This window comes from Mytilus californianus, unplaced genomic scaffold, assembly GCF_021869535.1.
Source record: "Mytilus californianus isolate M0D057914Y unplaced genomic scaffold, xbMytCali1.0.p SCAF_8, whole genome shotgun sequence".
Taxonomy (NCBI): Eukaryota; Metazoa; Mollusca; class Bivalvia; order Mytilida; family Mytilidae; genus Mytilus; species Mytilus californianus.
In genome coordinates this window covers 77,234,556-77,306,644 of record NW_026262734.1, presented here as the reverse complement: position 1 = coordinate 77,306,644, position 72,089 = coordinate 77,234,556, and the positions used below count along the sequence as shown (strand labels likewise).

Below are 72,089 nucleotides of genomic sequence, written 5' to 3'. Positions count from 1 at the left end.
TGATAGTTTCCGTTTTTCACTACTTACAGATTGATTATTTATCCGAGTCAGTTTTTTAATGAATTTAGTTTATCCAGAATACATTATTTACCCTGTCGCAATTCTACCGGCTTCAGTTAACGATTATTTATTTTTATTTATAGCAACTATTGGTGTTTTGGAAACATATTGAAATATTATTATAATATTTTCGACCATAATTGTATTAGTCATAATAGTGAGCTTCAGTTTTTGTGATATATTAATCTAATATTTGCTTTGTTTTGTCTAAATACATTTTCTTCAAACCTGAGTTATAGTTAAAAATACCTTAATACCAATGTCTGTATTCAAAATATCAAATAATGTACATTTTAACATTTAAATTGCTTGCTTCTAATGAATAGATAGAATAAATATATCAAGGGTTATGATATGTGACGATACCTGGATTAACAGTGTCATACACTTGAAGTCAATATATTAATACACAACTGATATTTAACAGTAACAGGAAAGGACGTGACAGTGATCTGTATTTAGGTAAATACAAAATTATACATATATATAACCAAAAAAAACTAATTTTAACATGTTTGAGATTGGTTTGTGTGTGTGTGTGTGTGTGTTTGACACCAATTTTTGTATGCAAATACACATCAGATTAGAAATGTTCCAACTACAAAATTATATTCAAAGTTCATTTTGTCGGCGCCATTTTTAAATGTTTTTTTTTTTTTTTTTTTTTTTGAAAATATCAAATTAAGAAATTACAAAGTTTGAAGAATTGTATTCGCTCTTTATGACAAAGGAGAGGCGAAAGATACAAAGAGATATTCATTCTCATAAGTCAACGACAAACTTAAAATGTCAAGTACCAAGTCAGGAATATTGCAGCTGTTATCAAACAGTCCGTTTCTATGTTTGTTGGCGTTTGTTATGTGTAGCAGTTCAGTGTTTCTGTAGTTCTGTTGTTTTCCTCTTATAGTTGATGTGTTTCGCTTGGTTTTGGTTTGTGACCCGGATTTGTTTCAATTAAATCGATTGATGACTATTGAACAGCGGTATAATACGGTTGCCTATATCTATGGCAAAAAACATAAGGGAAGAAAAGAATAACATCAATACACCAAACACAACATAGAATACTAAAGACTGAGCCTACCACATGTAGCACCCATCGTGAACTATATAAGTTATTGTATCCATTACTCAAGTTGTTCCGGATTTTTAAAAAAATAAAAAAATAAAACCGACTGTGAAATGAAACACTTAAGCGTCAACAAAAATCATGACAAAAACAATATACATTACATTGACATAGAATATAAGATTAATTGCACTATCTTCTGTCTACACAGGATAAAATTCTCGAGGGCCTGGATATTCTAAATTTAAATAAAGCTCGTAATAACAATTTACATTGTATATTTTCAAAGCAAAATTGTATTCCGTATTGAATCGTAATATTTAAAAGGTAATATAAGATACGTTTCACACAATAACTTGGTTTTATAAATGAGTATATCACGTTAAAATCTTAATTTATGAATCACTGCCAGTTTTGTTTAAAGTTGACGTCACCATTGCCTAGAAATCAGAATCAATTATGTCCAAGCCAAAGAAGATTAAGAAAGATCCTGATTACATATCTACGGAAGAATTCATGAATATCATTTCTCCTTTTGCATGCCACGATTTAACACTTAAAGTTGGCAAAATACAGTTTCATGTCAACAAAAAGCAACTCATGGATGCATCACCAGTTTTCAAACAAATGTTGAGCGCTGATTTCAAAGAGAAAAATGCTAAAGAAATAACTCTCAAAGGAAAGGACCCGGGTGCATTTGGTCTGTTTTTAAGATACACCTTACCTGGCTTTGAAGAGGATGAATTAAAGGGTAAGTGGGAACACTAATTTGTAATGTTGTTTTTTTTAAAGTTATGGTTGAATAGCTAATATATTCTTGATTAATAAAAACATCCATGCACAAAGAATGTTGAAAAAAATATTTTTATCAGCGCCCCACGATAACGATGAACATTGCAGTGTTGATGATATTATGTACAAAGATTATGATTCACTTTCACATATAAATTGATGAGGCCATTAAACTCATTGAGTATTACGGTTGTGCCACAAAGTACTGTGAAAGGAACATATACATATTATTCTTTAAAGTTATTCCATATTTATCCAATTGTATTATATTTGTATCGATTTAATAGAAAAAAGATACATTATGTTTGCACTTGACTAGCATTTGGATATCGTTCAAGTCTTAAAATATTTATTAATTTATCTTTTGCACTGAACATCAATGAACATGCTCGACGATATTTATCAATTGGCTGACCTTCGGCTAATGTCGATGTTACGATTTGAGTCTTTGTTTTAGGCTTTACTTCACTTAATATTCATATTGCACCACATAAACTTTGGGACCAGTTACGGGTATAGATAAATAAGTATTACTTTGGATACTGTTATCATAGAAGCAAGATTTTTGCAAATAAATTAGGCCGAATCGATGAAAATGCTATGAGAGTAATTGTTCCAGGGCGATCTTTCATATCGTTCCTTCGTTATAGATGATATTTTAGTAACTGCTTCTGATTTTGATTTATATACTGATTCTGCGACAACCGTAGTGTTCACAGGTTATTTAAAAAATCGATGGTTGTAAGGTTTATGTCCTGTTCATATGAATTATCATTGTCTATGACGTACACGGAATTATATCCGATAGTAATTGCTGCGATGTTATGGGGTAATGAGTGGTTCGGAGTGCGTATATCCTATTTCATTTTGATACAGTCATTTGCCCCATCTTTTAACCTAACCGACGATGATGTAGTATATGTGTGTCTTACTGTCAAGTTATTTTACAGTTAAAGGTAAAAACAAACTGACAATTGTCGTCAAGGGGTAATCATTAAACAGTTTAAAACTAATTGTGACAATTTTTCCACATAAACAGTTTATATATAAACTTCAAGAGATCTTAAAGTGTAACGGATAACATTCAATATGGGTTGACAGTAGCAACTTAGCTTTACAAAGAGTACTATTTACAGATACGTTTGAAACAACATTGTCACACTTAAGACTCAATGCGGATAAATACAATGGATATTCTTTCAGAATAGGGGCAGCATTAACTGAGAGTCAAGCAGTCCTGAATAAAACGGGTTCCAAGGCAGGCAACTTTCTTCTCAAATGTGATTCAAAGAACAGGGTCAAAGTTATTTGAAGTTACATTACTATTTCTGTACTATGTCGTCAGTGCAAATGCTGCCATAAATGCTTGAATAGTGTGAATTTAATTACTTATGGAAATATGGTTCTTACTTATTATTGATTATCAAAGTATATTTCTTTTCATTTCTATGCTGCCCGTAGCGCCAATTTTCATTTTGTTTTGTTTAAATTTATATGTTTATACTTCATAATGGTTACATATAGCTGTATATTATAAATGTTTTGTCATATCTTATTTCTTTGTTGCTCTTTCATAGAGAGAGGTCATTGTTTGTTCAATTCTGTATTTATATAAACACGGCACATACATATAACTATAGTTTAAAAATCCCTTTTAATTTGATTGAGTTTAACAATATACATGTAAGTGATAGGAATGTTAAAGAAAGTTTGTTAAACAGATTTGAAACAAAGCTTTTAAAGAATTGTTTTCTTTTTAACAATGTTTAAAGCACTGCAATGTTTATGAAATTTTGGTAATTTTGATTAGACACCTCAGTAAGTTGCCTCTATAGATATGTATTTTCGTCAAATTTTGACATTGGTTCACGTTTACTGAAAACATATTATTTAACACGTTCACATTTGTTTTTATTACGACTGTGATATTTGACTGAGTGTGGATTCGCGTGATGGAAAAAGTCAAATAACGAAAATACCGAACTCCAAGGAAAATTCAAATCGGAAAGTCCCTTATCAAATGGCAAAACCAAAAGTTCAAACACATCTAACGAATGGAAAACAACTGTCATATACCTGAATTGAATATATGGGTGAGGCATACATAGCAGTAGACGTTTATCCTTTCGACGAACCGGTCTAGTTCATTTTTGAGTTAACTAGATTCCTCTAGTTTGTTGTTGTTTACCTTGGTTTGTAGCTTTTCAATAAATTAATGAGATTTAATCATCAATAGACTACTGCGACATAATTTTTGTTTTATTTCATTCAATAACTTTCTATCAAAATGTTTAAAATTTCCCTAAAATATATACATGTATATCTTTTTAAATATGTTTCAGAAACGGACGCTCATTTTATTTTACCAATAGCACATGAATATCAAACCGAAAAAACTTTAACAAGAATTGATGCATCATTGACAGAATATTCCACAGAAATGGCAGATTCCTTGACATCTGAACAAGTAATAGATAGTATTATAGAGGCAGAGTTTTTTGGGTTGTCGGAATACTTGGAGACATGCATGGAAATTGCATCTCACAAAACTTTCAATAAATTAGCTAAAAATGAAAATTTTAATAAAATATCAAAAGATACTAGATACACTATTTCTATGAAGAGATGGAAAGAGTTGGATGACACATATAGAGAAAATCAATACAGAGTACACGGGTTATTCATGAATCAAAATTGAATATCCATGCCATTAACTGAATTTTTAAAGGGATAATAATATTAATAATGATAATATTACTAATTCTGTAAAATATTGACGAATTCATAGAATAAGAGTGCCGTACAGATTATACAGATTTGTTTTGTTTCTTTTTTTATTACGTTATCGGTTTAAGAGTATAGGAAAAAGGGCCCTTCTTTGGACCAAGAAAACTATTTTAGCTTGGTTTAAAATTTTAAATGCACGACGTTATTTCAGAGAGTCTTGATTAAAGCTATAGATATAAACTCATCAAATAAAAAGTTGCTTCTTGTGTGTTCACTCTTTTCAAATCCCAAATATACCTAGAGATTGAATTCAAACAAGGAAAATCAAGACAATTCACAGATCTCGTCCTGGTTTGTTGCAAAAGTAACTAATTAAATGTTAAATGCGTATTCATCTTCTAAATAATTTGTTCCTTAGTTTAGTTAGGACATTGAAGTTGAATAATGATCAAAAAGAGATTTTACTGTTTTTAATATGGATGGTATATGTATTATGTATAGATGTGAAGCAGGATCTGCTTATCCTTCTGGAGTATCTAAGATCTCCTCCGGTGTTTGATGAGGTTCGTGTTGTCAAGTCTTTAATTTTTTTCATGTTGTGTATCGTGTATTGTTGTTTGTTTTTTGTTCTTTTTTCGGTTTTTGCCATGGCGTTGTAAGTTAATTTTCGACTTATTGGTTTGATTGTCCCCTTGGTATCTTTCGCCTTTCTTCATGCATTATGAAAACCAGGAAAAGAGGAATGACAACATCACGCCACTACTCAAGTTATCTATATTGTGTCTATTTCAATAGACTAATAATTGAAACTGTCCAACAGGTGAATGTGACGTCAAAACAAGATTGCAAAGTAATAAAAAAAAAACCATCCTCCAATACGTAGTTAGATTCATGGTTAACGAAAATAGTGAAAAGGTGTTTAAGGATTGAAAGAGCATATGGCAAGAAAAAATCTTTTAAAAATCGAGGATATATCTTTTAAATTTCAAATGTAGACAAAACGAGTGTCAGATGTATTCAAATATAAGACTGGTCAGTTTTTAAATTGCAGTTATTATTGGCATATTCCAATTGTTATTATGAAAATGACGACGCTTTGTAAATAGTTGTTTTATAATATAAGATGTATAGCGGTGTGTACTTGTCTAACCTTACTTAGTCTAAGGGCTCCGACAACCCAAACGCACATATATATCATGTATATATTCAAACTCGTATTTTTTTCAATACAAATATGTTGTTGTCTAGCGAAAAAAAAACGTATAAATGTTCAAAACTGATAAGATTTATCTTGCTGAAAGTCTTTTTAAGAAAAACTTTCGGACGTAATTAATCATTAAATCAATAGAACGTATTAAATTGTAAATTTCACCGGGTAAACACTACACTTGTTTGCAAATTATTTTACATATTATAATAATTATGTTTTTGCGATTTTCAAAATAGTGACTATTTCAATAATACTCACTGTAACAGGTTCATAAATAGCTGCGGAACCGTAGCTCTCAGGTCCTTATGTTATTTCTTTTACTATTTGCGGACCATAGAGCTACGGATTTTTACTATTTCAAAACGTTCGGAATTGCGACCCAGGTTCAGGTCGCACTTATTTCCCAAAAATTTATTGTTTATCGTCCATGCAAAGCTTGTCAATATATATAATTCGTTTCGTTAGACATTTTTCTAGGATATGACGTACCTATTTATGTTTGAATATTCATTTCCTTAACACTATTATCTAATTATTCCCATTTGTATACATTCTCCGCCTATTTTGTTCAGCCATATTGAATCTCGTAGTGACGTCACAAAAAACAAGAAAAGATAACTCTTGGAAGAAAACACGTGTTGGTTTGTTTGCGTTGTCTTTTATTTTATTTTTATGACTTTTTGAATGAAATAACGTGTAATTAAAGTTAATTACTAACGGAAATAATAATTCTTCCCAGCAATTTAAATATTTCGTATGAATTAATGTTGTAAAGCCTTCAAAACACTCGATTCTCGCTTAGAAATAAGTAAACAAACCAACACGTGTTTTATTAAAAGAGTTATCTTTTCTTGTTTTTCGTAGTCATTCCTCGCCTCCAACATAGGAGATCGAGGATATTAGAGTTATCTTTTCTTGTTTTTCGTGACGTCACGACGAGATTCAATATGGCTCAACAAATTAGCCGGATAATGTATACAAATGGCAATAATTAGATAATAGTGTTAAGGAAATAAATATTCAAACATAAATAGGTACGTCATATCCTAGAAAAATATCTAACGAAACGAACTATATATAATGACAAGCTTTGAAGGATTATAAACAATTTTTTGGGGGGAAATAAGTGCGACCTGAACCTGGGTCGCAATTCCGAACGTTTTGAAATAGGAAAAATCCGTAGCTCTATGGTCCGCAAATAGTAAAAAAATAACATAAGGACCTAAGAGCTACGGTTCCGCAGCTAGTTCATAAATGGAAATGAAATACAATCGGCCTGGTTCCTACGGAGACATATATCAATTTCAAGTAAAATGTATAAAATCTTACCGTAAGATAATGTTTTGAATTAACAAAAAAAGAACTTAATAAAGTAGTTGAAATAAAAATACACTAGAAGCTCAAAATAATCTGTGTCGCTCACCTGCATCTTCAATAATGACTACTTTTTTTGTAAAAATCATCATGACAGGGCAATAACATCAAGAATGAGTCGACTGACGATTTCGATCATGTTGACTTATTTGTAGATTTATTCCTGTAGATCATTTTTCCCTTTTGAAGTTTCCAGCCATCTATTATAGTTTTTATCATATTCGGCAAAAACTCAAAAAAATTGTAAAAATCGTCATTTAAAGAGCAATTATTCCGATAAGGAGACGTCTGATAATTTCGACTGTAGATCTTGTATTGCTACTCATTTTTCCGCACAAAAGTTTCTTTGTAGCTATTATTATGTTTTCAAAATAAAAGACAACAATGAAAAATAATGATCAAAATTTGACATTTAAGGGCAACAACTCCTATAAGAAGTCGTCTGACAGTTTTGGCGTAAATGGACAGCAAGTAGATCTCAACATTATCAACATTTCTGAAACTGTTAGATTTTCTCTATTCATAACGGTTTCGAAGATAATAGGCAAAACTAGCAGTTTACCTTTATCTTCCTTTTTTTTTCCATATCGGCCATCACCGGACACCTTTCTCTGAACAGTATACCCAATAATGATTGTAGTTAAGTTTGGTAAGATTTGACCAAGTTGTTTCAAAGGAGAAGATTTTTGTTAGATATTAGTCAAAAATGGAAAACATTCTTAAAAATCATCAACTTACGGAAGCGTATTAGCGCCACACATTTCTTTTTTTTTTTATTTCTTCCTAGTGTTACGAATATACAGTTTATGAATATTATAATATTTCTTCAGTTATGTATTTTCCTATTTCTCTCTCCTATTTGATCTTCTTATCGTTGAAAACAGCATAGAAATTCATTAACTTTACCCGTGGTTGGTATTAGACGCTTTACCTGTACAGTTGTTGATAGGATGCTCTCTTCGAGGTCCGCGTTCCTAGTATAAATAGTGGGTAGCTACTCAGTTAAAGTTGTCATTTGAACAGAAGACATTGAACGGAGCAGATCAGAAAGGAAGGGAAGAATAGTTTAAAGCAAACAGCAGGATTAGTTAAACAAAGTGAAGTGTTTGAAACCTGTTGACAGGATATAGATAGGAGGAGACAGTTTGTTCGGTACAAATTGGTCAAACAGGGCTGGTGCTAAGGTTTTGCGTCTCACATCTCTCACTATTGCAGTGAGTGTTTGCTGATATACCATTGCCTAGTGCTATCCTATTGTTCCGACAGTTATAGACATACATTTTAATAAGGTTTCATACGAAGGTTTACATCAGTTCAAATTGTTTTATACATTAGTTTTCTAATAGGTTCCATAATTTAGGTTTCAGCCCAGTTCTAAACATTTGGTTTTTAACAAGTATCAAACTGAAAAGGTTTTAAACAATTTAATATACCAGGTTCGGGTTAGGTTGTTAGGTGTTGAAATTCATTTTTTTGTAGTATTTGTTTTATATTTGGTAGTATAGCGTAAACTGTTTGACTTTAGATATTTTGCATTGCTCTTTAAATCCTAGGAAACTGGTACGAACCCGAGGACAAAAATATTAAAACGCCCCCGCCCGGTTACACGTTACACTAGGTTTGCGTTATAACGCAAATATTTGCGAAATAACGCAAACCTTTCCGTTATAACGCAAACATTTGCAAAATAACGCAAACCTTTCCATTATAACGCAAACCTTTGCGAAATAACGCAAACCTTTGCATTCTAACGCAAACTTTGCGAAGTAACGCAAACATTTTGATTTCAATTATTCATTAAGTTTTGTATATGTTAGAATCAAAAACTATGTTGGACTTTCATTTTACATTTATGATATAATTTGAAAGCAGTGTTTTTGTAAATGTCGGCATTTGCATGTCCGTCTGTCATTAAATTTCGGTTGTGATTAAGTTAACAGAAGGACCATGAACACAAGGCCAAATCATTAAAATAAATATGCATTGGAATAAGGGAATAAATACTTGAAGTGCAATTATACTCAAATTAAGAATGGTTTTTGTATCAGAAAATTATATAGATTTAACAAGAAAATAGATATAGTATAGGCAAATTTCAATTAAAAGGCCAAGCTTTGAAAAATTTGATTAACGGAAAGTGGCGAAGTAGATAAGAGCAAAATTAATGTCATACAATTGTGAAACTAAAGTCAAATAGACAAAATGATCCTTCTGCTTTGAAATGAATTATTCAGACTAAACATTTCTTTAAATTTTGATGTAAGAAATCGTTTGTTGAAATCTCTGAATATGAATAAAGGCAACAGTAGTATACCGGTGTTCAAAAGTCATAAATCGATTGAGAGAAAACAAATCCGGGTTACAAACTAAATCCGAGGGAAACACATCAACTATAAGAGGAAAACAAAGGAACAACAGGAACACTGAAGTGCAACAAACAAAGCCGCCAACATACATAGAAATTACCTATTTGATAACAACTGCCATATTCCTGACTTGCTACAGGATATTTTAAGAAAAAATGGGGGGTTGAACCTTGTTTAATGGAATGCCAAACCTCCCGCTTTATGACAATGTAAAAAAAATATATATCGCTAGAATGACAACACTGCGTGAAAGAACTACAGCACAAACACACGCAAGAACATTCATCACAAACAATTAATAAAATAGTCGACACACCATGCAAACCGCAGAACAACAACGAACATAATCCATCAACGACAAACAATACAGGATATAAAAAACAGTGACGCGCTTACGTAACTAACATGAAGTCTCAAACTTTATACAATTATTTCACATTACTAGTCCAAACATTTTTTTATGACATGGATGCTATGGAAAGGCAATTTTATAATTATTTGGACTACAAACGATAAAACATATCAAATTATCCAACAGAAACCATAACAGAAACATCAAAAATAAATACATGAATGTTGGATGTACAAAATACAGAGACACTTCGTATAGCAATGCAAATTCACACTCGGTATAACAGTCATATTCGGTAATAGGTCACATTCGGTACTTAGCAGACATACGACATAGATGTTAAACCACAATCTAAGACGTGCTAAAAATGTCATTAGTTAATTTAAACACAAACACATCGTATTGATCAACCGATGGTGTCCATAAAATTTACGAAGTGTCATTTTAATCTTTCCTCCTCATAACTCTGTTGGAGCAGTTTCTGCGTAAGGAGCACACTCTTGTATATGAAGTCAGTATAGTGTGAAAATGCACGAGCATAACGTATCAATTGAGATATGTAAACACCATACGACGGAGCAGAGGGTATGTTACTGCTGAGAAATGGGAAATTGATAATTGGGAAGTTGAAATCATCCCGTTTGTCATAGATTTTAGTGTGAAGTCGTCCATCAGTGTCAATATTGAGGAACAGATCACGGTATGAAGCAGTCCTTCTGGTATCAGTAGTATCCTTAATTTCAAGTTCACTGGGATATATGAGATGCAAGAACTGACTGAAATATGATTAATTCAGTGATAGGACATCATCAATATATCTGAAAGTAAAATTAAAGAATTTTGCAATATGATAAAAACTATTTGATAAAAAGTCATGGAATTTAAATTTCAATCTAGTGAGGTAGCTATTTAAGATGCTTTGGCAGCAATTTGAATGTAGAGAACAGAATTTTAATAATAAAACATCTTCATCTTATACATTTATTGCAAAAGGGTAGCTTGTTTGGATCTAACCAATCTTACACAATGCTCAAATGAGCGCTTACTTTGGAAGTATATTTTAACTCCGCTACATTAGCAGGGTTGATTTTTTATTTTCTTCTGTATAACTTCAATTTACTCAATATTCTTTGTAATATATATATATATACATGTATTATCCTTCTCATTATTATCCTATGATATGTGCTAAACACTCAAGCATTTTACTTCGCAATGAGTACAAAGGGTGATAAATTTCAATATATGCAGCCTCCTCTATTTATAACAGCTGCTTCCCTTGAAACATAAATAAGAAATAAGATAAAACAAATGTTTGCGTTATTTCGCAAATGTTTGCGTTATAACGCAAATGTTAGCGTATAACGCAAAGGTTTGCATTATTTCGCAAAGGTTTGCGTTATTTCGCAAAAGTTTGCGTTATAACGCAAACATAAGAAGAAATTAAAAAAACAAATGCGTGGCGCTAATACGCTTCCGTAATAGGATGACTCAAGTTAATTGTGGTATCTTATAATTTGTATACGTCATGTGGTTTTACAGATTTTTAATTCCATACTTTAGAGGCATTGTAAAATACGTTTTCACCTTTCGATTTTCTGTCAATTGAGACTGTTGATACTGTTTTGATAAAGTTCATATCTGTTGATTCTATCTCGTTAATTGTGGCAGACCAAATGCTCTCCAATGATCTCTCTACACTATCATATTGGTTCTTAATATAACAGTTTATCTTCAAATGTTTTTGATTTAAATTTGGCAACAACATGGCCGACATGGCTAAAAATAGAAAATAGGGGTGAACTGCAAGTTTTTATGAAAGCGAATTAGCGCCACATGGCCATCTTTTTGCAGGAGATCATGAGTTCTATACATATTTAGATCAAAACCAAAGTCCGAAAAACTATAGTAGAGTTACATGTCTTTTGTGGACTGTTTTCGTATCTTGTGGAAAAGTAGGATAAATAACGACTCAGCTTGTCGTTTAAATATAATATTTATCATATCAACATGTAATTGTCCTTATATGCTTATAATATTTACCACTGAACGTTAACAGCAACTCATTCAACCATCTATCTTACATATTGATTGATAAATATATTTCTCTAATTCTTCGTCAATTTATCCCTTTCTGCACCCATTGTATAAAAAAAAAAATTAATCAACGAGTGGTTCGTTTGATCTCAGTTCTCCATTGGTTAAAATCCGATTATGACGTCGAATTTTGTTGCTTTCCTCTGAATTTCTTATTGTGACGGCATGAAAAAAGGCGACCATGCTTGATGACGTCACATAGAAAGAACACATCTTTTTGTAGATCATTCGAAAAGAAGGAATAAATTTGCCTGCGTATTGTTTGAAAATCATTAGAGAAACAGATTCCACCACCAAATCTCGTGTAATACGATATTTATCCACTCTCGACAGTTAAATTTTAAATATTTAAAACGCTCGGCGAGCTTCGCGTTCTAAATTTGAAAATTTAACTGTCTCGAGTGGATAAATATCGTATCACACTCGATGCAGTGGTAGAATCTATATTTACAGTTGTTTTTAACAGTATTTTGTCCTCTTTTTTTTAAAGAAAAAAGAAATGCACATGATAACAATTATAGGTATATATATTATCAAGACAGGATATAAATCTTGATCATTTAAAAGTCCTCTCGACAACAACAAATTCAAAAGCAACATGGATGATAACTTTTTAAAACCGATGGGAAAGACCTATATTTTTTACATTATCCAATTGCAAAACCTGGATATTGTTGTCAATGCTAAACGTTTTAAGCAATAATCTTATCGTTTTTGTCAACATGTCATCAACAAGTCGTCAGTTCGATTCAATGTATGATCAAACCGAAAGACTGCTTAACTGTTTGGTTTTTTTTTCATCGTCGCTTCCCCGCTTAAACATATATCTCCGGCGTACTCGCCTAAGTGCAAGAGGTCATTTGTTCAATGTATTATCACATCCTGCACAGCCAAACGAAAGATATTTTAAAGCATATGTGTTTCTGTCGATTGGTAGATGTCCAGAAAGGACAGTATTATTTTAGCCGTATTGGGTCTTACAAAACGGGACGACCATATTTACATACGTCAGTCAACCCTTTATGTTATTACACACCTTTGAATCATGTCTTTACGTCTATCCATTTCCGTTACTACATTAAAGGTAAAACCTTTTGAACATTATTTAGTTCTTCAATTTATAATTGAAACAAACCTTTGTATATAGTATCTTCCAAGTCAAGCTATTTAAGAAAACAATTAGTGCTATACTTTCATAGATTTTTTTTTTACAGCCCCACCCTTTTGCTGATCGAAAATCCAAGACTCTCTTCTGTTAAATTTAAACAACTATGATACTATAAAAGTTTAAATACATTAGATAACATTTAATGGCTAAGAAAGGGCACAACAACAGTCAACTCCGAAATCAACTACTTGAAAACTGTAAATGACCAGAACAATTGAAGAGTTTACAATTATATTTCTACAGATATGAAAGATGTTATCTGAGTTATGCTTTTTAAATGCTTAATGACGGTTATCAAGGATCGGTATGTGTTTTGCAAACACAAATCCAGATATGAAGGTAACACTAGACGGTAGAGAATATAAATGGAAAATATAAATAAAAAAGTTGCAAAGGATAACAGAACGGCAATTAAAATTAATAGTAACGTTTCATATATATTTTTATCGCACATTGAGGAAGATATGGGTTTCAGTCAGTTCAGACACATACAATATCAATATGTGTTGTCATTGTTTATGCAATTTTGTCCGTTTTGCTAAAACATGAAAAATATATTAATACTATGTACATGCATATTTTCAAGGGAGAACAATCCTCCTGTTGAAATACAGAATAAGTTACAATACGAAGAAATTGATGATAGATCCTATAATTCAGTAACATGGCGAAATTATAAACTTAACGCCACCTCCTTACTGAAAAATGCAGATGCATTGGACAGAAATAGTCATATTGAAATATATAATGTCTACGTTGAATTGAGGAATTCACTGCCTGAAATTCATCATTACCAGTCAACAACAGTGCATGATATACCTGCTAATATAATTTTGGTAAAATTCACTAGTAAAATTTGAGGCCATCAAATAATTGTAATTATACGGTAATGGTCTCCGTCTGTCCATCCGAAACACATCAATACTCAGAGGCCGTTTACGTTAAAGCTTGCAAATTTAGTAGGATTATTTAGCGTCTTATTCTTTTGACTATGATTTCGACATTTTTACGGGAGCTATGGGACCTGAACGAAATATTTTTAATACTGTAACAATAACACCTTGTGAATGCAACTCCTCTGAGTCCATTTTACAGAAAGTACTCATACTTGGTAGGATTGTTTGCCATCATGTGTAGTTGACCATATTGTACCGCCATTTTGATTCAACCATTTCACAGGCGTTATTAGACTTTGACCATTTTTCTTTAGTATTGTGACAATAACAGTTTTCATACATCGATGGCATCAAGAGTTTTTGACCCTATTGTACCATAATGTTCATCCGACCATTTTTACGGAAGTGATGAGACCATATTTTTGTTTTGTGACAATAACACCTACATTATAGGATGCCATCATCTGTAGTTGACTATATTGTACTGTCATTTGGTATGACCATTTCTACGGGGGTGATTAGACTTTAACTATTTTTTTTTAGTTTTGTGACTATAACATCGTCTTAACGCAACTCCTCGTATACCATTTGACATAAAGCTCTCATACTTGGTTCCATTGTTTGTCGTTATGCGTAGTTGACAATTATGTGCAGTCATTTTGATCTAACAAAATTACGGGGGTAAAGGGACTTTGTCTATTGTATTGTGAGTGTTCTTTCTCTAAGACCATTTGACTGAACGCTCCCATACTAATAAAATTGAGAATGGAAAGGGGGAATGTGTCAAAGAGACAACAACCCGACCATAGAACAGACAACAGCAGAAGGTCACCAACAGGTCTTCAATGTAGCGAGAAATTCCCGCACCCGGAGGCGTCCTTCAGCTGGCCCCTAAACAAATATATATACTAGTTCATTGATAATGAACGCCATACTAAACTCCAAATTGTACATAAGAAACTAAAATTAAAAATAATACAAGACTAACAAAGGCTAGAGGCTCCTGACTTGGGACAGGCGCAAAAATGCGGCGGGGTTAAACATGTTTATGAGATCTCAACCCTCCCCCTATACCTCTAGCCAATGTAGAAAAGTAAACGCATAACAATACGCACATTAAAATTCAGTTCAAGAGAAGTCCGAGTCTGATGTCAGAAGATGTAACCAAAGAAAATAAACAAAATGACAATAATACATAAATAACAACAGACTACTAGCAGTTAACTGACATGCCAGCTCCAGACTTCAATCAAACTGATTGAAAGATTAACGGCCTAGCCACAATCAGATGTACATTTTCTGTTTCACATGAAGTCAAAAATAAAGATCACATCAGTCAAAAACTCTTTTGATATTTTGGTACAGAAATGGTTTAAATTATGAAAAATGGCCGGCATAAGGCTAACACTTGAAGCATTTATATTATTACATGCAGTTTTGGGAAGAAATATTTTATATTTTTATTAAATAAGTGGTGTTTTAAAACTGTCTAATTTTCTTTAATGGTTGCCTTTAAGACATGGTCACCAGTTTCAACTTTTTGTCCAATGACAAAGACAACAAAATATGTTTAGAATTATTGAATATCAAACATTTTAATTAAAAAAAAATGACAAGAACATGTTTAACTCACAATTATTTCAAACAACAGTAGCTTTCTTTGATCATTACTCTGATCTGATCAAACTATTTCTAAAATAATCTATTAATAAAAAAACTTTAAAAAAAAACCTTTCTTTTGGTGTATAGAACATTAAAATAACTTGATGCATATTCTTACAATAAACAATCAAAGTTAGCAATACAATTTATATGTTTTGTCTACGGACAAGACATTTTATTGATATTTAATTAAATGCATTATTAAAACTTAATTTTGACATAGTGGAATATGTTCTCTTGACAAAATAACATACATTTTATCATGTTTATCTATCAAATGATGCTGAATCTCGAGGAAATTGGAAACAAATACATTGTGATAATGTCTACGGACAAGACATTTTATTGATATTTAATTAAATGCATTAAAAAGATAATTGTTAAACTTAAGATTAAGCTACCCATTTAATTTTAAGCTGTGTTTTTGAATTTTTGGAATTTATAAAAATGTACCAATGATTCTTTACATATCTCAAAATTTTATTGATTAAACAAAAATGAAGACACATTCTTTCAACTGAAATCCATAAGTCTGACTGTTTAACAATCAAACATTTATCAAAACTCAATTTTGACATAGTTGAATGTGTTCTCTTTAAAAAATAACATACATTTTATCTACCAAATGAGGCTGAACTCAAGGAAATTGGAAACAAATAGATTGTGGTAATGTCTACGGACAAGACAATTTCAGTTGAATAAACAATCTGTTAGAAATAATTGTGATTATATTTATGTTGAGAATAATGAGTTTTAATGTGTTCAAAGAACTTTCATCACCTATAAATTAGATTTAAGTTCCAAAGTAGACAAATAATTGAATTTAATACTTGTTATGTACAAGTGCCTTGTCCGTAGGCACTTCCTCATCTGCTGGTAATCCTAAAATGCAAAAGATAAAGTCAGAGAGAGAGAAATACTATTTCTTCATTTGATTAATTTTAACTTTTAAGTTATGAAGCAACTAGAATAAAAATTTTGAAGTAAAATAAGGTATGCTTTTTTTGACTGACAATTTGCCACTTTTTAAAAATCCACTCCTGTAAAGTAATTTTACCAAAAATGAGAACAGTTAAATAACCATTAATTGATCAAAAATAATATATTTCTAAGTTTAAACAACACATATGAACAATTTAGATCCATAAAGCCAATCAATATTGATATAAAGTCATGTCTACGGACAAGACATGTGTCTACGGACAAGACATTCTGACTTTTTTTCAAATTCTTCCTCTATTAAAAGATAGTAGAAATTAATGTTTGTAGTGTTTTCATATCTACAAAAGAGCAGGAACTTATCAATGCAACATTTATGTTATTACGCTTCCAGTTTATTAGGAAATGCATGTCTACGGACAAGACATTTTTTCACTTTATTTGTATATCCATTTTAGATGGCATATATCTCCAGCTAGGGTACTGCAATATAGATATATGAGGTAGTTTTTGATAATTCATATACAAGAAGAGAAAACAAAACACATAATAGCATAAATTTCATTTATTTTTCTCTTTTATTACTACACTATACAAGGTAAAAACAAAAATACAAAATTGCATAACGAATGCATAGTATTCCACTTTTTATCATAACTTTGTAACCACTGAAGATTTTTCGTTGCAACAACCAGCAAAAGAAAGATGAATAAATTGTCTATAACAGTGAATCAATAATGTAGTTCAAATTAGGTTCACTTATTAACTATCAATTGATAAAAACAGTGTATTTTTAAATGAAACAACATAACGTGAAATTTTGCCCATTTTTAGCGTGTATTTTAGTGTTTTTTTTTCAAAATGGTCACACATACACATGATATTTGATATGCATTGTGAAGCCCTATATTCTTTTCTTCAGTTCAAAGATGTAATATTTAAATTAAGTTCATCTTCTTGTCTATAGAAGCCTATAACATAGACCTAATATGAAATGTACATCTGATTGTGGCTAGGCCGTATGTCTTCATCATATGAATATCAGGCACAATCCTTCCCGTTAGGGGTTTAGTATCATACCATCATAACATATATGAGAAGAACATAACCCGTGTCATGCCAACAACTGGTTTTTAAATAAATGTGTTTAGTGCCGATGCAAAGACCCTATAAGTGAATCAATATTAACGCCAAAATATGCAATCTTTAATGACCTGACAACAGTATCGTAACTATATCCCTTCTTAATAAGTCTATTTAAAGGTTTTGTTAGCTTCAGAAGTGAATACTGACATTTTGTGCTTTATAAAGAATATTTCCATAAAAAATTGGATGTGAAATACCTGAACGTGTAAGAAGTCTGCATGTAAGTATGATTGTTTGCCATACTTTTTTTCTCTTTTTTTCTTACACGTTTGGTTGACTATATTGTACCACTATTTTATTTCGTCGATTTGTATGGGAGTCATTGGACTTTGTCCATATTTTATTTTGTATTGAGACAATAACACCTTGTGAACGCAACTTCTATAGAACTGTTATACAGAATTTGCTCATACTTGGTAGGAGCGTTTGCCATTATGTGTTGTTGACCATGTTATACATTCATTTTATCTTCCCATTTTTACTGGAGTTATGGGAGTTCAACTATTTTTTGTTGGATATTGACAATAACACCTTGTGAACGCAACTTCTCTGAGACCATTTCACTGTAAGCTCTCATACTTGTTATCATCGTTTGCCATCATGTGTAGTTGACCATATTATACCGTCTTTTTGTTTTGTCCACTATTGGTGGAACTAGTAACCAATTTTGATAAAATGGTTATTTTCATCTGAACAGCTCTTTCTTTGGACTTAACAATAAAAAATCTAGTCATTTTTAGGCTTTCAGTCAATTTTTTTACTTATCCACTGCGATAAATCCAGTGCTGTTCAGACAATTCGCTTGCAGTCAATAAAGATCTGTTATGTCTATGTTAAGACTGTTCTGTAGTTTTAATTTACCTGTACACGTCAACGACATTCTGGATTGTCTAAAAAGATACTGAACAGTACTGCATTAACTGCTATCGAATTGTCTAAACAGTACTGATTTACAGTGGATCAGTCTGAAAATTGATCGAAAGACTGAACATGACTAGATAAATAATTGTTCAGACTTTTCAGATGATGTTTCGATCAAAATGACCATTTAAAACTAATTCCTTTACTAGTTGAGAGTTATTGGACTTTTATCATATTTTTGTTTATCGTACAACGATGACAATTTGTGAAACACACATTTTTTTCTCTCATTTATACAGCTCATCGGAAATTTCGCTACTCTTATATCTATAAAATGACATAAAAATAAAGTGTAATTCTTTGTCTGTGGGTATTTAATTATATAATTAGTTGTTCAATTTACTTAACGCTACATTATGATCTAGAATATATGAGCACAATGCAAACAAACAGTTTTGTAAAATTATTAATATTAAAACTGTACTTTTATGAAAAAAATATATCAATTGGAAAATAACATGAATAAAAAAGATACCAGTGTTGCTTACAAACAACAGAAGTCAAGTTCGAGAAAGACAGACACAACTATTGAAACTAGAGGCTCTAAAGAGCCTGTGTCGCTCACCTTGGTCTATGTGCATATTCAATAATGGACACTCTCCAACATTGTAGACGAGAATAGAATTCATGACAAGAAAATGTTTTGATGATCTTGTCTTGCTGATCATTTATTTTGTTTATTTTCTCTCTATCTTTTTAAATTTTGCTCAAAACACAAAACAGGGTAAAAACATCCTCAGTTATTTGTCTTGCTGATCATTCTTGCAATTTAAAGTTTCTCTTTATCATGTTTATCTATTGTGGTTTTCAAGATGATAGGCAATAATGAAATAAATGGTAAAATTTGTCATTTAAGGGCAATGACTCCTATAAGAAGTTGTCTGAAAGTTTTGACGTATATAGACAATTGGTAAAGTTCAACATTCTGAACATTTTTGCTCCTGTAAGATTTTTTCTATTCATAACGGTCAAAATAATAGACATAACTTGCATTTTACCCTGTGTTCTATTTTTAGCCATGTCCACCATCTTGGTAGGCAGGCCGGGTCACCGGACACATTTTTTTAAAACTAGATACCCCAATGATGATTGTGGCCAAGTTTGGTTAAATCTGATCCAATAGTGTCAGAGAAGATTTTTTTAAAAGTTAACAGACAATAGAAACTCGTCATTAAAGGGCAATAACACCATTAAGGAGTTGTCAGACTATTTCCTCCATTGAGTCTTAATTGTAGATCTTCTCTTGCTGATCATTATTGCTAAATTAAGTTTCTATCTATCTATGAAAATTTTGAAGATACATGTATAAGGCAAAAACGCAACCAATTGGTAAAAATCGTCATCAAAGGACAGGAACTCTAATAAGGAGTCGACTGACGATTTTGACCATGTTGACTTATTTCTAGAACTTGTCTTGCTGATCATTCTTGCATTTTAAAGTTTCTTTTTATCTATTATTATTTTCAAGATAGTATGCAAAAATGAAAAAAATGATAAAATGTGTAATTTAAGGGCAATAACTCCTATAAGAAGTTGTCTGACAGTTTTGACGTATCTAGACAATTGGTAAAGCTCAACATTCTGAACATTTTTGCTAATGTAAGATATTCTCTATTCAAAACGGTTTTCAAAATAATAGACAAAACTTGCATTTTACCCCTATGTTCTATGTTTAGCCATGTTGGCCATCTTGGTTGGCAGGCGGAGGTCATCGGACTCATTTTTTAAACTATATACCCCAATGATGGTTGTGGCCAAGTTTTGTTAAATTTGGCAAAGTAGTTTCAGAGGAGAAGATTTTTGTAAAAGTTAACGGACGACGGATGACAGACGACGGACGACGGAGCCAAGTGATGAGAAAAGCTGACTTAACCCATTGGGTCAGGTGAGCTAAAAAGGAAAAAGACAAATACTTAAATTGGGATCTTTTTTTAAATAATCTAATCTAAATATTAAGGTTGTATACCAATATTGATCATTCAGATAATATTTTGTAAGTCCAGATATAAAAAATTGTTTCAAAAATATTGATAGTAATTTTGTATAATAAGATAAACAACAAAAAAATCTAATTTTCTTATTTTTATTTTTGAAGAGGTCCGAACAACTGACTGAATTTCACTATTTTCAAGAATAATGACTTACTCTATACATTCAAGACAAATATTTTAACTATATAAAAAGCTTAAGGGGGATCGGGACTATTCGACTGCGCATAATTTCACGCATGAATTACCATGCACACAAAAAATTACAAGTTTGTGTCGTAAATTCACTATTATTTTTTTTTATTTTTTGATTGATTAAAAATGTTAAATTATTGTATTTTTGTCACTAAAAAAATATTATCGTTATTTATATTTTCGATTCTAACAGAGTTATCAGTCTTGAAAGTGAGTGGCGATGCTTCCGGTTGCGATGAAAACAATGGTGGTGAAAATTTTATTGAAAAGAAAGCTGCTTTTTACAAATACCCGCTAGGGAATCTACTAAATTAAAATGTGATCCTCTGTTGGGTATACTTTTAAGCTACTTTCTTATCCGCAAACAGCCCCCGTCCAACAAATCAACATATTTAAGGTAAGTGAATGCAAAATTGGCCAAGAAAAATGTCTTCGTAAAACCACTTTAGCGACAATCATCAACAATTTTTAATCGTCTGCTGAAAGAAATGTCTTAATTACTTCTTTTTATTTCGCTTTGAGAATGGGTCCGTATATATATGATTTAAGAAACTACAAAGGAAAATTTTCAAAAATACATCAGGTTGACAGATTTGCCAAGTTAAAAATGCAAGACGTCAAATTAAAATTAGAAGTTATGAACCTGAGGTAAAAGAGTTAATACAAGAGCATGCATATGCCAACCCTGCTTTTACAGACACACCTACACATGATCATGTTGAGACTTTGGTGGCAAATGACCCCAACAATTTTTCCCTATATTCACTTCCTTATGATTTGGTCAGCCTAAGTCATTGCAGATTCAAAATTGAACTTGATTATGTAGTTGAACAATTAGAACATTGTGAAACTTGTTGTGAAAAGATGCACTTGTCAAATGCATTAGGGGTGAGACCAATGGGTGTTTCTGGAATGATGTACATTCAATGTACGCAGTGTGGCACCATCAACAAGTTGAAACTTGGAAAGACTCATCGACCCCCTGACAGTAAAAAAACTGGTGTTAGAATATTTAATGTCAACACGAAACTTGCAGCTGGTAAGAATAAAATATTTATATAAAATAATATACATGTACATGAACAAAATTTATGCATACACACTTTTAATCACAGGCACTAAGACATTCTTCTAACAGTAATAAAATATGGGCAATAGGAAGAAAATAGTGTCCATACAGATATATGGACACTATTTTCTTCCCATTGCCCTTATTTTGTTTTTACTGACAGAAAGTCTAGTGCCTGTGACTTAATAGACAGTTCAGATAAAAAAAAATATATTGTATTTGTACATTGTACGTACATTTATCTGATTTTGAAAATAAAAAATCTTGATGTGTTAAAATTTATATATTATTCTGACAAATACTAATATGTGTCTATTTGTCAATTGTGTCCTACATCATGTACATTCTTAATGCATCAGGCCTAGGCTTCAAACTTCATTTTGAGATCTAAGTGTCATAAAAATAGAAAAAGGAGCAAATGTTTTACCATTTTAAAGTTATTTTGTAACTGAACATTTCTGTACAAGATGAATTTTCACAGATCTTACTATGTGTGTAAAACATTTTTCACAATTAGGTTTAGGTTGTTATTCAAATGTAGTTTGCCTGAAATTATGTGTAAAACAGTAATTTTTTAATGACAAATACATATACATGTACAATGATGCATGTACATGTATTTATCAATTTCAACATGTTTATGACATGACAGTGACACCACCATGACTTATTAGAACTTAACGACCATAGCTTTATGTTACTAGTATTCTGTTAATTAATCTATATTTTAATTAGAATAGTTTTTGAATGACAAGTAATTTTTCTTTTCTTAAATTCCAGGAGCTAAATTATGGCTTTTTATCATACTGTTGCATGTTCTTCCTCTTTTTGTAAAAAAAAAAAATTTCATCTGTAGGCATGATTCATTCAGGAATCGGCGAAACACAACTGAATAACTTGCTTTCTACCATAAACGTTCACTGCATTGACCATAAAAGTTTGAAAAGAAGGGAGAATGAAATTGGACACATAATAGAACAAAATGCAAAAACATCAGAAAACAATTTTTTGTTGGAAGAGGCAATTGAATCATTAGTTATTGGTGAACCCAGTGCTGCAGGTTTGGTTAACTAATACATATTAACTAGTATATATTTTTATTGAGGGGCCAGCTGAAGCACGCCTCCGGGTGCAAAAGTTTCTCGCTTTATTGAGGACCCATTGGTGGCCTTCGGCTGTTGTTTGCTCATTGGTCGGGTTGTTGTCTCTTTGACACATTCCCTATTTCCATTCTGAATTTTATGTGTATATAGGTAAAGATTGCAATTCCAAGACTCTTGTCTACTTCAATAATAATGATAATAATGATTGAGTTAATGTTGAAAGACTTAAAGCAAATTGTTACACTAAATGACTATGTTTTGTAACTATATAACATCAATAGATATAAGATGTGGTATGAGTGCCTATATGAGACAACTCTCCATCGAAGTCATAATTTGTAAAAGTTAAACATTATAGGTCACAGTATGGTTTTCAACACAGAGACTTGGCTCACACCGTGACCAAACAGCATGCTATAAAAGGCCAAAAACTATCACTTCAAAAATCTCCAATACATTGTACATCCTGAAATACAGAAAGTTTTAATATATGATAATTATTAACATGATTAACCAGAAAAACTGAAGGGGACTTAAATTTATGTTCTCACTCCTTCTGTCTGTCAATCTGTCAGTCCAGCAAATTAGTCTTTTCACACTTTTTTTGATACAATATTTGGTAAATAGTTATACCATGACAAGTTACATATGTCAAGTTTTGATTTTGATATGGTTGGATATTTTTTTTGCAGGTGTTATTTGAATTAGAAAAATTCAAAAAATAATAGTTTTCTGCACTTTCGTCATGATTAAAAAATAGATACTGCAGGTATTAGTTGAGGATCCAGAAATGTTCATAAGAGGGGGCCTGCTCTAGTCATGCTTCAGTGATTCCCTATATAATTAACAAAATTTTGCCCTCAAAATGGATGTCTGGGCCCATGGTGACCCCTAAATCCTTTTGATATTTGATATATACATGTAGTTTTACCTCTTGACCAGTAACAAATCAAGGTTGAATTTTGTTCCAGCCAGAAGATTTTTTGCAGAAGTAGGATTTCAAGTTTGGTAGAAATCGCAGGCTCGACAAATCCATTTGTATATATTTAGTTAAAACGAATTGTACATTTATATATGCCAATAAAGTTATGCTTCTACTTCATTGTACTTATAAAATGCACTTTTGTGTAAAAAAAATTTCCGACTTTTTATTATGAAGGAGATGCTGATCTTGAAGAGAATATGTTAGATAATGGGATTAGTGTTTCCACTGACACATGTTGGCAGAAGAAAGGATCTGGGAGATCATACAATAGTCTGTCTGGTAACCTAAAAAGTATTTTAATAAAATAATGCATATTCTGCCATAATTGAAAACAAGAGCTATCAGTATGACAGTAAACAAGTTATTGTTTACATCTGTTAGTATAACAAGAGTGCACACGCTGAAATGTCGCCTTCTTTACTAACCATTGATATTATGTTGATAGTCCTAAAAGACCTAAATAGAAAGCTTTTCTACAACTACGTAAACTTAACATGATCCAAGAAAATGAGGTCAAGCTCATATAACCAAACGAGAAATACATGTACACCTTACAATCATTCAATAAACCAAACATAGTTGACCTATTGCTTATAGTTTCTAAGAAACAGTCTTAACCAAGAAAACTTAATATTGACCAATGAACCATGAAAATGAGGTCAAGGTCAGATGAACCTTGCCAGACAGACATGTACACCTTACAATCAATTTATGCATTAAATATAGTTGACCTATTACTTATGGTATCCAAGAAACAAACTTAACCATGCAAACTAAACATTAACCAATGAACCATGAAAATGAGGTCAAGGTCAGATGATACTTGCCAGACAGACATATACACCTTACAATCCTTCCATACATCAAATATAGTTGATCTATTGGTTATAGTTGAAAAAAACAGACCAAAACACAATAAAATGCTCCGCAGGGCGCAGCTTGATACGACCGCAGAGGTCGAACCCTGAACAGTTGGATCAAGTATGGACCTCAATATAAACCATTTTGATAGCGGGGCCCACAAATAAAAAATCTAAATACATGGTTAGATTCAGCATATCAAAGAACCCCATATATTCAATTTTTGTTAAAATCAAACTAAGTTTAATTTTGGACCCTATGGACCTTAATGTAGACTAATTTGAAAACTGAACCCAAAATTAAATATCTAAATACACGGTCAGATTCGGCATAACAAATAAATAAATGTGGTCAAAGATTTTACAAATCTAATGCGCCATACTGTGCAATTTAAGATTATTTCTTGAAATTTTTCAATATTTGAAATTTGAAAAAAAAAAAAAAATATTTGAAGAATAATTCTTTTTTATTTCTAAAATCTGAAATAAGAAAAAATTGACCCCCCCACCCTTTTTTCCCCCCAAAAATTCTTTCCATCAAGATATGGTCATAATCTCAATTCAAATTAAATTTCCAATGGAGTTTGCAACCATAATTACCCATTTAAATTTACCATAGTGCTAACTTAATCTATTTTATAATAGAATTTAAAATATGGTGTTAAATCTTTCATATTTTTTTTTTTGTAAAAAAAAAAAGATGTTACATTTGCAGATATTTTTACTGGTCTTCCTTTATAAATATGCATTTCTTTAAACATAATTTAAAAGCAGTGTAAGGGAAGTAATCAAAACGTTGTATTCGGATTACCTCCCTTACACTGTTTTAAATTGTCTTAATTGTTCATTAACCAGTACTTTATACATAATTTAAAAGCAGTGTAAGGGAGGTAATTCAAATGATGTATTTGATTTATCTCCCTTACACTGCTTTAAATTATGTTTTGTACTAAAGTATTTGTCCATTAACCAGGACAACCTTGTTTTTCCCCCTTTTTTGCCCCTAATTCCTAAACGGTTTGAGCCATAACCCCCCGAAGCAAATCCTAACCATCCCTTTGTGGTATGGAAACTTGTGGTATAATTTCAGAGAGATTCATACACCGTTCCACAAGTTATTGTCTGGAAACTAGAAAATGCTTATTTTTGGCCCCTAATTCCTTAACTGTTGGTACCATAACCCCCAAAAGCAATCCCAACCTTCCTTTTGTGGCATTTAACCATATTGTAAAATTTCATAGAGATCCATTCACTTATAATAAACTAAAGTTATAGTGCGAAAACCAATGTGTCTTCGGACGACGCCGACGCCGGACGACGACAACAACGTCATACCAATATACGACAGCAAAAGTTTTTGTAGTCGTATAAAAACTTAACACTGAGAAATGAATCATGAAAATGAGGTCAAGGTCAAATAAAACCTATGAGACTGACATGTACATCATAAAATATTTCCATACACCAAATATAGTTGACCTATTGCATATAGTACATGTATTAGAAAAAAAGACCAAAACTCAAAAACTTAAATTTGACTACTGAACCATGAAAATGAGGTCAAGGTCAGATGACACCTACCAGTTGGACATGTACACCTTACAATCATTCCATATACCAAATATAGTAGACCTACTGCTTATAGTATCTGATATATGGTCTTGACCACGAAAACTTAACCTTCTTCACCGATCCATGAAATGAGGTTGAGGTCAAATGAAAATTGTCTGATGGGCATGAGGATCTTGCAAGGTACGCACATACTAAATATAGCTATCCATTATTACTCATAATAAGAAAGAAATTAACATTACAAAAAAAGTTGACTTTTTTTTCAAGTAGTTACTGAACCATGAAAATGAGGTCAAGGACAATGGACATATGACAGACGGAAACTTCGTAACATAAGGCATCTATATACAAAGTATGAAGCATCCAGGTCTTCTAGCCTCTCAAATATAAAGCTTTTAAGAAGTTAGCTAATGCCGCCGCCGCCGCCGGATCACTATCCCTATGTCGAGCTTTGTCAGGCTCGACAAAAACGACATGACAAAATAATGTTCAAAGTTAGGAAACAGAACATAACAATTTGTAATTGTCATATTTTCCTGTAAAATGTTTTTTGCCCAAAAGTTATGATTCTGATAGAATTGACCCTGCTTTGTCGAAGGTTAATGCACCAACCATTGTATTACAGAGGGCCATTGCCTTGGGACTTCCCCCCCCACCCTCCCAAAAAAAAAAATATTATATCTATTTTTTAATTCTGAAAATTGCAAAACAAAATATGTGTGTTTTTCCAAAAAAAATATTGTGTTTTACTGGTTGAGTGAAAAAAGAATTTTGATTTTCTGAGATTCTATTCCTTACATTAGGAATATAAAAAGCATAGATTATACAGGATACTTTTGTTGTACTAGTTCAGTAAACATTTTATAGTATCAAGAACATATAGATGCTTGTTTTATTGTACATGTACATGTTATTAATTCAAATGTACACTTAAAAACTTTGTTATTCCTAATTCTAACAGGCAGAACATCAGATATTGTCCAGATTGCTGCATGCTCAGAAGTAAAGAAATTCAACACTTATGTCATTCCTAACAAACCCATGTCTCCTGAAGCATCTGCAATTACAGGAATAACTGTTGAAGGAAACCAAATGTTTTACAACAAGGAAATAGTTATGCACAAAAGCCAGTTTCAAGCTTTGAATGACTTTATTATATATTTGTCAACTTTTTCAAAAAAGCCAATTCTTGTTGGTCATAATATTAAGAGGTTTGACTGTCATGTCCTTTACAACAGTCTGAAATCCCATATGATGTGGAATGAATTTTGTTCTTATGTACACTGTTTTGTAGATTCCTTAGATTTATTTAAACAAGTCAACCCTGGTCTCAAATCTTACAGTCAAACCAATCTTGTTCATGAACTTTTGGGAGAAACTTATGAGGCACACAATGCAATTGATGATACCGCCATTTTGAACAAATTGATTTTAACAAAGTGTGATTTTAATTTATATGTACAAAATTTATCATTTTCATGTATGTATCCATATTTGTGCTTTTTATACGACCGCAAAAAAATTTTGAGGTCGTATATTGGTATGACGTTGGCGGCGTCGTCGTTGTCGTCGTCGTCGTCGTCCGAATACACAATGGTTTTCGCACTCTAACTTTAGTTTAAGTGAATGGATCTCTATGAAATTTTACCATAAGGTTCAATACCACAATAGGAAGGTGGGGATTGATTTTGGGGGTTATGGTACCAACAGTTAAGGAATTAGGGGCCAAAAAGGGGCCGAAAATAAGCATTTTTGTCACTTCCAGACATAACTTGTGTGTTAGCATATGGATCTCTTTGACATTGTACCACAAGATTCCATATCACAAAGGGTCAATGCTGGGATTGATTTTGGGGTTAATTGCCTCAAAATTTTAGGAATAAGGGGCCAAAAGGGGGCAAAAAACAAGCATTTTTCTAGTTTCATGACAATAACTTGTGTGTAAGTGTATGGATCTTTCTGAAATTTTACTACAAGGTTCCATTTTACAAAGGGAAAGCTGGAATTGAGTGTTGTGGTAATTGCCCAAAACGTTTAGTAATAAGGGGCCTAAAAAGGGGTTTAAAATAAGCATTTTTTAGTTTCTAGACAATAACTTGTGTTCAAGTGTATGGATCTCTCTAAAATTGTATTACAAGGTACCATACCACAAAGGCAAGGCTGTTATTGAGCTTGGTTTGGGGGGAAAGGGGGGTGGGGGTGATGAATCCGAAGGGGGGCGGGGGTCAAAAAAGGGGTAATTTTTTTTTTTCCTTTTTTTTTTTGTTTAAAATTTACATTTTAAGTTAGTTATTTTTTATCACGAAGAGAAAGTAGGAATTGAGTTTTGGGGTTAATTGCTCAAACATTTATGAATAAGGGGCAAAATATTGGTCGAAAATAAGGATTTTTTTAGTGTGCTCTAATGTTTAAGGAATAAGGGGAAAAAAGGTTAAAAAACAAGGGTTTCCATTTTAATAGACAAATAATTGAGTAAAGAACATTATTTAAAAGCAGTGTAAGGTTGGTAATTCAAACTCATTTAAATATCTCATCTACACTGCTTTTAAATTATGTAAATTGGAAATTTGCCAATAACTTTATTGTTAATAAATGCATTGGAAATTTGCCAACAATTTTAGTGTAATAAACTTCATTGGAAATTTGCCAATATAAAATTTTGCTGATGAAGGTTTTTTGTTTACCTTTAGCCTTGACTATGAAGTCATTTTCTATTTTTATAGCCTTATGATGTAGTTGAATTATTTAATACTTTTATGATGTGTTTAAATGGGGTTTTATCATGTTTATGGTTGCAAATTTATTGTTTTAGTATAATAAACTCCATTTAAAATTTGCCAATAAAAAAAATTTTTGTTTATTTTTAGCTATGATTATGATGTCATTTTCTATTTTACTTTTATGGTTGCAAAGAAATTTTTATTTTTAGATATTACTGTTAAATGATGCTGATTAAGGTTTTTGCTATGTTTAGCCATGACTATGATGTCATTTTCTATTTTAATATCTGTTATGATGTATTTAAATGGGCTTTTATGGTTACAAAGGAATTTTATTTTTAGATATTACTATAAAATGTTGCTGATGCTGATTAAGGATTTTGTTTATTTTTAGCCATGACTATGATGTCATTTTCTATTTTAATACCTTTATGATGTAATTTCCATTTTTAGATATTACTGTTAAATGATGCTGATTAAGGGTTTTTTGCTATGTTTAGCCATGACTATGATGTCATTTTCTATTTTAATATCTTTATGATGTATTTAAATGGGCTTTAATGGTTACAAAGGAATTTTATTTTTAGATATTACTTTAAATGTTGCTGATTAAGGATTTTTGTTTATTTTTAGCCATGACTATGATGTCACTTTCTATTTTAATACCTTTATGATGTATTTAAATGGGCTCCCATGTATTTAGATTTTTGATTATTTATACATGTTACCAAATTGGTCCACATTGAACAAAAACGGTCCAAATTTCAACTTTATTACATTAAATCAAACATTGAATTCTACATATTCTTTGATATATTGAAATTAACAAACAATTTAGTTTATGGAGATTCCACCATAATAGGTAAATTAAATTTTTTCCAGTTCTTACACCACATTCATCCTGTGTCAGAAACCTATGCTGTGCCAAATATTTAATGACAATCCAAAGTCATAGCTGTATCAAGCTTGAATTTTGTGTCCATACTTGCCCCAACTGTTCAGGGTTCGACCTCTGCGGTCGTATCAAGCTGCGCCCCAGCGAAGCATTTTATTATATCAGTGTAATTTGACAACATTTTCAAGTGTAATTCAAAAAAAAGTCATGTCAAAAGCTATGGCTTTGAAAGCAGCCAAGTCAAATCTAAAACTTTCTCATTTGAGAACTGCTGTAAATAGAAAGGGCTTAGCAGGACTAAAGTCATTATTGTCTGAGAAGACAGAACAGGGTAATGTGAGAGTGACAAGTTGCAAGAAAATCATCAACAGAATTTTTGAATTCCTGTCTGAGAACAAGCAGGATTAAGGGCATGCAATACAATATACCTTCATAACTTAAGGTGGCTGGAGGAGGGGTCTTAATCAAAATTCATAGACTTTTTTAATAAAATGTCAAAATGAAGTTTTTATCATGCTTTTTTCAAAAATATAATAAAAGTGTGGGTCACTGGACTTTTTCACGCTTCAGGTTGTGCAAAATTGTCAGATTTTGTATAGATTATGCATGGAAAATCTAATTTTGTGTGATAAAAGAAAAATACACCATAGAATTTTAAAATAAAATGTGAGAAGATAGCTCTGATAACATGCTTTCAGATTAGAAAAAGAAAAAAATGGATCACCAAACTTGTTTTCTTGCTATTTATAAAAATAGGAAAATTCACAACACTTTCTATAATAAACTTTCTTTATTTGGGTTATCTTCCCTCATTTTGCAAAGTTGAAAAAAAAATTATAAAACAAAAATATTGTGTTTTTTAGAAAATACAGCCATAAACATAATAAAACAAATAATTTCCTATATTATCGTTAAAAGTCTTGCACATGAATTACATACTCCTCTCAAAATTTGCACATTTCATTAATGATCTTGACAGATTTGTATCTGCTACTTCAAAATCAAAGATAGAGGAAGACACCCCAGCCACCTTAATTTAAGAATGCATGTACAAACATAAAAAGAATTGCACAATTTACAAATTAAAACAGATATTTGTTTTAGAAAGAGTTCCTCAGTTTGTAATTGGTTTGGCTAGTTTTTTCCAAAATGAGTGCTGAATTTTGTAATTAAAAAAAGATTTTATATATATCCAATTATTATAAATACTAACAGAAATCTGTTAATATTTTTTTAGATGATGTATTATCTACCCTTGATACAATAATGTATGTACTAAAGGTTATAGTTACTTTTGTATATAGTATAGTTTGAATTGATTTATACATACTTTTTAAAAGAAAGTAAAAAAAATCAAAGCTAAAAATGAAAGAATTACCATGTAAATATTCTCACAAATTTGCTTTTAGTAATATAAAACACATTTATGTGTAAGCCTCTGATGATAGAATCATATTACCTATTTTTTTTATGGGTTCTTGTTGAAGATGTTTAGAAAATTAAAATTTATTATATGTATATGTATAATTTTATAAAAAAAAAAAAAGGGGGAGAGAAACCTCTGAATTTTTAAAAGCTTAAAATAGTAGTCATTTTTTGGTCTGGTTGTTGTCTCTTTCATTTTTGGTTCTTTCAGAAGTAAATTAATTAGACGCCTGCAACCAAATTTTACCCAAACATCCCTACAAACATAAAAAAATCCCAGATAAATCTGCCTCTGGAATGTAAATATCATTCGAAATCAAAATATTTTTTAATGCAGTATTTTTCTTTATATGTTCTTATTTTGGTGAAATAATGCAAATAACGTTACTATGATTTGTAGATAATGGTGTAATAGATTGTATGCTGGCTTTATTTGAATTCATAAAAGTCTTAAACCAAAATATTCTTTCAAAATGGTAAATTTATGGAATCAATTTTAACACTATTGACCTTGCATATATATTGTTACAATTCAAACTTGGTGCTGTGAATTGCATTAATACAGCATTCATTTGGTCCAAAGCTGAAAAATGTTAAAGACCTGTAGTGCAGCCACCGCCTGTTTCCTGATAGTTTGGAAATTAAGTTATCCATTTTACAAAGAAAAATTTCGTCGAAGTTTTCTTGGTTTCTATGAAAGGGAATGAATTTATATTTAATCCAGAGCTTTATCATGTTGAACGTTTATGTGTGAGGAATTTTTATATCTGCAATTCATGCATTGTCTGTTTGTTGACTGTTTCAATGTTGCAACTCATTGTACAAGGAATCGGTCTAGGTTTTCTTTAGAGCAAATATATGCATTGACCCATTTGCTGTAACTCTTGAATACTTGATAAGATCAATGCATGTCTGTGTCCACACTTGTTGAAAAGTGTCATTATTCAAGCTTTACTAAAAAGACTAAATGGAAATATTTGACAGAAAGTCGAGTAATGAAATATATAAAACTTATGCTTTCAAAATGCAATATGTTTTGTATGTATAACTGTTTGAAGATATAATACTAAAACAAATGGCTATTCAATATATACCTTGAATAAAATATGTAACAAATTTTGAAAGCTTCATATCTCATTTTGAAAGGCTGATCAAAAAATCATATGGACAATATTAATAAAGAGGATTTGTACCAAAATTGTTTAAAATGTTCCATGGATGATCCATTACTTGTTTTCCTATGATCTTTCACGAGTTTGATATAAATTCTTTGAAACACTGGTGTGGTATGTTTACAAGTCAACCAAAGATACACCATTCAGAAAACTTGCTCATAAAGTTTTACCCTCAACACTAAGCAAAAACAACACCATTCAAAAAATTTGTTATGATTACATTTGTACCAATAAACCAAAGATATGGACATTATAAATGTTTACCTTCAACAGTAAACAAAACAACACCATTCCGAAAACTTGGTATCATTACCAATCAACCAAAGATAAGAACATTATAAATGTTTACCTTCAACACTAAACAAAACAACACCATTCCGAAAACTTGGTATCATTACCAATCAACCAAAGATATGGACATTATAAATGTTTACCTTCAACACTAAACAAAACAACACCATTCCGAAAACTTGGTATCATTACCAATCAACCAAAGATATGGACATTATGAATGTTTACCTTCAACACTAAACAAAACAACACCATTCCGAAAATTTGGTATGATTACCAATCAACCAAAGATATGGACATTATAAATGTTTACCTTCAACACTAAACAAAACAACACCATTCCGAAAACTTGGTATCATTACCAATCAACCAAAGATATGGACATTATAAATGTTTACCTTCAACACTAAACAAAACAACACCATTCCGAAAACTTGGTATCATTACCAATCAACCAAAGATATGGGCATTATAAATGTTTACCTTCAACACTAAACAAAACAACACCATTCCGAAAACTTGGTATGATTACCAATCAACCAAAGATATGGACATTATAAATGTTTACCTTCAACACACAACAAAAACCAAACCATTTCCAAAGCGTGGTATGAATTCAAGTCAATCGAAGAAATAGAAAAGAATAATTTAATACCTTCAACACTAAACAAATACAACACCATTTAGAAAACATGATACATAATGAAGAAACAACCTACGTTCAAAGATTGATTGATTGTTGGCATTCTAACGCCACTTTTGGGCTATTTCGTTGCGGTCAGTTTTTATCAATGGAGGAAGCCGGAGTACCCGGAGATAAGCACCAACCTTCGATAGTTAAAACTGACAATCCTAGTCAATTCAGATTTGAGTCGATTGCACTTGAACGAGCAGGGTTTGAACTCAGTGTTGACTGGCTAGTGATTACACACAGTAGAAGATCTTCTTAGATCACTTGGCCACCGAGGCCCCTCAGAGATAAGATGGTGTTGGCGCTAGCAGTTATAAGTATTAACGGCACTACCTTCAATGTGGATCAAAACCAAATACCTCGTTCTAAGCTATGAAGGGCACCTTTAAACATAAATAATTTAGAAGACAGAAATAAATCTGCACAAACTTTTAAAAAATAATAAATTGTGGTTGAGCAGGAGTAGTGAAAATAAAAATGGTACCCAAAAAGTAAGCAATTACTTGTATAAACCCTTCAATGACAAAATCTGTTTAGGTGCTTGTTTTAATTTTCTTTTGAGGGTTAGATTAGCAATAATATAAGGATTTTTGGTTTAGTTTAGATTTGTTTTACTTAAATTTTGAGACTTATAAGCCATTTTGCCAAATATGTTAATTTAGAATTTATATATATACTTCGACGGATGTGCCTACTCACTTGACCTTTCTGAACTTATAAAAGTTTTAAACTTATATCAGTCTGTTTGGTTTGATATACGCTTTCAGCACACAGTTAAATCTACTATAATTTTACCTATTTGGTTATTTCAGGTGCCATTTAAGGCCTCTTATCATATTTTATCATTTATAAAAATACCAATTTCATGCTTCAACTTCTGGTTTCCATGGTAACCAATATGCAATAGCAGCCATTTTTAAAAGAAAAAGTCATCTTTTGCTATGTGATATGTTATGTTTATTAGGTATCATATTATTTCTCACTATGTGTATCTGTGAAAGGCTCAAAATGACATTTCACCCAATTTCACCATTTTCCCGCCAAAATTTTTGGGTTTTAAAGCTAAATATTTTTTTTTCTTTATCGGTGACCTATATTTTTTATTTACTTATTCTTTGAAGCTATATTTCAGCTTTTTATATAACAGATTTGGACCAAGTGTCACAGACAGTTTTTTTGATATTCCGATAAAAATATGTCATCACCTCTACTTTCCCTATTATTTCATTGAAAAATGGTCCCTTTTACATACCTGTTTAAAAGTAATATTTTGAGCTTAAATGGTCCGGGACCCCCTATTTTATTTCGACCAATTTGATTCACTCTCTGTAAAGATTAAAATAATAAAAAATACGGCACTTCTGACAGAAACTTCGAATAGGCCCGAGCCACCTTAACACGTTTTGATTGTTCAAAAAATTATAATGTTTACCATTTGCCTGATACTTTATTACAAACCATCAATTGTATGTTTAAATATCTACTGACGTATATTTTGCAATACTGTTCTTAAATATATGGACGTGTTTAATTCCTTTAAGCTTTTTGAAAACTTTGTACTCTACCAACCTGACACTCACTGTAGTTCAGATATGTATGAATAAGCAAAACTTTGAAGACAAATTCAGCTGACACTAGTTTATAACGATGTAAACACAGTCAGATATATATTTTCCTGACCTTTCTTAAGCTTTATATCATTTATACATGATTTATTTAATATCAATTTCATGGTTATTTCTAGTATTTTACAAGCTTAAAAGTGTCACTGCAAGGTTTACAAGTATCATCCCTTCGCAGGACATTTGCAAATACTGTCTGTACTTAATATTGAAAGAAGAGAAAACAGAAAATTGATTCAAAAGTCTCAAGGAAGCAACACAGCTTCAAATAGTGTTAATGTTCATAACTTCTAGAACTGTTGGCAAACATAAATTTTGCAATCAAATACTTCTGTCAGTCATATTAAGAAGCCATAATGAACTGATGGCTGTCACAGTAAGGTTAGCTGTCAACTAAAGGTTAACTTTTTTAAAAATACATGTAGATGATCAGACTCTACTGTAATTATTATTCAAGATTGTATCTTATCCATTCGTTTCCGGAATATACCAACTACAATAAAGTATCTGAATTGGTTCAGTTATTTTACTTTCAATATCTGTATATGAAAATGAGTAAGTAGTATATGTATAATATATATCAAACAGTATTGATAAATAATTAAGATTTATATAAATCGAAATCTTAAAAGTCCAACATTTCATATGGACATTTGGCTACATATACATTGTGCATCTATTGCAATATTCTGCAGAAAATCATCTTTAAATTATCCTCCGTGTAACGCTCAACATTCATCGTGCATTCATCGTCCGTGTAACGTTCATCACTGACTATGCGTTAATCCTCCGTGTAACGCTCAACACTCATTGTGCATTCATCGTCCGTGTAACGCTCATCACTGACTAAACGTTAATCCTCCGTGTAATGCTCATCACTCATCGTGCATTCGCGTCTTTCGTGTAAGGCTTGTTACTGACTTTGCGTTAATCCTCCGTGTAACGCTCAGCACTCATCGTGCATTCATAGTCCGTGTAACGCTCATCGTTGACTATACGTTAATCCTCCGTGTAAGGCTCATCACTCATCGTGCATTCATCGTCCGTGTAATGCTCATCACTGACTATATGTTAATCCTCCGTGTAACGCTCAACACTGGCTATACGTTAATCCTCCGTGTAAGTCTCATCACTCATCGTGCATTCATCGTCCGTGTAATGCTCATCACTGACTATATGTTAATCCTCCGTGTAAGGCTCATCACTCATCGTGCATTCATTGTCCGTGTAATGCTCATCACTGACTATATGTTAATCCTCCGTGTAACGCTCAACACTGGCTATACGTTAATCCTCCGTGTAAGTCTCATCACTCATCGTGCATTCATTGTCCGTGTAATGCTCATCACTGACTATATGTTAATCCTCCGTGTAACGCTCAGCACTCATCGTGCATTCATCGTCCGTTTTACGCTCATCATTGACTATACGTTAATCCTCCGTGTAAGGCTCATCACTCATCGTGCATTCATCGTCCGTGTAACGCTCATCACTGACTATATGTTAATCCTCCGTGTAACGCTCAATACTCATCGTGAGTGCATCATTCACCGCGCATTCATGGTCTATTCAACATCCAATTCTCCGTACGTGTATCATTCGTGTGGTCAGTTTGAATTTTAGAAGGTCTGAATGTACTTTGATAGGACAATAAATGTTTATCAGTTGGTTTGTGCTACAACATAATTGTTCTACTGAATTAATTGTTACTCAAATTTGCGTGTGTTTGCATTTCAAATATGATATTGTATTTGCAATGTACTACCGATCTTCTATCTACTGGAACAGATGATTTATATATTCCAATAAAGACATATGATACATTGTATTATATGTCTCTGATTTCACTCTCTGTAAAACGAAAATAACATTATAAATTTGGTGCGTTCGAAGGGCTTTTCGGTATTTACTGTCATCGGGAACGCTCAAATCTTAAATATTACAAGTTTTAGCTTTCTTAAAAGCTTTGGAGTGCTTCTCTGTATCATACTTTTAAGTAAGATGTGCACGTGGTTTATGTTGTTCTTTAAGTATGATAAAGGTGTTAGTTTTTTCCTTTGTGTATATAATCATAAGCGTGGTATTATAAGCCCGTCTTAGATGGGATGTATTTTACATGTACATGTACTAATGCTCGTTCAACAACCATCTTGTAGTGGACAAGTGCAGCTGATACATGTAATGGCTCATTTTTTTAGATGTTTCAACTATTGGAAATTTTCAATGGTTACAATTAATTTTTGGTGTATAATAAAGAATTAACTTTTACTCCCACCTTACTGAATATACTAAGTAACAGAGTTTTGACAAGATGTTTTTCTTTTGTGTCTGTTTTACAAGACGAAAGTTAGTAAATTAAAATAACATTTTATAAATTAGGAAGGCTCAACCTCAAAGCTTTGATAGCCAAGGATGTATAAATACTTTTAAAATACACGAGGAGCTTTATGACTAAAAGGGACCAAAAACGAATAGCCAGATCCATATAAGGTAAACTTTGCCTGAGGGAGTTTGGAACCTTCGCTTCTTAATAAATTCTAAATTTTATTAGTAAACTAATACATGTACTTCAGATAGATTGCAAATTATTTTTGGAGTTAAACAAGCATTTTCATGTAAGGAGAAATATTAGTAAGACTGTTTAACTCAGAGTTTGTGATGTATAAATCAATGTATAATTATTTTCTAACATTTTGCTTGTTAATTTATGTATAAATTGCCAGCATATACAGTGACGTTTCGCACGATACTGTTGTCACTTTTGGTAACGTCGTATGTTAACGTCAAAGTCATATCCTATTGACGTGCTGTAATATAGTCTTCCCTTTTATACATTGTTTTCTGTGAATAATATTAGTTACAAGGTGTGTTAGTGACCTAATACGATATATATGGGGTCAGTAAATTCTATATGGGGTGAGAGCGAAGCTCGAATCCCCATATGGAATTTACTGACCCCATATATATCGTATTAGGTCACTAGCACACCGTGAAAACGAATTTATCTTATCGACTATCTCCACATGTGGTATTTAGACTAGCGGCCTATCAAAGTGATTAAGTCTTCAATACTTAGCATGCTTAGTATTAAGAACCTACTTCCATTTGTCTATACAAAAAACAAATGCCAACAATAACAACTTGTTAGCTTTAAATTTGTTTTATGAATTTATTTCAATCGTTCATTATCAATTTCTTCGTCTGTTGAAACCTTTCAGATTTATTTTTTGTTTTGAAAGGGAAGTAACTCCTTACTAACCCCATATGGTAACTAACCCCATATTTTTTAGGACACTCTATATCAAATATATGTAGTCACTACGTGAAGTCCTTTAACCAATCATATCACCAGAAATCTACAGGAGGTAAGATAAAAGAGGATATGGGTATACAGCAACACCACACCACCCCAGCACCATGTGTTCTGTAGAAAAGGGAAATGTGAGGAATACGTATTGTGTTCGTTCTGTGAATGAAAGGACATATGGGATATACAGCGCATGGCCATAAAGATTTGTCACCTACTTTTTTTTGCTATATATTTCGTACTATTGTGGGGCCATTTCTAGTTGTATTTTAATCAGCTTGGTACCAATAGGAGCAGAACTGTTACATGTTTGTCTGTTTATTTGGTTATATATCTGTTGTGAAGCGTTATCATGTTCTGATGATATAAACAAAAAAATTGCTATATATTTTAACCAAATTAAATTGTTAAAAAATATTATAAATAATCACATCAGGAGAAAACAAAAATACACGAAGAAAAAATTATGACCAAATAAACAAATATACTTCAGACTATTCTGCGTCTTTCAACACATGGTTTGTGAAAATCAAACTGTAAATACCTTCAAAAAATATATTATATAAATATGATTTATTTTAAAAAACGTAACATGAATTATATAGCAAACAATTGTAGATTGTAAATTGGATAAAGCCAATAGGAACGTACTTCTTGTATTAAGTCCACACCGAAAATGGTTGACCTATCATATACATGTAGTCATGCATTGAGAAACTGTACGTCACATACTAGTTGAAAATGTTGCATTCATTCACGATTTATTTTGGCGAGATGTTTGCGCTTTTTGATAGCACATTTGCGCTTTTAAAAAAAAAGGACATTTGCGCTTAATCAACATAGCATGAGTTATCTTGGTAAAAAAGTTAAAAAAAATCCTTTAATATCAAAAACACAAAACATTCATATATTTATTAACAGCTAAAAGAATCAACCTTTCTCCATCATTCTTGTGTCAGATAAAAACGATACACTTCAAGAAGGTGGATTGAAGTAAATTCCTTAAAATAACCTTGACTCTTTCTAAAAGTCAACATGTACAGGTTGTTTAAAAATCAAATTTCAGTCTTCACGAATTGAAACAAGCTTAGATAAACTATGATGGTACAGTTTCTCGGACTATTCATGCAGCAGAATGGACACAAGAGGAATATAGTTTCCAATTTTAAATCCACGAATTATAAAGCTACTTTAAGAATTTAAGGCAAAATTTCAAGGTCAATCCTCAAAAGTTTCGTTTCTTTGTCGTTTACCCAGAACCATTTACTATATTTTTGTATTATATGTCTGGTTTACCCGAATATTTTTTTCTGATTTTGTCGTTTGTTTGGAAGAACTTTCAAAGAATATGTGAACATCTTTCCATGACTTTGGTAAATGTTTGTAAAGATTACAGGTAAACTATCATAGGTAAAATGCGCAAATGTCCTGTCAATTTTGTTCAGGTGTATCAGAGTTTAAAGTGCAAATATCCATAGTGTTTGCAGCGCAAATGTCCTTTCGTGTGACAGGTAAAATAAGCGCAAACGTCCTGCGCCCGTTTAATCGATTATCAAAAATAAAATCTGTTTAAAAGTTAATCATAGCAAAGACAAGAAGCGCCTTGTATTTTAAAATTTCAGACTGATTTACTTTCTTTAGTTGTTTTATTTTTTCTCTCTCACTTTTTTAGAGTTTATAAAAAAAGGTTGTAAGGAAAACCGGTATGAAGTTTCGAGATCAAACTTTCGCCTATTTAATATAGAATTGCGTAACATTTTTATAAGATTTCGAATTCCGTCAAAAATCAATTATTATAATTAATATCCCAACAGAATTTTTGAGGATGGGGAGGCGGCTTTATTTTATATATATATATCTTTTTTTTATTCATTTTTTTCAGATGAGGGTATTTTGTATAGTTGTATTTTTTTAGGGTTGATGACTTATTTATCGGATATCAATTCTTTTCTGTTCTTTTCAATACTTTAAGTGAGAACTAAAGAACCAATTTAGCGTCATGTGATTTTATTCCGATTAATCTTTGCGTAATTTTGCATGTAATAAGGAACACTTTGCTAAATTAAACAATTGCGGTATTTTCCAAAAACATATCAAAAACAAATACACAGTGCGGAATAATTAAAAAAGTATGTTTTAAATAAGGGAAGGTTATATAATGCAAACTATATACAACCAAATACTACGTACTTAAGTTTATCTTGAAATTGCAAAGTTTACATAACGTGAAAAAGATAAATACGAAACATCCATTACTCAATCGCTTCCTAGAGGGCATCCGATACAGTTTCAAGGGAGTTAACTCTTGACACGGCGTTAAACTTTCGATTTCCAAAAAAAACATCACTTTCGGCGGGACGTCATGCGCTTAATTTTCCGTAATAAAAAAAAAACCGCTTGAACGATATTCAGTATAAATGATGCTCCGATTTATGTTCTTACACACGTCAACTTCTACGCCCTTAAGATTAGTGCGTTTGATTTTCACATTTTAGGTATATATACACGGGACAAACGTCTAATGAAAAATAAATCATAAGAAATTAAACACATATTATTGTTTCTTCTGTGTCTCATCTTGTGTAGACTGGTTACCGGCCGTTATTTGACAAGTTTGTTAATATTTGTATATTCCGAAGGCATACTGAATATTTTACGGGGGGAACCAACCTACATCTTGTGACACTTCTGTAAGGTTTTCAAAAATGAAGTCAATAAAATACCGTACAGTGAGCAATCTCTAGACGACTGACCCCTTTGGTGTTAAAATAATGCATGCCAACTATAATTTTTTATTATCATTCATCCCTGATCGAATTTTGATTTTCATCCGATTTTCTGACAACCCGTTACTCTGACAGTACACACAAGAAAAAACCAAAACCAAAGTTATGAAGGGAGTATAGGTATCATGTCCCGTCTTTCAGATATATTAATTCAATCATTTTTGCTAGATTCTAAATTTTGAAAAACGACCAATCATTGCAAAGTTTTCTTCAACTGATATCATTCAACCGAATAAAAGTTGAAAATGATTAAAATATGAATAAAAGGAAGTTTTAGGGGTATGTCAATGAAACAGCAGCTCACCAACCAAAAACAATTAAAAAACATCTCGAGGTTAACATTATATAAATAACACATAGCTGAGAGGGTGATAGAGCAGATTGTTACCCCGAAAAATATTGTCAACTGTTATTTAATTTATTATACTGAATGTTCTGTTATTACTGTCGATTAAATTTCAAATTCAAAGTAATAAACTATGACGTCTTGTACATAACAACAATCCGTATTTAATAAAGCGCACACTTGATCAAGCGTCTCCGTGAAGGGTAATAGAGTATTTGCCATAGGATAGAGTCGTATTTAATAAAGCGCACACTTGATCAAGCGTCTCCATGAAGGGTAATAGAGTAAATTAACACCCTCGTATTAGCCAATCAAAATATGGCATTTTAACGTGAAGTATAATAAATAATCTTAAACAATACACGACAGTGTACACTGTACCGGCATGTCTAGCCCTAATTGCCTCAAGTTTCTAAATTTAGCCGTAAAGATATTCAACAGTCCGCAATATCTTTACCAGGAACATGAACCAATGACGGGTTGCAACTAGATTCCTTAGGTCTATCTCAAACTGAGACACATTCTTTGTTTATCTCAAACAGTAAACTAAATAAATGTACAGAAAAGATCGAATGATAGAATAAATACAGGAATAAAGGAAAAACGTGTATCTCTATACTATATATGTAGGTATAAAATATAAAAATACTAGTACAAGACTATTATAATGCTGTGAAATATTCTTAACGCCTTCTAAAAGGAATGAAAATGTATAGTTCAGGAAAAATATAATTGGATTTGAATTTTCCCCTTAATATAAATATAAGTATAATGCTTTTATGATTGTGAAGAAGAAATAATAATAAAACGGTATCAGCTTGTATGACAATAATTTATAAATCGTGTTTGAATGATCGTTTGTAACTACTGATAAATGTATTAACACATTTACTTCTCGTGTTCTTCTAATTCTCTTAAATATCAATACTAATTCTAGAACAGAACAGTTTGTAGTTTATAATAATCACGAAACGACAAGAGGTGCCAGAAATTGCAAGTGTATAGAGAAATTTTCCAAAGTCCAAGGTTTGTATCGTCGAATTTTCGTCATCACTAACATTTCTCCTTAACAACTAAATAAAAATAGAGAGATATTTATGATTTTTTTTTAAATTTTATTTCCGAAAACAGTATTATCATTTTAAGTCAGCTCGAAATAAGCAATGTATATACACCTAAAAAGGAATATTGGCGGGAGACGTCGAAATTCAACGGTCAGCCAGCGACGTCGCATTTTCGCGCTAACGTTGAGGTTACAAAGGGGATGCAGTTTTGGTGATTTATTCCGATTTATCTCCGAATCCAACACGGTGACATATTTGTTTTATTTGCTATTTTGAGAAAGCATGACAATAGGCAGTTAATGTAGAAAAATGAGAAAAATTACATAGTAAGACCTGCACGATCTCTGGATTTCAAAGTTCAGAAAAAATTGTACTTTGAGCATCTAATTCGTGATTCAAGCTTGGCCTGAATAATAAACTCATTATTCTTAAGTGTAGTTATTTTTCCCTTATTTTTTCTTTTCACGGTTTAAAAATGAATCCAATCTTAATAATTTATGACGGAGAATACCTACTCCAAAATTTTTATAACTTTACTTACATTTTTTACTAAAGTGCAATTTTCAGCCTCAAATTTCTCGAAAGCTAGCACGGTGATCTATGTTTTAATTAGTGATTTTAGGCATCCGATAGAGTTTCACGTTGCATTGTCATTTTTATAATTTTAAAATATGTTGTAGGCATGGGCGAGTTATAAAACAAATCTCCAAATAAAACATAGGTCACCGTGCTTGTTTTCAGGAAAATTGAGGCTGAAAATTGGGGATTTTTGCACTTTTGTAAAAAAATCAAGCAAAGTTATAAATATTTTGGAGTAAATATTCTTCGTTATAAGATATTAAGATTGGATTCAATCTGAACCTGTGATAAGTGTAAATAAGGGGGAAATAAATCCATACAAGAATGACTAGTTAATTATTCAAGTCATGCTTAAGATTACCGATAAGATGCTCAAAGTGGGATATTTTTTTACCTTAACCCCTTCGCCCCAAATCCCGCCTGTAGTCGTGATGGCGACCACCATTCTTTGATGGCCTGTATGACCCTCCATACTTTTTTAGAACTGCCCCAGCTCAACTGTCTTTACAGCAGGGACTTCAACCATGCAATTCATGGTCCATAAACTCTTCTCAGATGTGTGATTATGAAAATATGGCAACTTTAATGGCCTTTTTAGAGTTCAAAATCGGAAAAACGTGAAAAGTAGCCAAAATCAGAGTCTTTTTATGGCCACTACGTTACTGGTATGGGCTGTAGGTATCAACTAGTATCATAAATACATGCATAGATGGTACAGGAACACAAGGAGGTATAATATGGCCAAAAGAAATCTGGTCTGTAAAATCTAGGTCACCGTTTTGTCAGAAATCGGTAAAAACGGACATTTAGGCATACTTGGCTAGCCAATAATAATTCCCCAGCAAGATTCTCAAGTCACATTTACTTCCAGTTAGTATGGATAGACTGCTGTAACTGTAAGGTAATACTTGAATGACAAAGAAACACAGTTTAGTCATTGTTCACCTCTCAAGGTCGTATTAAAATCGAAAAATAGACTGAAAATGACCATTTTCAGTAGGGGTGGGTTTAACCCACCAGAAAATACTGAATTAAAACCAATAAGTCACCTTAAACTTAATTAATTTTTCATAAGTATTTTGAAGATTTTTACACAAAATGAGAGTTGAACTCTCCGGTATTTTTATTATTTAAAGCAGATTTTAGGTCACAGGTACATGAAATCAGAAAACGTCACCAACATAGTGCGTTACGTCAGAAGTGACGATCGCTCTATTTAGGCAAGTATTCGGTAAAGGCACACACATTTTACAGAAAAAATAGCAACTAACGTAAACAGTAGGAGTAACTTTGCTTTTCAAATCTTCTGTTCAAGGAATGCTTTGATATAAAGAGTGGGTGGCGCATATTTGCCTTGGACACATTTTCGCCGTTTTGCTATTTTTTCTGTAAAATGTGTGTGCCTTTACCGAATACTTGCCTAAATAGATGGTAAAGGCTGTTTGTAATGTTACAACTGTTGATATTCCTCTTGACGCCATTTCCAAAATTATTCGCACATATTGAGAAATACGCAGGTGTTTTTAAATGATTTTGGCAATTATGTAAGATTTATATGGCAATCATGCGCAGTCTTAAAGTAAATATTTGGGAGAAAAATTGTATAGGAATGATCTCTCAAGCTAATTCATGTAATTGCAAATATTCGTTTTTATAATATACCAGGATAATGAGGATGGTCATATCATACATTGCGGCGAAAATGTGTCCCCCATGGTACACGAACAACTTGATTTCCTCTTGAGTTTGCGTTCGTTTTTAGAACAATTAACCAATGTTTTGAAGATAATTTCTTTATCAAACATTTTTTCATATAGTTAAATTTCGGAAACCTTCATAAAAAGTTCCAAATATCCGAATGTAAGTGAAAATGAACGAATTATGTGGCGAATATGGGTCTCTCACTCTATAAAGAATCCACTCTTTTTCGTATTCTACAAGTATGGGCAATAAAATCAGAATTTAGAACTCGGGATGGAAATATGACATAATAACGTCTTTTTATTCTGGTTTAATAATATTTTAATATGCCTCCGAAGTGAGTATAAATGGTAGAAGTGTCCATTTACGTCATCACACGATCTGTTCTTTTCAGAATGTTTTCCTAAAAACATAAGGAGCATACGATTTCCCGCAAATTGTATATGAGGATCATATTACGATTACCCGAAAATTTGTAACTAAAGAGCAAACGATTTCCCGGCAAATTTGTATCTGAGGAGCATACAATTTCCCGCATATTAATGATAGACGAAGTGTATTACATTTATCAATCATTTGAGTGTATATAATGCCTAACGATGGTCATTTTAGTCAGGACAATATTTTTAAAAGTTCGTTTTTGAAAACTGCTTTTATTTCGCTTAGCAGGTGGCATTAATGGGTAAGAGGACACTTTAAGACTGATCGGATCGTCGTCAGAATAATTTTTTGGGTAGGATGACATGTCTTCCTGCGGGCTTTAACCCTGTGAACAAGCACTTTACAAATCCGACTCAGCGTATCAGTATAGTTTACAAGGCATCATATCACAATAAAATGTCCTTGTCCTGTTATGCACGAAACATTTACCACTAGACGTTAAACACCAATACATCATCATCGTTTAAAGAGGGTCTGGAATGGGGTGGGGGAGGGGGGCATTCATTTCTATATTCTTTAATTTTTTATGTCATTTTTCTCTATTCTTTATACTTTTTGCCCCTTATTCTATATTCATGATAATTTAGCACCTCATTATTCTCCATTATTTATATTTTTTGCCCATTATTCTCTATGCAGTAAACCCCAATCTACACCATCTTAAAACTAGATTACAAAATAAGAAAAATTATTGACATATATCTTTAGACTTTCCTCCTGCTAACGACATGAGTAAAACTTGATAGTTCTAAGAGCTTAATATCTGTAAATAGCATTACTAACAATTCCATCACGGTCATCTTTGATACAAATGTATTTAATCAATGGAGTAACGTACGTATTCTTATCTTGGTGTACACACAGTTATATTACCCATAATCCTTTAGATTCTGAAGCAGTCAAATGTTTCAACAAAATATATCTGAAAAACAAGTACATGTAAGCTGGGACAATATATATTGATTAAGTATAATAGTCCCAGGTGTAAGTAAAAATTTCGTCAATTTGAAAAACGTAGTACAGGAGTATTTATAAATGTTCATTTACCTGATATTCATATCGAAGTAAAGATTTAGTTTGCAAATCAATTTATTTTAAAACGGAGTAACAATTTTATAAATTAAAGAAATGTAAGGAAGGAGTATTTGAAATAGCCATTATATTTTTTTAAACTAACAATTTTTGGATGTTACAGAGTTGTTATAAACGCACTTTTGTGAATATGCGCCAATTGATTGGATTTTATTATATTGAACGCATCTTGATGTTTTTATTTAATTTATTGATATAATGTTATTCAATGATACAATCGATTCATTTATGATTTTAAATACAATAATTGCATTATCATGTTATAGGGCCAGTTAAGGCATATTTTTATATTTTTATAGTTTTGTATTTGATTTGATTGCACTGTTTAAACAGACGGAAAAGAGTAGAGGCAATGAGAAAGAATACTCGTACATGAGTGATAGGTTTCTTTGCCATTGGAGCCTTGGTTACGATATTGTACAGAGAAAAGCATAAAGGAGATTACATGATATCAAAAGGTAAAGATATGAGAATAGTATTGATTATTTCTGTTAAGGTACGGTGGGAGGTCAACATTGGATTTATGGTAAAGACGTGCAGCTGGGATTTCAAAAACACCCCTATCCTCCCTCCCCCTCCTTCCATTCGTATATTGAAGTCTTGTGTAAATCCAATACACAGATATATTTCATGGCGAAATCATTACCCATTCATATATTTCACAAACAAATGTTGATATCTTAATTTAATTTTAAAGGATAAATCAGCATACATACATATACAGATGTCTAACCGAAGGATGATGATTACTGACCCATTGACATTTACGTTGTCAAAATTGCAAGGCATTGATATATTTGACATATTTAAATAAAGGGCACATTACAGTGGTACGTCTGTACATACCTTCATATAGGAAGAGATCCCCGTGTGTTGAGGACGACTTGTCCAATTGTTAAGATTGATATCTTGCTATCACTTGGCGTTCGACGAATAGAATTTTTAATGTCGTGTCTGAAATAACTCATAATTCTGAACGGATTTAAGCGATATAGACCTGAATTATTCGCATGCAGGCGTCGACCATTTATCTTCTGTGGGAGGCATGGCTTTAACTAAATGTTAAAATATCTTGAAAATAAGTAACGTTTCAGGAGGGGAGTGGGGGAAAAAACAAAAAAATAGATAAAATAGAAACAAGATTGATTAAAGAAAGTCTTGTTCATTTTCATGCAATTGAAAAAAAATAGTTTGTTTTGTTATTAAGTCTCCAAAACAAAGTTTGTAGACTTATTGGTTTTGCTCAGTTCTTATTAATATTATGTCACCCGATCGACAATGCTGGGTGACATATTGCTTTTCCCCCGTTTCTTTGTTCTATTATTGTTATTCCTAATATCATTTTTTTGTCCGCTTTATTTCTCAGAGCTTATGAAACCAATCTTTATGATTGTTTACCATAACGGGGACTATCATTTGTCGATGTGCAGTTAGACCTTGGAATTTTTTAATGGCCACCGTTACCATGGAAACCGCAAATAATGTGAAAATTTTTGTTTCGTTTTGATGACTAATTTGAGTATGCCTGAACTAAAAATTATGAAACTTATTTACGTAGGTGTCCACTATATACAGGTTTAAAGTGATTTTGAGGATTTTCGGAACTACACAGCAGCGGTAATTTTCGAATTGTCTTAACATAGAACCCTATGGGGAAACACATAAGTCGCATATTTTTTAAGTTGAAAAGATAAATATAACAAAATTTTATACATGTGTTATCTTAAATGTATAGTTGAGAAAAAAGTTTTTAAAATTTACAAAATGGCAACCGTTGCCATGGAAAAAGCAAAATTTCAAAATTCTCAAACTAAATGAAAATTTACAGAAATGTTAACAGGCATATGGAGATATGGCATTTGACTTAAAAATTTCAAAATATTACCGCGTTGTCATGGAAACTGAAAAAAATGATGTGAAAATATTTAAAATGCTTCAAACTTAATGAAACTTTTACAGAAATGTAGACTGGCATGTGAAGATTTGGCATTCGACTTTGGAATTTTCAAAATTGCTGTGCAACCGTGGCAATGGATGACCGGGTACCATGCCCTATTACTTGCAATGGCAATTCTAGTTATTTTCTTCTTCATTTTTCCTCTTCTGCCACTTTTAAATTTGAACTTGTCCGCACTCGTTCTCCAAAACCGCTAATCAGATTAACTTAGAGTTCCACTATATATTAGACTAAATTGGTCTAGTGGTGCAATCAGGGTTTTGTTTGTGCAATAGGGTTTATAAAGGGGTACTTAGAGGGGCCAAAAGAAAGGATGAGCTTACTATACAAACCTATGGGATTTTTTAAAATTTAATTTTCAAATGATTACAACTTGAGAACAGTTAGTGATAGACACATGGGGTCTTCAGTAACGACAATGGGAACATATAGCCTACTGAAAGGTCAAAGGTCAATGGTCAATTATGACCTTTGACCTTGAACTTTTTTTCAATTCAATTTATTCAATAGGGAGAGTCCCTAGGGGATTATACTTATGGAGACACTACAGATTACCCCCTCCCCTTGTTAAAGTAAATAGAACAAAACTTGAACTGTAAAAAATGTTCAGTACACAAATTTCGAAAATCCTGAACAAAAAACTGTTAACTGCCTTACCTTTTGGAACTATAGAGATAAACTATACAAACTAAGATAAGCGACTGCCAACATCCATCAGAAATATCTGCATCGTTTTTTTTTTTTCTTCGTAAATTTTACAAAACTAATTTAAAATGTGAAAAAAACTATATCAAGTGAAAAACTACCCATAAGATGTATGCAGACCTAATCGGTAACTTCTTAAATTGAAGATCCATTTTTTTTTTATTTATAGTCAAAAGTTTGTATATATCATTGATAAACCTACATCAAGAATACATATTGATTTGAAAAATGGATTTTTAAGATTTTTTTTTCTTAAAATATGTTGAAGTCAAAAAGACAATAGTCTATTAAAAAACGTTATTCATTAAATAGTTAATAAAAGAGTTAATATAGGTCTGCTTAAATGTGATGAAAACAGACAGATAGTTAAGTGTGGACGGCGAGAAGTGTATCATTTGAAAACGTGTATTGCATTTGTAACTATTTGCTTAATTTTTTAGAGTTGTACATATTTTTTGTAAATTTTAGGTTTATCATGTTAATTGTTAACTTATATTTTATAATAGTAAAGCAAAATATTTGATTATGTGTTGAATCAATTGAAAACATGTGTTGTACATGTATGTGAAAATAACTAGCATGTTAAAAATATATGATATAATTATAGTTATTACGCATACTGTAACGTTTTATTTCTTGAAACAAAACGTCAAATTATCGCGACAACGAACCTAAGCAAATTGTATAAATAATGAAAGAATTCCAAAATCGATTCTGTAAAATAGCAAAATAATCCGTCATGAAATATGTTCTATCTTCTACGTATACTCTCATGGTTAACAGAACAGACCAATAGTATTTAAGTGTTTGTCTATGCAAAAAAAAAAAAAACAAACAAAACAAAACAAAAAAAAAAAAAGCAAAACAAAATAAAACAAAAAAACATAAATTATGTTCCTTAGAATGAATTTTTGATCTACGGTAAAAATGAAACACGTCTATTTTGTTTCATTGCTTTTACAGTTAAGAAAACACAAATAGTTCATGTCACTACGAGGAAATCATGCCTATTTATAGATCGTGTGGTCGTGCGGTACATAAACTGCCATGTGTTGCTCAATAGCATGATTTTTGTGTAAGAAACATTTCCAGCATCGACAACTCTTTTATCATACATATACATGTATAGTTTTAAAAAATAACTTTGTTTAACAATGTTACAAGCTAAGAAACTAATGGTTTGGGAAGAAAATGGTTTAAAGGTGATGTGTGTTCTATCTACAAAAAACGAGAATAGAGATAAGGTTTAAGAACTATATAAAAAAAAACTATTTAACCTGTTATTTGTCCATTGTTAAAAAATTTTGCATAATTTATATTTTAAAGTTTGTGATTAGGTCAATTCATAGATTGAAGTATCAGAGTTATGCTTCGAAAGGTTTTTCATGTTTTTTCTTATGATTATTTTAAAATTATACAGCCTCGCCTTCAGAGTACGTAAGTAAGTCTTATTTTGGCTTTTGTCATAAATTCTACTTAGATTTCCTTTCTTGTACTGTATTCGTTATGTCTATCCTTTCATGTTTCCAAGTGCACAGATAGTAAGTATACCGTGTTGCTATGTTATTTCAAAATTTGCATTATACTACTAAAATTTAACAAAGACAAGACATATCTCTGTGTCGACAGTTTTTGGCCAAATCTGTAATATTTTTTAATCACACATGGGACAGTTAAACTACTGTTGTTGAGATCTCAACTCTCCGCTTTTTAATCTCAACGAGTTGTGGCCTTGGGCTGTTTTCTGCTCTTTGGAAGGTTGTTGTCTCTTTGACGCATTCCCCGTTTCCATTTTCAATTTCATTTTCAAAAGGCACATAAAAGAACATACAATAAAAATGGACAGGGGAAAAAATCTTTGAACACTACCATAACGGTACAGTAATAGTTGTTTGTGTTGACTTTTGTTTTCGTTTCGTTTCGTTTCGATTTGTTTTGTTTATTTGTTTTTGATTTTTTTCATTTATTGGCCGAGCTCTCATATATGTTATCTGATAAGCTACTGTCATTGATAACTGACCGATACATTTTATATCCCATAATTTCTTTTCTTTTCAAGAGTTTTTAGGAACGATAAAGGACATTGAAAAATACTCTCATCGAAAACATCAGAATCAACAGTTCAACTTCGATTTAGAAATGAAGAGAGTGTCTCCTGTTAACATCTCTAAATTGGATCCTTCTAATGATTGGAAAATGGCTTTAATGGAAATAGCTACGTAAGTAAGATCTGTCCGATCCCTGTTTAAAAAAAGCCCCAAGTTTCATTTACAACTAAATTGTTTTACATCTTTGAAAATTAAGTTAGATATTATCAATGTCATTATGAGGGAAGTGAATACTGTCTATCTTCATTTTAACGGTTAATTGTTATCCTAGAAAAACTACTGTAACATACAATGTCTGTAAGCCTTAAAAAAGTTTTATTTGTGGATTTGACAAAAGCAGTCCGTACTGATCTTAATAGAAAGAGACAAATAAAAAAAGGGCAAATATTCCTTAACGGTAAATACTTCTGATGACACGCTTAAATTTTGAGTTACATTGGAAGACTACAAACGCCAGCATGAATTGCATTAATCTTTCATAGGTTTTGTCGGGTATATCTTGCCCGCATGAGGATGGTCGTTGTGTAAATGAAAACAAGCTAAATTCACGACAGACTACTTTTTCTCCATGGTAATAGTGTGTTTACTTTCGCTATCTGCGATTTTGTCTGGATTATAATTTACTCAATCAATCATCAAGGAGGTATACGGAAACGATCTAGTGTCCAATGGGCAACGTTATCCAACGACGCGAAGGAAGTCATAGTTAGTAAAACGTCAAATTCCCCAGAGCGAAGTCTCGTTTTAGTCCGCGTTTCAGATTATGACGATGAACAACAAAATAAGCCACACAAAGAGAAATTGAACCATACAAGAATAATATCAGCAACATGTAAGAATTGGATATCGCTTGAATTCAATTCTCGTTATCTTATTTCAATATAACGTTCAACGCTCCGAAGGCGCCTTTTTAGGTATAATAGAACAATTCTCACTCGTTACTACGAATTTAAAGTACTCTATATTATAAAAGATCAATTGGAAAAAGCATTTAAAAAAAACATATGCTACAACTTGTCCTTTTATTAACAAACAATAATTGCATAAATTCATATTACAACACACTTTATCAAAAACAAGATAAACGAACATTATTTATTGACATGATCCAATCAGCAGTTATACGGCTAAATCGTCAGGTACAATGCCGATGCCTGTTGATATGCACACAGTTTCTCCTTGGATTGATACAGAAAAAAATCGTAATGTTACAAAAACAATACACAAACCATGTAAGTGGCGACTCACTGTTTTTTTTTTTTTTTTGGTTTGACAACTGATACCTTTTTTGAATATACATTTTAGAGATTTGAAAGTAAAAGGATTCGAATACAACAGTTGCAAGAACCAGACATGGAGAGGAAATTGGTTGGACTGTAATACTTTCCCATTTGTAGTGAAGAAACCATGCTTGGTATATTCGTTTGGGTGAGCCGTTGATTTACAATATATACATAAATAAGGTGTCACGTATGCGGTAATGATAAAGCAATGAAAGTCAACTACACAAAACAAATCAATGTCAAAAATAGATCTTTGATAAGTTCTCAATTGCTCCGGATCTTGACAATCCGAAAATATCAGAAAAATACAAAATATCGACAAAGATCTGCCTTCAACATCCGAAAGGACAAAAACACATACGATATACATACTCTGACGTATGAAGGCATGTAGCATGCAATATAACTAATGAAGTATTCAGCCCTCTCCTTCTTTTATCTAACTCAGTAGGAAGAAGATAAAATTGAATCAATTCATAAAAAAGTGTTGGTTCTGTTCAAGTATGAAATTTCTGCGTTAGGAAGTGTGTATTCATTTGAACAATACCTTGAAATATTGACAAGAACATGACATAAATTGCTTAAGAACAGTTGTTTTATCTTTTCTTCACTATAAAATGTGAATTTTTTTTACACTTAAAGTAAAACTAGAATCAAAGAAGTTTATTGGAAGAGGGACAAATCTTTGATCACCTTTTAGCGATAGCAACTGGAAGATACAAGGAAATTCATCGAGATTTAAGAGTTGTAAGGCCGGGATTCCTTGAAATACTTAAATTAGGTCTTCCCACTTTTCCGTGTCCTGATTATGTTCCGATTTTCTATTTCTCTTCCGTCAATTTTGTCTTTAGTGCTGTTTGGTTGTTTCACGAGATGTCGCTTAGATATTTGGTATATAATATCGAATAGTTTATACGCTTTTGAAACTGACACCACTTAATCGAACACTTTCTATTGTAAGAGTTAATCTCTCCGAATACTGTCATTCTTGTGCGCACTACTTCTTCACAACCTTAAAAGATTACGACAAAATTATTTTCCCCAATTTCTCTTTATATCCTCAGGATGTCGAGAATAATTTTGATCGAAGAGATCTGGATATTCCATATGAGAGTTATTTCCCTTTATGTATTCGGCATACGTGAAAAAGAAAGTAACTCATAAACCATAAGTGATATAGACCTAGACTCTTTTGATTTGAGGTCCTTGGTCCAGCAACAAGAAAATTAGATCAAATGTTAAGATCGTGTTTTAAGATTTTGCTTTTGCTTGTGCATGCTACTCCTAAGACGCTGAAATATATATCGACAAAAATATTTCACTTTTGTTAGTTGTCAGCGACATGTCGAAACAGGGAATATTGTCCGAAATGGGTACGGTGACATTTCATAGCAGTTGTCTCCCCTGAAATGTTCGAAATAAGATGTGTGGTAATATAGCTTATTAAAAATAGATAGTAGAGACCTATGCTCTTTTGATATGAGGTCCTTGCTTTGTGACATTGCAATCAATGTTCAGGTCAAAGATAAATTTAACGTTCTAGATCTCGACCTTTGCAATAATTTCATATTTAAACATGATAAAGCCATCGGTTCTTTTGCATTAGGTTGGAAGACATATGACCTTAAAATCGGCAGTCGGAAGTGACATTGTGTTAACAAGAAGTAGGCATTTGTTGCACTTATCGCATTAGAGTACCTAGAACCATATTTTTGGAACCGGTGTGAAATAACCTATCATATGAAACCTGAAGTAGCAACTTATCATCCTTATTTCAAGCAAACGTATATAGAAACCATATATTTTTAGAATCAGCCTAAAGTGTGCTATTATCTGACACCGAAAATGACATTTTAAACCGGTAGTTAATATTGTCCTATCATAATATGTGCATTTGGGTTGGAAAGACTTTCAATTGTTCTCTGAACAATTGGTTTCTAATTATGTTTCCATTAGTTGGCTCATGTTTGTCTAAGCTTTTGACCCATATGGGCAATTTAAGTATTGTGATCAGATCCTTAAATCAGCCTTTTCATGTTAATGGGTATGTTTTTACAGAACGTTCATTTCAACTACATTTTCCCGCACTGTAATTATTATATATGACTTTTCAGCATAAATTATAATTTCCTATTTGATGATGCAATGGCTGAGCTTGGTTGTGAAGTTCACTCATTTGATCCAAGGTAGGTAACACGATGTGCACATTGCCAATGATGTTTAACTTTAAAGTAACATTAATATGTATGTCTGTTTTTATAGTTCACCTACTCAAATTTAAGTGTGAGCTGGTACCATAACTTGTCGTCCGTCCTTATGTAACTTTAAACATATTTTATTATAATTTTTTGTAAAAATACTTCGCCAAATAACACTTAACTTGTCAATGATTAAATGTTTTGGGCGGTTTATTATATATGAATTAAGGTACGCATGCAATATGATAATAGTGATATTAGTACTGTATTATGCGCTCAGAAGTAGCTGTTTATTAGTTTAGAGTACACCTCCATTTTGTAATTCTCATAATAAGCTCATACTTTTGTGTATCGTATCATGGGGGATTTGAAGTATCAAATTAATTTCGAAAATTTGTAATAGTTTACACATAAATGCCAAAAATGCCAGAGTAGCGGTTATGTTACTACGCAAGACTGAGAAGGTAACAATAGGAAAAACTGAAATAAAACTGGAATGACTGTTAGTTTTCTATTAAGGTCAATTTAAAGAACAAATTCTAGGGTAATATTTGAAACAAATCGTCTTTGATTTATATTTGCCCTACTTGTAAAAGCTGATTGATGGATTGATTGATGTTTAACGTCTATTGGCAAATATGAAATGCATGTCAGTACAAAAACACATTAATATAATAAGAATACAGGCTCTGCTTCAATTAGACACGATGAGCAGACTATTTAACGTGCTACACATGTAGCTCATAAGGTAACAGTCATCAGAAAAACATGTCACTCTACTCAGACACATAATTCTGACTCCTAGCCGACCAGCCTTTGTTCTTACTTCTACACGTCACATGCTTAACGGAGAGCCAGGAAATATCTATAGATGCGGTTTGACCCATTTGAGCATCGAACCCACGGCATCTAGCACTGGAGGCGAGCCCGTTACCACGAAATCAATTAGGCGAATCTGACATATACGAAAGTGTTAAATGTGCTTAGTGAAATGATGAATAGTAAATTAAAGGTCATTATCAATAACCATATATGAAAGTGAAAGTGATTTGTTTTGTCCTTTGGTAGGTTGTAATGAATTCTGTAATATGCAAATAAAAACAAGTAGACTTGTACATGTTGTAGGTAACATACACCCTTCAAAATACTGTTTGCTGAAAATATTTATCCGCCACCTTCAAGTAATATGTTTCGACAAACATTTTGATATTATCTGCTGTTTACTTTTTGTTGCTGTTGTAACATTTCGTATGAAGAAAAAATAAATCATGAGATGAAAATTGGCATCTACCATCTTCAAAGTATAAAATATCCAATATTATTAAGTGTTTAAGCTAAAGATATAGATAACATTATAAAGTGTAAACTATGCCTATAAATCTATACTATAAATTATTTCTCTTGCATTTGAGAGTTTTATTTGCCAAGATGGCACCACCCCAAACACATGAAACAATTATATTTTTTTAGGGTGAAAAAGTCTTCGTTTATAAACAAAATCAAGAGAAATGCAATTTGAATATTTTGTTTTAACGAAAATGGAATACTAGATAATTTGCATACTTTTTTCTTGATTTGATTTTTTGTGTACATTTAATTTTTTTTTAGATAATACTTATTTTCAATTGAACAAATGAGAAGTGTTGCCTCACGTTTAAAAGGTCTGGACACGACACTTCATTAGATGCACATAATTATGTTATGTCTTAGGGAGATATGAAAATATGTATACCCAAGGTCCATGAAAAGTCATATCCCTCGGGTAATGTCATCTAGAGCTAATGATTTTTCGAATCAACAAATCAGACATCAGTTGGGTAAACAAGATATTTAGACGAATGAGAAAAAAATTGTCAAACAACTCGTGAAAGGAGTTATTGCTCCTTAATGAAAATTTTAAATCTTTTTGTCTCATTTTCGCTTATTATCTTGAAAACTATCATAGACAGAGAAAAACTTTAATAGCAAAAAAGATCAACAGAACAAGATCTACAAATATGTCAACATGGCCAAAATTGTGAGACGACTACTTATAGGAGTGGTTGCCCTTTATTAATGATTTTAACCCATTTTGCATTTTGGACGAAAACTATACTAGATATAGAAAAAACTGAAAACAGTAAAAATGATCGCAAGATAAGATCTACAAATACATTTGTAGGTCAACATAGCCGAAATTGTCAGTTGACTCCTTATAAAAGTTATTGCCCTTATATGACGATGATTACCCTTTTTGACGTTTTGGACAAAAGCTATAGAAGATAAAGAGAAACTGTAAACAGCAAAAAATATCAGCAAGACAATATCTACAAATAAGTCATAAGTCTGAGTCCATTTCTTCCGGGCTTTATTTCCCTATAATGACGATTTTTACCAACTATTTGTGCTTTGGGAAAAAAACTAAGGTAGATAAAGAAAAGCTGTTTCGGAAAAATGATCAGAATTACTAGGTCAACAAAATAGAGATTTAAATACGAATCAATTCTAGTCTACATTTGTACAATGCTCGAGGATGGTCATTGAGGAAGATGCACATACTAGTATATATATACAGGTGACCCTCTCGATTTGCATGCATTTGGAAATATTTTGAATATAGGAATTATTTTCTCAGCTTATCCACATTCTTCAAATCACTTGTTCAGGTTTAAAATCAAAGATGATCTTTAAATTTTTAAAAGAAATAAAATTATATTTGTATTTAATTTTGTGTTTGGTCTATTTGCGATGTGCTGTATGGCATTTGATAAAAATTAACAGATTTAAATTTCTTTTCAAGCATGGGAAACACCATGGAACATGTCCGACCTAATGGAGTCCATTTCCATCCCATTGGTATTGGAGGAAGTACTAACGATCTATTTTCTCCAAGAAATGACCGGTATACGAAAAAAAATCCAAAACAGGTGTGGAAAGTAAGAACACTACGTCAAATAATGGAATCTTTAGGTCATCAGGATGTAAGTAATTTTACAGTGTTACTTGTCCTGTTTTAGTTCATTGCCAACGAAATGTGTTCTATAGCTGTTTGCTTTTGCCATTGGTCGTCAATTCGCTTTCTTTGTTAATCATCTGATAAAACTGTTGTTCCAATGTGGACATCATTTTGTTTTAAATATGTACTACTTTCCAGTATGTTATTTTTTGACCGGGCCCGATTTGTTGGTGTTACATCTGACAAAGTCTATCCAAAGAATTCCGCTCAAGCCGATGCTAAGGGTCGTCTTAAACTTGCAGTGAGTTTTCGTGCTCCGTGTTGAAGACCTCATTGTGAGATGAAGAACAGCAATAAAAGCGCCTTTCCCTTGCTTTTTGTGTGTTTTTTCGTTGTGCATGTACTGATTTTGTATCATGGGTGGATACCCCATATCATTTGTTTTTCTATCACTTTATCTTATTATATAATTTGAAAAAGCGGTTTGAAATTTAAATTTTGATAAGTAGATTTAAAGGTAAAACTTTAAGACTTTTCTTTTCAAATAACCATATATTTATGTTTTCCGCGACTCTCAGGTTTAAGCTTTTGTAAACTAACTAACAGCTGACCAAAGCTCATGAAAATTAACAATACGCTTGACTGTGTCTTTTTAATAATGCAATAACTACAGTTATTTTGATGTCAAGGCTCCCTAACACTGTTGTTTTGATGTTCAGGCTGCCTAACACTGTTGTTTTGATGTCAAGACTCCCTAACACTGTTGTTTTTCTTAGATTTTTATATAACCATAAACTAAAAGTTTATTTTTCTTTGAAAAATAATGCCACATATTAAAGGTCCTTATCGCTCAGTGTCCGTTGTTATTGCACAGTGTGGGGAGTCTCAAAATGGAATTTTGGGTACAAACTTGCGGCTGGGATTAAAAAAAATACTCTTTCAGATATTGAAGTCTTGTGAAAATCGCAATCCATAAATATATTGCATGGCAAAATCATAACCCATTCATATATTTCTCAATTGCCACATACACTTTTGTGTCTTTTAAGTACCGAACGTGACCTATTCCCGAATATGACTGTTTTGCCGAGTGTGAATTTGCATTGCTGTACGACGTGTCTCGGTATTTATACATCCAACATTCATGGATTTATTTATGATGTTTCTGAAGTGGTTTCGGTTAGATATTGGGTTATGTCTTATCGTTTGTGGTTTGAATTCTGTATTTTCGGTACATTTCACATATGTCTTATTTGTCATTATAGTCGAGTTATTTTCCATTTTCCATGGATAAAGTATTGTGTTAGTCCAAATAATTATGACGTCGTCACAGCGTTTCTTTAAAATAGCCTTTCAATACCGTCATATTCATGATAATTGTTTAGACTAGTATTATGAAAATAATTGTATGAATTTCAATATTATATATTCGTTACAAAAATACGTCACTGTTTGTGATGTCCTGTTCTGTCATTAATGGAAGATGTTCGTTGTTATTCTGCGGTTTACATGTTGTAACCACTATTATAATATTTATTTGTGCGTTTCTCTGTGCTGAGTGTTCTTGTGTTTGTTTGTGCTGTATTTCTGTCACGTAGTGTTGTCATTTTAGCGATGTTTTTAACAGTGTCATATAAGCGGGAGGTTTGGTTAGCCGTAAAACCAGGTTCAACCCATCATTTTTTTCTTAAAATGTCCTATACCAAATCAGGAATATGGCAGTTGTTATCAAATAGTTCGTTTCTATGTATATTGGCGTTTGTTTTTGTTGCACTTCAGTGTTTCTGTTGTTCCGTTGTTTTCCTCTTATAGCTGATGTGTTTCCCTCGGTTTTAGTTTGTAACCCGGATTTGTTTTCTCTTAATCGATTTGTGACTTTTGAACATCGGTATACTACTGTTGCCTTTATTTGACACCCTAACTTATTTAAATAGGATAAAGCTGCATATATACAAATATCTGATTAAAAAGTGAATATAATTGACCCTTTGACATAGTCATCGTTTATTCGGAATTAGGTAGCGAAATCTGATTGTTTTTTTGTAGAAATGTTTGCTTGCAGTTGCAGAGTTTCTGTGGGTTGAAACTAACCATTTCTTAGATAACTTTTCATTTATTTCAATTATTGTGACATGTGCCACATAATTAAACACACTTGCAACTTAACTTATTTCAGTTCATATCTTACTGTTGCAATGAATCACATGTAAAAACACTTGATGGTATTAGTATAGTGACTTAAAAAAGTTATTCGTAATTGTTGATAGGGTATTGAATGTCATGTATATACATGTATTGTGTAAACAACTTGTGATCTAAATCATATCAAAAATGATATGCATCACTATTTGTGATATTTATACTTACAAAAATCATAGACGGATTCCAATACAGAAGTAGCATTAGTATGATTTGCCAATATCTGGGATTGCAAATAGTATTGACTTAATACTTAAGTTAGTTTACGTATGATATCTCCAATACAGAACTGACGTACTTAAATACTTAGATAAAAGTACACATGTTTTATAACCGGTGAAACAATTTTTCACATAACATACACTAACTACTGTACGAAACTGATCTCAACAAACATCTTATATATCAAATGTCATAGATAGAGGTTTTGATAACTTATAAACCTAAAAAAACGTTAAAGATGTGAAACACAAGATTAAAAGATGCAATACTCTGTCAGATAACTTTAGAAAAAAGAAATTCCACTTATACAGGTAACTAAATATAACTAACTTATAGTTGTAAGTCTTAACAGAGCTATCAATATTGGAAAGAGAGGCTTACATAGCGGAGTAAAAAAAAAAAAATCTTGCAAAAACAAGACTCTTAAATAGGGACACTTTTGAGAAGGAACCCTTGCTAAGTATGTCATACAACTTAGCTAAAAAAAATCCCGAAACACTGTTACTTAAATAAATATGTCTTCTAGTTAATAGGCTATTAGTCTTTACGACTCTATAAAAACGGTGCCAAGTCTTGAGGTTTTACTATGTTTGTAATGGGAATCTATGCATTTGTGGCAAGTTTTACCCAAATGTTTTAAAGTCAGATAATTTTTATAATAGTGTTGTATAAAAGAATACAACGAACCTTTATGCATGACTCGCTTCGAACAATCAATACAATTCTGTATTACTAATCCTACACTGGTTTGATTCACTATGAAAACATGGAAAAGAATTGAGCTCCGGAGTCTAAATAATTGATATAGTTAAAATGCAAAACCCTTCCCATGAAAAACTGAAATCTACAGGAATACAGACTAGCGGTACTGACAGTTTAGGGATAACGGAAGTATATGTTACCGCCATACGCAATTTCCTTACATTTTCTGAATTAAATACGTTTTATAATAAAAATCAGGGCATGAAAGTTATGTATGATGGAAAACACTTTATTATTCTGCTTTAGAAATTAAAGTAAGATTAAGACAGAACCATTTTCCTTTTACGCCGTCATTTTATATCACATTAAGGACGCAATTTCGAAGAATATAGAACAATTTATGTGTTTCAAAAGGTTTACTGTTAATATGCATACTGCAGTTTTTCATAGATAAACACCAAACTATATATTATATTCAGACATACAATAAAAGCACTTCAAAGTGGACTTCATTCACTTGAGAAGGATACAAAAAAAGGGAAATTTTATGTAAGGTAAATGAAATACTACTATTTTCCGTTACAAGAACTGCATGCATACTATTGAAAAATTGTATAATTTAACGCTATAAAGAAACGACTCGACACAACTGTATTGTTATGTCTCTTGGTTAGATTATATTGAAAACTTGACAGAATTATATAATGCTATGCTTACTTTATTTGCATTTCAGAAATACTTTGATATTTTGAAGATGGATATAGAATATTATGAATGGGAGGCTCTTGAAAGTATCTTAAAGGACAATCTTACGGCAAGAATTCGTCAGCTTGATATCGAGTTCCATATTTTCCCGGACACATCAAATACAAAAATTGCAAACTTTCTAAAGATTTATCAGACTTTTAAAGAGGCCGGATTCAGACGATATGCTAGCAAAATGAACTATTATAAAACTAACGAAAAACGAATACAGACAGATTGTGAATATGTGAATTTAAAATTTGACTTCAATAAGTATCAAGTACTTTGAGGGGAATTGTTTGAGGTTTTATATTTAATTTGAGAAAAATGGGATATATATTTTTAATACAAATGTATGATACTGATGTTGACGACATCGCATTTCTGGAAAGACTTTTCGCAGAAAAGTTCGAAATCAAAAACTTCAAATCTATTTTAGCTAAAATAACTCTCTTTTGTGATGACTTCGATAACCACACAAGCAAAATCTTCCTCTCGAATATTTCCCCACTGAAATCAGTATGAAAGTATTAGTATTACTTCCTATATTTTAGTCGTAATATCTTTTTATGCATTTGTACATATAAACAACTGTACCATATCCACTGACATCTGTGGTCATCCAGATAGTATTTCTTTCTACTTATAACAATAGAAAAATTGAACCTGTATATGATGAAAGTAATATTATGGATTAATAATTTCTATGTCATTTTGTTTTATTTTTAACTTCAAAACATCAATTTTGATAATTGTGAATATATGCTTATTATATTGAATATCCTGATTTGACATCTTACTATATCTCTCTGTTCCATCAATCATGTACATGTATTTATGGTCAGGAAATGATTGTCGACGAAAACCACATTCTCTGAATATGTTCTTAGGATAAGAACTTCAATGAATATATTAGGAAAACAAAACACAACAGAAAATTTCGTTGAAAATGAATGAGCTCGGCCTACAACCTTGGTTGATATTGACTTTTAAAATATCTATCAGCTTCTTAAAAATCCCATATTGCAAATTCCTATTAGTTTTGCCCATGGATTCAGAGTAATATACATCATACAAGAGTGTAAAGACTGTATGTCTAGCTCCCAACCTACGGAAAAGGAGAGTAAATTAAACATGGCAAAAAGTATTTGCTCAAAAGTCGATTCAAAAATAATAAATCTTTTATGCATACATGAATATAAACCACAAACATACAACGTTTTACAATGTTTCAGTTCATAAATGATGTGCTAAAGTGAAAGTTGAAACTGCCCTGGTAAATTTGACTGAACGGTTTGGACTATTCTCTTTAGATCCGTTTGATATTGCACCCCCAAAACTGATTTATATTTTGACTTCATAAACCTGAGGTCACACGCGTACGTGATGAAGGTTACATACAGAAACACATGTTGCGGGCACAGAAATCATACGTGTTGTACTGGCACTGGGTTGGATGCACTGGTGATGGACTATAAGTCCCTGAGAGCACTATTTGGTCGGTACCTATTGCTTCGAGATTGGTATTATTGACATAAAACATTTTGTTTTTATGTAATTCTGCTATACTAAGGCGGCGACACTCTTAAGGTAATGGTAATTGTTTTACCCTTTTTAGCTTTTTTCTTTTGATCCTTTTTGCTTTTAGATTAAATATCGAAAAAGTTTTATATTTGCGTCGTTTAAAATTTTTGTTCATGAACTTACAAGATTAAGTTTTTTTTCCAGAAATTTATGCATACACAGGTATGTGTTGTGCGTGTATACGTGTTGTGCGAACGGAATCATATCATGTGTAAAAACTTGAGTACACGATCGTTTAAACTGTAGCTTCCTGAAAAGGTTCAGTTGTGCTACCTTTGTTACGTGATTATTTTAAACTCACTCACTTGTTTCATTACTATGATAATATCTACGACTTTTAATTAACGACACAGATAAACTGAAAACAAAAAACATCTAGAGGTCAACATACGATCTTTGACAAAAGATAGGTGGTTGTGTTTGGTGTTTTTTGTTTAACTTTAAATCAATGAAATTTGAAGAAAAGATTCTTACATCAAAGATTACTTTTGTTATCAATTCCAAAAACATTGACATGTGCCGGCAGTAGAGCAGTATTTCCATACCCTTGTTTGAGCACTTGATTTCACCTTAGGGTTTAAATTGGGTTAATATTGTTTAATCTTTAACTTTCCGTAAATACCATTAACGGTATCAATTTTACTGCACCAGATGCGCATTTTGACAACTAATACCTTCTGAGTTATGCTTGAGGCCAAAATATTGAAATGTCCAACCTAATACATACGTTAAATGGCTGATAACTCCGAAAAAGACTAAAAATTAAGTGATTTTTCCATGGTTATGTCTGTCTGTCTTTCTTTTGCTTGACTTGCTTTGAAAGCAACACTGGTATTTTCTGAATTTTCCCATTTGTATCTTTAATTTCTTCATAAAGGTACAAGTATAACATTAATACATGCTTATGTGTATGGTGCTAATGATATTATGATCATGTTATAGCGTTAAATTTGAGCCAACGATTATAAAATTAAAAATTCACAATCCAAGAGTTACACCATAGCAAATATTGTTTCATTTAATAAATATCATTTAATTACCTCAAATTTCATTTGAGAACCTTCCTATATTATATGTTGAGGTATCTCATGCACCGTTATTGACTGGTAGTCATGAGTTTCAGGCTGTGAATTTTCCAGGTCAACGTAAACTTTAGGAAAACTGTTATAAATTTCAATATGACGATATTTTGGACCTTTTGTTTCAAAAAGCTTTGAACCTCGCGGGGTTGAACGATATTGAGGTCCCCCGTAATAACATGGCCATAGGGATCATATCTAAAATTCGACGATTCACAGTCTCAAGTTAGAAGAGTATTATTTTCCACACTGACGCTTGGATTTTTGTATGTATACGAAATAATAGGTGGTTCTGTGATATTAAAATAGGGAGGTGTAAAGTTTTGAATGGTAAAGTCATTAAATATACTAGATAAGTTGATAAAATCAATACCTCTGTTAATATACTTAATTTTCAGAAATTAACGTTTATGATCTTCAGGTTTATCGATAGGCGAAAACAGCTTATGGTGACAAAAAGCTGTCAGTTTAATACTAAAATATATGATAAAAGAGATGATTTTTCATTTCCTATCGTTAATTATCCATTTTTAGATGGTGACGTTCCTTTGTCACCATCTTACGGTGTTTATATATCTCAACTTGTACGATTCGCTCGTGTATGTGACAATGTTTTAGATTTTAACGAGAGAAATTTATGTATTACTGAAAAACTATTACACCAGGGTTTTCGATATCACAAACTAGTCAAAACATTTACTAAATTTTATCATCGGTATAAGGACATCATTCGTAAATATAGCTCAACATGCAGACTTCTTATACGTTCAGGTATTTCACATCCAATTTTTTATGGAAATATTCTTTATAAAGCACAAAAATGTCAGTATTCACCTCTGAAGCTAACAAAACCTTTAAATAGACTTATTAAGAAGGGATATAGTTACGATACTGTTGTCAGGTCATTAAAGATTGCATATTTTGGCGTTAATATTGATTCACTTATAGGGTCTTTGCATCGGCACTAAACACATTTATTTAAAAACCAGTTGTTGGCATGACACGGGTTATGTTCTTCTCATATATGTTATGATGGTATGATACTAAACCCCTAACGGGAAGGATTGTGCCTGATATTCATATCAGTTTATTGAAGTCTGGAGCTGGCATGTCAGTTAACTGCTATTAGTCTGTTGTTATTTATGTATTATTGTCATTTTGTTTATTTTCTTTGGTTACATCTTCAGACATCAGACTCGGACTTCTCTTGAACTGAATTTTAATGTGCGTATTGTTATGCGTTTACTTTTCTACATTGGCTAGAGGTATAGGGGGAGGGTTGAGATCTCATAAACATGTTTAACCCCGCCGCATTTTTGCGCCTGTCCCAAGTCAGGAGCCTCTAGCCTTTGTTAGTCTTGTATTATTTTTAATTTTAGTTTCTTGTGTACAATTTGGAGTTTAGTATGGCGTTCATTATCACTGAACTAGTATATATATTTGTTAAGGGGCCAGCTGAAGGACGCCTCCGGGTGCGGGAATTTCTCGCTGCATTGAAGACCTGTTAGTGACCTTCTGCTGTTGTCTGTTCTATAGTCGGGTTGTTGTCTCTTTGACACATTCCCCATTTCCATTCTCAATTTTATCAGTATACGCATACTTTCAAAGAGTGGGCTGAAAAACGAGATTGTGTCACACTCCTTGAAATTAACATGTAATTTACTAATTCGTATTTGATTAAGTTTACATAATAGTTGATCCTACTATTGTTTTTAAATATAGATAGGAGATCATTAAGTGTATAATCTATACGATGTTTAATTCGTTGATTTCGATTGATACGTTTGCCATGCGACCTATTTTTGCGTTGTCTTTTATCAACAATATTCATGATACCAATAGAAAAAAGTTTTAGATATGTTCCCTTGTTCAAATATATTGTCATTTAGACCAAGGGGATATGCTGTCTGCAGTCGTTTAATCCAAGACAGTTCAATCATTTTACGGGAATCCTCAAATTGTCCCTTGTTGTTTTTGGATCGTTTCAAATGGTTGGAATTTTATAAATTTGATATTGTGATTAGTTTCCCAAATGTTGGTAAATTATACTTTTGAATTTCTTAGGTTTTCGAAAGCGGTATAGATGTTCCTGTGTTAGTCTAAAAAATGCACGTCCTGTTTGTCCTACATATTGTGTACCACACTTTGGCTTTGTTCAAGTAACCAGATAAATGAGGCTTTGAGTTTTTCATGTAATGTAACAGGAAAAGGAGAGCAAAAAAAAATCTCCCGTTTACTGTTGACCTTACAGTATTATGAGAAGATCATATAGAGTAGGTTAGTCATTTTCTGGCATTGCACGGGAATATTTATTGATATTCACAGTCTTTTTTATTTAATAATCCGGCTGCAGCGGCATTGCCACCTTTGAGACAACTGTGAAAAGAAATTTATATAAGGAATTCGGTTTTTGAGCACGTGAATATCCTTGAAGCTGTGGTGTATTTAGTTTTCTTGCCATTTTGTAATATCATAATTAATCAGAGGAGATTATGAGAAAATTAAATGAGGCCGAAAATCAAAACATTCAATAAGGATAACAATAACGGAGTATATAAACAATTTGTAAAAGCAGTCCAGGATTTCTTATAAAAACTATAATGAATAGCCTGACAGAATGATGTTAGTAAAACAAAACAGACATATAACAAACACTGGTCCGAAAAACAGTTATTACGTGGTGCATTTCTTTAAGACAATAAACGCAAATTAAAAAAAAAATCGGCTCTATTCAAAAAAAGATTTTTACAGTGTAGTGTAATACTATAGCGACCAATTATATCACAATTATAGAAAAGTATATCGGCTGAAACTAAACATATGGACGATTTTATGTAGAGTGGGTCCATAATTCATTTTGACCGTTCCAGACATACTAATTTTTGAACTCGATTCAATTCTCTACTGTTTTGATATACATTCATGTCAATTTTTTTGCCAGAAAACATTACAAAAAATCTTTGATAACCGTTATAATGTATTTGAAAGGCAAACTTTTGATAATATTTTCCATGCGTGTTTAAAAATCATTGTTAACTTTTCAATTGTGACAATTGTTATGAAACAAAATAAGTATTAAATGGATTTGGAATTGGAAAAAAAATCTAATCGAACAAGAACAGCGAAAAATTAATAAGATACCAAAAGGGAAGGCGATCAAAATCATAAGTTCATAAAGAAAACACAATACTATGGTAAAAAAGATAAATAATCGAGTTAATTCTGATAAAAAAAATCAAGTTTATTCTGATTGAACATGTTGAAGTCAGGATACTGAAAATGATTCGAAATTATCCAAAAAAATGTACATGTGTCACATTATGATGTGATGGAAAGAATCTTTGGGAAACACTGTCTAGTAACATCAGATAAGAAAATGGTCATCTACAGTTCTGAAGTACTAGTAGTTGATTTCGTAGTTGAGTTTCTATGTCCTGTTCCAAATTAAGAATTTGACAGTTGTTATCTTTTCGTTTGATGTGTTTGAGCTTTTGATTTTGCCATTTGATTAGGGACTTTTCGTTTTGAATTTTCCCCGGAGTTCAGTATTTTTGAGAGTTTACTTTTTACTTAAACAAACGATTCTGTAATGGGAGGGGTTTACTATCAAATGTCAAACTAAGATCGTCAAAACGGTGGGGCTTTTCAATATATATGAACGTATAGCACTGATAATTTAACTTACATAGCCTAGATTTGTAGAGACTACAGTCAATTATAAATTCAAAGACTAAATAATGTTCAAAAGTGTTTATCCCAACTATAGAATAGAAAACTGATAGACGTTAAGGCATTATCCAAAGATGTTGGATAAACCAAAGGATTGACTGAAGATATAGAAATATGGTCATCTCATTTAAAAAGACCCAAGGGTTGAGTAAGGCTAAAGAATTATTGTATTTTCTAGACATCTCCCATTCGGCATTAAAATCTATGCTAGAAGGTTGCGTTGGTTTGGCTGTGCGGGATGTATTAATAGGAAGCCACGTAGAAATTGAACAAACTGTATTTGCCACAAGGCCTTCTCTCCTCCCAAAACATGCCAACACTTTTCAGTTAAAATATTTACAGACTAATATTTTAATAAAAGACGTGTCCATTACCAATCCAAGCAAAATGTTACAAATATTTCGATAAAGCGTATAAGCTATTATTTATATGTCATAGATATTAAATACTATTTTCTATTTTACTATACTATTTTAATTGATTATGTATCAGTTTCTTTCTCACTGAAGTGTTTTGGATCTCAATTTAGGTCAAAATTGTCAACCAAGGCCGTTCAATCTCGTCAGGTGCTGTAGCCTTGTAATTTTGTGTAAGCGAATATAACTAATTAAAGACGAGCAAAAAATGAATAAAAATCATACGAAATACTGGTAGGGACATTCTATTTTAAATTTCTCAGTTCCAACTAGACATTTCTCACTTCCCTTACCGAAAAATAAGCCCTGCGGCAAACATTTGCAGCAAGTTTGCAGCAAACATTGCCGCAAGTTTGCAGCAAACATTTGCTGCAAACTTGCCGCAACCATTTTAACATGCAAATGAAGGTTGCGGCAAGCTTGCTGCAAACCTAATTATGCAAATTAGATTTGCCGCAAGCTTGCCGCAATTGTTTGCTGCAAGCTTGCGGCAATTATTTGTTGCAAACTTGCGGCAAACTTGCAGGAACTACACATATACCAATGACTTGTGTGTAAACACGTTAAATTTATCTTTTTCAAATTACACAGCAAAATTTTAAAAAAGAATGCCTGCCTGTATACAAACAGTCATTGAAAGAATACTTGCAAACTTATGAGATTTAAGGAAATACATACATGCATTTGAGTTTTGAAAAAGGGGGCAGGTGTCATTCTCAAATGACCTGATAAATCTCAAATGTGTATTGAGTACAAAGCTAGGTAATAATTGCATTACAGAATTGAACTTTAACTTTAATAAACATGGTAAAGTACACATTTAATCAGTTACAAAATTCAAACTTATAATAGCTAAAGTTTTTCAAACACATAGTTGCTTACTTATAATTATGTATTATGGTGACATTAATTATTTTATTAAAACATACAGTTCTATGAATTATTTGTACTAACAAAATTACATCTTGAATATCCTATATTATTGAACCAAAATGCCTCCTTGATCTCTTATATGTGAAATGCATTTATCAAACACAATCAACATGACCTAGCCACAGTTTCAAATTGTTAGCTTCCAGGAAGTGCCAACTAGGCATGCCCAGTCAATATTGTGTAATTCTTGCAATGTTCTGGCAAACATATAGAATGGTCAAAGTTTTCTGCAATCTTGCGGCAAACATTCTTTATTATCTTAAGTTTCTGGCAATCTTACGGCAAACATTGATGTTTCTGCAAACTTGCCGCAAGCTTGCAGCAAAAAGCTGCAATGTTTGCGAGAAGTTTGCAGCTAGCGGCAAACACCTGCAAACACTATTTTCTGTGTTCCTGCAAACATTTCAGTTCCATCAGGGTTCTCACTTCGAATTGAGAAATGTAAACTTGGAACTAAGAAATGACAAGTTTGAAGTGATAAATGTCAACTTAGAACTGAAAAATGGGTAAAATATTTTCACATATAAATACAGTCGACTATCGTTATCTCGAAGTCAACCGGATTAGAGAAATATTTCGAGATCCCCGTAGTTCGACTCAAACAAATACCGGAAGTTTCACAGATCAAGGAACACCAACTCTTGCTTAGCCTGGTAAGGCTAAAATAAATACAGGTGAACATAGGTAGGGGATAGATATTCTGGTCGTGAGATCGATATATCTGTATGTAATGTGTTTTTTCTTATTACAATAAAATGATAATATTTTTCGTCTCTTATTAATTTTTTTTACAGTTACAATTTAATCCTGTGGGTTTCAGCCGAGAGAGTAATTTTAAATCGATCTTAGCGTTATCTTAAGTTGATAAAATTGTTCATTATCGTAAACAAGAGATTACAGAAAATTAAGATTTCTTTTCATTTTCTGTTATTTCAATCTTATTCTTAAAAATAAAATATAAAAAGATTAAAGACGGTGAGTAGTTTTGAGTTGATCGCTAAGTCTTAGTATATGTAAGAGAATGATAATCCCTTTCTTCATGATTAAGTACGAGCGTTAGCAAGTACTTATCATGAAGTAAGGGATTATCATTCTCTTACAAACTTAGAATATTGTAAAGTGCTCAAGGCTCAAATGGTCTATTCAAAAATTAGTTTCATTGTCAGTGCAATGTTTATAATTGATGCATGACTTCCTTTTTCGGCATGTCATTAATAGATTAGTTTTAGTGAAGTGAGGACTTTCTTATCATTTGGGAAATATTTAAAAAAAAAAATGCGTTATAGATATTAGGTGACACATCAGTAGAAAGAAAAGGTAGGAATTGTATGTTTCCTGATTGTGAGTTTGAATGTAAATCGTGTAATATTTTAGTGAGGAATTATCCTTTTTTTATTTACAGTTTAAACCAATTTATACATTTGAGTTACAACTAAATTTTATTTTACAGCCAATATTTTGGTCCGGCTTTTTACATCAAATACTGTTTCATTATGTCAGGGAAATGTTCAAAAATAGTGCCCTTAAAAGTTCTAAATATGTTCAAAATTAAATTCCTGTTTTGTTTATCGGAATACATGTATTGGAAATAACTATTTTCCCCAACCGCTGATCAAGTAATCAAAGTTTTGAAAAGCTAAAGATTTAGGTTATTTTTTATCTGAAAGATTTTTTTAATTTTTTTTTCATATTGGTATTGTTTAGTTTTATAGTAATTTGAAGTTATTAATATTTTCATAATAACATTTACGGTACCAATTTTACTGCACCAGTAAACTTCAGCTTATTTTGAGATTTTTGTTTGTTTCACGATCTTTCACAATTCAACTTTTAGTCAGTTTCAATCACTGTGTGATAAATTCTTTCAATCTGATAAATGTGCTTCGGGGCAGTTGTAACTCATTTATAGAAACTCTTTGTTTTGAACTGTAAATAGACCCAAATAATAGGATAATCCCTTACTAAGAACATGATTTACATTCATTCTTCACAATTAAGAGGCATCCAATCCTACAATTTCATTGGTCGAGAGTACTTTGCTATATTCTAAATCCCTACTTTATGCACAACCAAGCTCATAAATGTATGAATACGGTTAATTCTTTTTCAAACGTTTTAAATACTTTTTCATAAATTATAACAATGTAATCACTAATTATTTATCATAGTGATCAAAGATAATCCTAAGTAAACACGGTATGGAAAATTTCATAAATCAATACAGTGGTCAGTCACCGGAAATTTAATTACTGACTGACAGGTATATTGTCCATTGAACTCTCTTCAATCAATTTTAATTCCCGAGGTCATGTTTTGACATATGTGTATTATTTTGAGATAAATAATGCAATCTGAATACTTTTGTTAACCTTGGGACTGTAAATTTGGTTCGAGTCATCACGAGTCGAAATACATATATTTATATAGAACAAATTAAAGAATACATACGTTTACTGTTTATGTTTGATATCTGATGCATATATCTGTATGCAGCTTTTCCTGAAATCGCAATAATTAAACTCGCATTTTTGTTCATTTATCAAAAATCGCGATAATAAATGCACGCAATAATTTGTGAAATTACAGTATATGGAGATAACTGTATTGTA

At 31.9% G+C, this 72,089-nt stretch overlaps 1 protein-coding gene across 1 annotated transcript; it reads left to right on the top strand.

Annotated features, from left to right (window-relative positions):
• Window positions 1-51,487: 51,487 nt before the first annotated feature.
• Window positions 51,488-62,418, top strand: LOC127712857 (probable methyltransferase-like protein 24). Its single transcript, XM_052219463.1, has 4 exons — window positions 51,488-51,567; window positions 54,854-54,925; window positions 57,717-57,897; window positions 61,729-62,418. Exons 1-4 carry the CDS (start codon window positions 51,488-51,490, stop codon window positions 62,026-62,028), a joined length of 633 nt encoding a protein of 210 aa, XP_052075423.1. The 3' UTR covers window positions 62,029-62,418.
• The last annotated feature ends 9,671 nt before the right edge of the window (window positions 62,419-72,089 follow it).

Coding starts and splice junctions, on each gene's coding strand:
- LOC127712857 (XM_052219463.1), top strand. CDS start 51,488: ATGAAGAGAGTGTCTCCTGTTAACATCTCTAAATTGGATCCTTCTAAT. Junction 54,926..57,716: donor GTTCACTCATTTGATCCAAG/GTAGGTAACACG, acceptor TTTCTTTTCAAG/CATGGGAAACACCATGGAAC. Junction 57,898..61,728: donor AATCTTTAGGTCATCAGGAT/GTAAGTAATTTT, acceptor TTTGCATTTCAG/AAATACTTTGATATTTTGAA.